Raw genomic sequence first — 72089 nt, forward strand, 5'->3', positions numbered from 1 at the left:
CTTGACAAATGCACACCATCCCCCAGATACATACTGTCATCATTAATACAACTATGCGAGATCGAATGCAATGTCTTGGAACGGAATAACCTACTCACTTTATTATTCAATTTTCTAACAGAATGATTCAAAGCAGGGATCGAGATAGCCCCCCGCCACACTTTTCGTGGGATCATGTGAGACCACGCAATTATGCACCCCGGAACTTTCCTCGCTAACCAACTTACTGTGGAAAGCATAGCCTCCAGGAGAAGTCGTCTACCGGTGGTGACCAAATCATTGCCCCCTAAATGCACTATGACTATGGACGGCGGTGACCTCATCCGCTCTAACAAACCCTCAAAAAATTCCTGAAACTGGTCAATACAGAGACCGCCCCTTCCGTAGAAGGACACTCTGTACCCGTATTCCCCAGGTACGTCAATCATGTCACCTGCTTTGAATACGTCTGCGGCCCGTCTCACGTATGAGTGGCCCACGACCCACACCTCCTTCTTCACAGCCGGTGACGTGCGACCGCTGGCCTGGTGTAGGGTCGACTGCACAGTTCGCCCTGCCGCGTAGGCTTGCGCAACTGCAAACAAACAAAAGACAAGAAGCGTGAGTACATGCTTACAGCTTCACAACATGTGCAATCGCACATACCTCTTATAACAATTGGAGGACCAACGCCCCACACGTTTCACTTGTTCTACATTAAGACCCCTGGCTGTAGCTTCAGTGGCAGCCCCTATTCGAAAGGAATGGGTCCCAAATTCGCCCGGGTCCAAGCCCGCTGCGGCAATGGCCATTGCAAGCACCCGCTGAAACTGAAACCTCGTCAGTGGGGTAGCGTCTGCATGCCTCAACAATGTCCCCCCCCATGATGCCACCCTTCGTGCTAGATAATCTTCTAAGCACTGTACCGGACACATGGATGACTCGGGGTTTCTGCGAATGATCGTGCAGTCCCCTCTCCCATCTTGGTCGGTCTTGGACCTGAGAAAGGAGACAATCATCGCATCACCCCTGATCTGAACATGTTCCCTGCACAAGCCCCCCGTCACATCCCGTTTGTTCCTTGCAACTAGCTCACTAACTCTCATAGCCCCGTGAAATGCCAGCGTAAATGCAGTCCGGAACAAACAGGTTTCGAAAGGGGACGAGCACGTGTTAGGGAGTGTGGCCAGTAACTGGGACAATCTGTCTAAACCTATCGGTCGTCGTACGTCTACTCTGCGACCCTCCAGGCGTTGCCACCCACGCAGCGCTTTCTGAACTGTAAAAGACGCTGTGGGGTCCAGGATGCCATGGGCCCTGGCAACAAAAGAAATGGCGGCACGATGCCTTTGGGCGGTAGCCACCGACTTCCCAGCCTTACGTAAGGACAACAGAAAAAGTACAACCCACTCTTCCTGCCCCCAAAGTCCCCCTCTCTCTGCCCCCAAAAAGGCTAAATAGGCCTGGAACGCCCCTTCATATGCCTTCCTTGTCCTGGGTGCTAGACTCTCTCCCACGAGGTGACGAAGTTCGGGGCACCGAGAGACCAGAGAGCTTCGGGGAAGGGTGCCGGCTCCGGGTCCGCTGACGGAAGGAAACCCGAGAAAGCCTGCATGTGAAAACGAGACAGTGCATCAGCAGCCTGATTCTTCACCCCTGGGACATGTCTTGCTCTGAATACCACGTTCAGTTGCATACACAGTAGGACAATTTCTTTGAGCAGCCTCAAAATCAATTTACAATGGGCTGCCTGACTATTGATGCATTCTACTACGGTCATATTGTCGGACCAGAACACGACAGAATGATCTCTGAACCCTTCTGGCCAGGTTCTCAGGGCCACCAGAATGGGAAATAATTCAAGGAAAGCAATATTACTCGTCAGCCCCTTCTCGTGCCACCATAGGGGCCACCTTTGAGCAGACCACTTTGTGCCGAAGATGGCGCCAAAGCCTATGCTTCCTGCTGAATCTGTCCATAGCCCAAGCTCTTCTGAGGACACGGCTGGCTTGTTCCAGACGACTCGGCCATTGAAGTCCGCCAAAAATGCTAACCAAATCCGCATGTCCTGGCGGACCTCAGCCGATAATCTCGTGCGATGATGACCCTCTTTTAGGCCAACCATCGCCTGGGCAATTGAGCGGGAAAAAGGGCGAGCCATTGGTATCACCCTCAAGGCAAAGTTCAATTTTCCCACTAATTGTTGCAACTGATGCAGTGTAACCTTAGATGCATTCAAACATACTTGGAGGGTTGCCCTGAATTTAAACACTTTGCTATCTGGCAAACGGAAACACCCCTCCCTTGAGTCCAACTCGATCCCCAAAAACTCGAGGCAAGTCGTGGGACCCATAGTTTTACCCGGTGCCAATGGCACGCCAAAATGACCCATCAACACACAGAATTCTGCTAAGGCCTGAGCACATTCGGGACTTCCGGCGGGACCAAGGAACAAAAAGTCGTCAAGGTAGTGCATTACATTTCGGAAACCCGTTTTCTTCGTGAACACCCATTGCAGGAAAGTACTGAATTGTTCAAAATAAGCACATGATATAGAGCATCCCATCGGCATACACCTATCCATGTAAATTGACCCCTGGAACCCGAATCCCAAAAGACGCTGATCGTCTGGGTGTACCGGGAGCAACCGGAACGCTGACTCGATATCTGATTTCGCCATCAACGTCCCGGGCCCCAGGCGATTCAAGATGGCTACTGCCTCATCAAATGATGCGTATCGCACCGAACAAACCTCTGGATCAATTGCGTCATTCACCGAAAGGCCGTGTGGAGCCGACAAGTTATGGATCAAACGGAACTCACCTGGGTCCTTCTTGGGGACCACCCCTAACGGAGAACATACAAAATTCGGTACCGGGGGTACACTAAACGGGCCAGCGACCCGTCCCCGGCTAACCTCTTTCAGAATTTTTTCTTGCACCACAGACGTATGTTGTAACACAGAAAGTTGATTTTTGCAAAACCCTACACCCTGAAAGTCCCCTACCGGGATGCGGAAACCATGTGAAAAACCGTTCCGCAGCACCCCAGCAGAAGTACGATCCGGGTATTCACTGAGCCAGGGAATCATTGCCAAGGTATCAATCGGGGTTGGTAAAGGCGCCCCTCGGACTAGTTTAGACCTGTTTGGCGCCTCCCTTACCCCCGTTCTCACCCGTTCTGGCTCTGCACGCTGACTCAGGATGGGACGACCCACACGTACTACACTCATGTTTGAATTTACACGTTCCCGGAGGTCTGGTACATTTTCCTTTGTTGAAATTAAAGCAGAAACCCTTCCTCCCTGTATTACCCGCGGGCCTCGACTGATCGTCGGTGCTCGTACTTGGTCGAAAGGGCGTCCCCACATTTTGGCGGGAGTAATCTACAATATTGCTCCCAACCAATGGCATCCTTAACATTCCTGATTCTTTCATCTTATCCCATGTTACCGAATCGTAACAATCCCAAGTCAAACCTTTGTTATGTTCCTTTTCTTTTCTGAACAGATTGTCATAACAAAACCAATGGTTACCTTGATACGCTGTCGAGTAACCCATAATTCTTGATTGATAAATGGGAAACTCAGGAAGCAACTCGGGCCTACGTTCCCCCAGAATTGATGTAAAAATTCCCCACGCATTGCCCCAGTTGCCAATATTCTCATTTATCTTAAAGGCGGCCATTTTTGCGCGCCAAACACTCGGATGCATTAGGTCCTTTTGACTTCTAACATTCTCCACCTCATAATGATCAACAAGCAAGGCGAAAATATTCACGTATTCCCCAGCCCAAATCTTTTCCTTCATAGCTAAAGGCACATGTTGACCCAATCTCTCTCTACGAGAGGGTGCTGACTCGTCCCTTGCAATCGGCAATGGCCGCTTACCTGCACCGGACGCAGCTTCTGTCAATGGCGCAGCCACTTTAGCTGCATCTCTCTTTTCACGAAGCCCTTTTATCAGTGTCTGTGCTTCGGCGGCCGTGGCGCCATCACTACTATCCCCCAACCAAGCTGCTAGCTGTGCTGCCAGCTCGGGGGGCATGTCTTCCTTGGATGTCGGGGTGACGACAACGGGGATTGGATTCCCCTCCCTCGGTACCGGGGACGGCGCCTCGAGCGGGGCAGAGGGAACCGGGACGTCTCCACCGGCTGGAACCCTTCTCGGCCTCTTTGGTCTACCTTCAGCCGGCGCAGAGCCCGAACCCTCCTCCCCGTCTCGCTCCGCCAACCGTTTCTTTATGTCGGACACCTCCTTGCAAAGAGCCCGCACCATCTGGTCGGTCGTCATTCTCTTTGCGCCTTTCTTGGGCATCTCTCCGACGAAGTATCTAAAAGACAAAGAGAAAAGATCAAAACGCTCAAAATTGGCTCTTCGTTCTGTCCCGAGCTCACGAGTAGCGAGGAGGTGCAGCTTCGGAGCACAAGAACAAGAGGACGTCTTCTGGTCTTGCGTCTCTTTTTATCCGTCTTCAGGGCGGGCGAGAACCCGCCCCTGCCTGCCCCTAGGGCGGGGCTGGCTACGTCGGTGTCTAGGCCAGCCCACTCTAGGGCGGGAAAAGGCGCGCCCCGGCTACGCCGCTTCGGGCATACCAGCCGTGACGCGCCTCCCGCCCCAAAATGGCTTCCCGGGGGGATCGAGGCACTCTGCCATACGTTCGGGGGGACCGAGTGGTCGCCCCTTTCCATTCACTCAGGAAAATCCGGGTTTAACTCGATCAGAGACTTTGTGAAAGCTCACTCAGGAAAACACTTATAAAACTCAGTATTGCATTGACCTTTTATTTGTAATCTCTTCTATAACGTTTATTTAACAAACTTAGCGGTGGTAACTGAACGTGAAGTCAAAGGCACACCTTATTCTTCTGACACCTTCTTTCTAAAGGTTTGTTTTTATCTCTCCTTGCAGCTGAGTATGAAGTGTCATACACACGCTATCCAATGTTTCCTTATTACAAATATGTAACATTTAATACATTGACCAACGTTGATGCCTAACGTTGCATGCAAATCCCAGACCTGGAACTGATGCTGGAATTTTCCCATCTGCATACCAACGACTTCTAGGTTTAAACCGCAGGAAATGAAAGCCCTTATGCTGGACACTTGCTGAGATGAAGAGCGCAGAAAATTGAATTCCTTTCCTCACCACTGACTTTTTCATATTTCCAGCATAGAAATGGAATAGATGTATGCACATAATCATCCAAAATACATGCCTTGCGACTTATCGAGTACTTTAAAATTCATAGCCATTCAATCGTTCTCATCTCTTTCGAAGCTGACAACGTAGTCAAATATTGAACACAGTAGCGGTGGATTCAATAATATTGATATCTGCCCACTGGAGACTGCATGAGACTAACAACCCAGGTCACAAAGTGTAACTCGCAGAACACGGGTTATGATGCTCTTTGCGATCAAGCATTACTCGACTGGGCTGATTGCAAGCATATGATGTCTATTTGCATTAACTTTACGCAGGTGAAAGTGTTGATTTGAGTGTAGTTGGTGTGAAAAGGAGTTGATTCCACATTGTAATTCATTTTTAATTTAAAGCCTTAAAAGGACACAAAGCATTAAACAGAGCCGATGCTGGCATGGTGCATTTTTACTTGAAAGTAATCGTACGGTTAATAATAAAAACATCCTGAGGCAGGTAAAAAAAAATTAAAAAAAGAACATCCTGAGTGTAGTTTATACCAATGTTAGGCTGCTTCCAAGCACTTTTGGGGGATGTATACATATGTGCATGTAGGAGTCTCACCCGACCTTGGTCTTTTTAGCAAAGGCATCTGCAGGAACTGGAATTTTAATTTATTAGCACAATTCCTAAAAAACATGAGTTTTTTTAAACGTCGCAAGCATCAAGAGTTACTGCGTACTAATACAGAAGCGCAGTTTGTTCTGGGTAGGAATTCTAACCTACACCACCGGATGTGGTCAACTCAGGGGCGCATTTACTGGAAGGACTGCTGCCAATTAGACACTAGCTTGCACACTGTTAAGAACCCTACATCTTGGATTTATGGGACCCCCTGACACCAGAACCTCAGATCTGAACAACCTGCATTGAGGACAGAAAAAAGAGACCCATTCTAGTGATAAGAGAATGCACAAAGCAAAAGAGAGATACCCCGCTCCTGTGACAACTCTCCTGGAACTGCCTGATCGAGACCCATCTTAGGGTATACCTCAATTCCATCAAACAGAAGGACCACTGTGAAACCCTGAAGTACCCTCTGGCTCCCCAGGGCTGGTGGCACAAATCCCCTTCAAACTGCAGATAAATCAATGCTCTGGATTGATAGAATCGCTGGCCATTAAGCCCTCAATGGATTGCCCAAATCCAGATGGTCTAGTGCGTCGTGAGAACTGTAGTCTTGCCTTACACAATGCTACAGGTAGCTACTGAGTTCGCCGTGACCACCTGACATCAAAGTTAATTTCAGCTCTACTGACCTCTGTCAAGGATTGTTGGCCACCAGTCCAGCAACAGCCCCCTTTACTTGATTCTGCACCTATAGGGAACTCTATACAAACTTTGACTATGTAATAAGCCACCCTGTTGTTGTGTTTTTGCATCTTTTCCCTCACAACATTGTTTCAGCAGTCAAAGCAGCTCTCCCGGGTCTACCGTTCAGCACCAGGGACAGCCTGCACCCTGTAAAAATAAACTGACTGTCATGGCTTGATACTGGGAACCGCATCACCTTTCTCTTATAAGGGTACCATGCACTCAACCTGCAAATGACCGATTGTCACTAGTGGTTTTTCCTATTGACAGCAGTGATAAAATGTCACATATTATTTTGCACTAATTTTACATTGCTTCAGTAATCTATAACGTTGGTTATAAGTATGCTATTCCTTTCATGTTGGTGTCTAAATTAAGATAAGACTACACTCTCATAGAGTAGCACAACGCAACTATATAAATGCGTCAGAACTTCTGCACATCGGCAACTCAGGCTTGGCAGTGGCTGTAGAATGAAAATCTCAACATCTTAGTATGCTCTGGCAATCTCAACTACACCATGGAGGTTATAATACAGCAACTAGAAGTAGCTTGCAGGCAACCACATAGACAACATGGAGGTCTTACAGTTTTGCAAACTGTAGAGGAAGTCCATCATGGGATTTCTGGAGAAAATAGCACCAAATCTCCAGGCAGCAACTGCAAGGACCAATGCCATCCTACCACATGTACAATTGATGTCTGTGCTACACATGTTGGACTCACCATCCTTCCATATCGCTGTTGCTAGATTGGCAGACATTTCACAGGTAGCATGTTAACCCTTTTACCCAATTCCACTTGGACACCATGCAAGGCCTCTGCAACATTGCTGGATTCCCTCATGTGCTTGGCGCCATTGAATGTGCACCTGTGCAATTAGTGCGCCTGCAGCCACATCACACCTGCACAGAAACTGTGGTAAATAAAGTATTACCCTGTCATAATTTCTATACTTAAACAAAGGGTCATGCATAAAATGAGAGGCAGAGTCCGTGGTGTCCGATTCAAAAGGGCTTTATTTCAGTAACTCGAGTTAAGGGAGAAGCGGGTTCCATCACCACTAAGGTTCAGGAAGGGTCTTCTGAACTTTATTCACAGAGTACAATATTTATACATTCAATCTTGTACATAGGGAGGAGCGCTCCAGGCAGAGCAAGAGAAAGAGAGAGATAAGAGCATGTGGGCGTGCATGAGGGCGTACATGTGGGCGTTCACTTGAGGAGTCATAGGTGTGTCATAGGTGGGTGGATACATGGAGGGGGTCTGCATGGCCAGCTGAAACCTTTGCCCTACTTGTGTGCGCAACTTGGTCATGACGTGCAACTAACGTGTAACTGGGGGGAAGCTGGGGGGAGCTGACTTTCGATCTAGTAGAGAGGCCTTCAGTGTCAGGACGACCTGCACGTCTGGTATTATCTGATATCTTAGGTTTGGAGGATGTATTATCTGAAGTAAAGGTCGCTCAAGCAAAGGTTGCTCATCACCAAGAGCCAGTGTGGGTATATATTTCATATATTTCTTCGTTCATTGCGTGGGGGCTTTGGGCTTTCTATGGATGAGAGCACTGCAAATCACTTAAACAGAGACAGAAAGGCTAGGCCCTATCTCTGCAGACGGGTACTGTTTACCTTCTTCACCAGGCAAGAATGTGATTCTGTAGAGCAAGCAGATAACTGTCTGCAAAATACTGTCTTGGCACCCCGGGCTGGGCCCCTCTCGGCTGAGCCAAAAGTATGCGAGAGGTCAGGGATACGTAGCTGAGCTGCAGCTCTCAGAGTGTCTGGAGACATGAAAACCTTAATTCGGGTCCTGGCTCAGGCTGAGCCACAAAATGTGTTCATCTCGATATATTAAAAGTGCACAATGCAAACACATGGGTAACATAGGCCTCAGTGCAGAATTAACGTTTCTTTCATGAAAGACTTGGTAACTGACATCCTAATGTGGGACGTAAATGCAGAGGCATCATTATTACAGACATGGGAGGGAAAATGCATGGATGACATGCAAGTACACTAAACGTGGGGTACAAGCAGGGGACACATTGGCCATGTAAAATTTCATTTTCCTCATTTCCTCCTTGTCCCCTACTGTACCCTTCAGGATACATCTATATTCATGAGACCGTATATCTGATCATACAGCATCATCTGTTCGTCTTTGATCTTTTGTATACGTGGATGGGGAACACAGGCAGTGGCACACAGGCCACAAATCGCTGGGCCACACTGCAGACAGAGACAGCAGCCGAATAGCATAAGCAGTATCATTCCTAGGAACGACAATACTTTCCATCCTCTTGCGGATATTACACCCCAGAGCCAACCGGACCAAGTCCATGTGCCTGGGTCTTGGTGTATATCATGAGCAATTTTGTGGAGTCTTGTTATTGCTGCGTACACAGATGGCACGTTATTTGGAATGAAAACGCAGCAACTGGAGCCAATCACTCTACAAGCCCCGCCCCTATCTGCCAGGATGACGTCAAGAACAAGACGGTTCTGAAGAACAACAAGTCTCATGGCAGACTGTTCCTGGGTCAAGTTAGCCAGGGCAGATGCAGTCTCATTCACAACTGCTTCTAGAGTTCTTGTCAACCTGCGTATAAGTTTACTGTTTTGGACGGGACCTATGAAGAAAAAGAATCCTCTATTGAAATCTGTATATTGCTCCCAAGCTGTCTCAGTCTGATCAATCTCGGAGGAATCGGTCTCTCTCCGGTGTCTAACATGCTCTAGTCGTGAATCTCGATGAAAATGGGATGGGGCTAGAAAGACAGGTGGCAGTAGGAACGCTATATAGCACGTCCCACTCCAGTCTAAGTGCAGATGTACATAGGCTGTCTGACCGCAAATGAAATAGGTATGGCGTGATGCTTTGAAAGAAGACTTTCCTTTATCATTAAACTCGACTACAGCATTACATTCGCTGTGTCCCATATGTACTGATCCTTTCTTTCTAACGCACAAATCACCTTTTGCTGGTAGGACTGTAATAGATCGTGGACTTGCATTTTGCTTTGGCTGAACATTCAGAATCATAAAGCTAAGGGAAGCATTTCCTTGCGCGTACTCTTCATTTTCTAGATCGGTTCCCTTCCTTTGGGGCAGACCGTCATCGTCTGGAAAACATGCCTCATTCATTACTTTATTCAAATTACCCCATATCCAGTCACCCTGGTAAACTGTGGACGTTCTGTCTAGTGATGACATTAAGGCAAACCATGCTCCGCACGAACCATTGTGCGAGAACGGAAAAGGGAAGAAGGGTAGAACTCCCTTCGTCTTTTGATAAGGTGGAAGTTGGCCATATACCCAGCAATCTGTTGCATTGCTGGTCTGATGAGAACGGTGCAACATCCGAATAAAAGTATTGTTGCGCAGGGCTAGTCGATATGACAGTTCATGGGGAGGCAGATCACTAAATGTATGCTCTACAGTGTCATTAAGGGAAAAGTGCATATGTGAGGCAATAGGAGGAAAGAAAACATGTAGTGTCAAACTGATACATATTATAGTGATGCACAGAAGAGACAGAAAAATCAGAGTTACTATACATCTGCTGCGTAATATCTTGCAGTATTTTTCTTTCATTTTGCTCTTTTTACTATTCTGGTCTACGATCCTATACATGTCAGAAAACCTGTCTAACCGATTCACCACCCAGTGGACTTAAACAATTAAACGCGGTCTGACTTTCTAGATCGTAACTTGGACCTATACTCTTGCTGTGGAGTCTTTTCTAGCAAAGGGGGCTCAAAGTCCGTACTGTCTTTAGTCTTTATCAAGGTTCTAGAGTCTCCAAAGTATTTTTTACAATGATGGGCATGAAGCCATCCTTTTCTTCCTTCGACTTTAATCGCTGTCCTCGTGGTCAGTAGCACTAATTTCGGTGTCTTCCAACGCGGCTCAAGGGGGCTTGATCGATCAAAATTCCGCACGAAGACGAAATCTCCAGGGACTATGGCGTGCTCCTTGACCTGGGTGTTGTCAGGGAAGGCGGCGGCAACCTGTGAACGACAAGAGAGTAGTGCAGACATCAAGGAAGCCAGGTAATCTGTCAGCATGTTACTGTCAACATCAGTTATTTTCTTAGGCATAGGTATACCCCACATATTCGGCGGTCTACCAAAAACCACTTCATACGGAGATAGGCCTGTTCTGGAATGGGCTACCATACGCATGTAAAAGAGGGCAACCGGCAAGGCTACCATCCAATCCACGCCTTTTTCTGCACAGATCTTTGCTAGTTTCGTCTTTATTGTCTGATTATGCCTTTCTACAAGGCCAGCTGCTTCAGGATGTCGTACACAATGAAACCTCCACTGATATCCTAACAGTAGGGACACTTGATTCATTAATTCAGAAGAAAAAGGCTGACCATTGTCTGAGTATACGACATGGGGCAATCCATATCTGGGGAAAAAGTCTCGCACCAATTGCCTGGCGGTGGTCACAGCAGTATAATCTGGGACTGGATACGCTTCTGTCCATCTAGATAGTGCACACACAACTACCAGGACATACTTGTAACCTCTACATCTGTCCATTTGGATATAATCCATCTGGAGGACCTCAAAAGGATGGTCAGGAGGATGAAATCCGCCTTGTTCCACCGGAATGCCTTTACCTGGATTGAACTGGCAACAGATCATACATGTACGTACTTTCTGCTTCGCTGCTGCACGCAGGTGCTTGTTAAAACAGATATTCTGTAAGCTGTCTAACATTGCCTTCTCTCCCAAGTGTGCTGGACTATGTGCTGTGTTTATGATCACTTGTACCATGGAGTCTGGAAGAAACCATGTAGCTTTGCCTTTAGTCATCCAACCTTGGTCAGTCTGGACCCCTCCTTGTTCAGTCCATTTCTTTATTTCATCTGAAGTGGCATGTGTCTGTATGTCGAGTACATCCTGAGAAGGATCCCTGACTCATACTTTTTGCCAATAATGGTACCTCTGTCTTTGTCGTGTCTATTGGTGTCTGGGCTGTAAGTTTAGCAGTTCGGTCTGCCAGGTCATTACCCTGGGAAATGGTATCTGTAACTTTGGTGTGTGCTTTGCATTTCAGGATAGCTATGGCTGCAGGTGAATGTATTGCTTCTAACAGAGCCTGAATAAGTGGACCGTACTGAATTTTGGCCCCATGGGAGGTCAAGAAACCTCTCTCCCTCCACAGGACTCCGAAGTCATGAACAACGCCAAATGCGTATTGTGAATCTGTATAAATGTTCACTTTCAAGTTCTTAGCGCTTATGCAGGCTTGTGTCAGAGCGATGAGCTCTGCTGCTTGTGCTGACAGTGTGTTTATTCTTTGTGTCTCTATGACTTCAGTAGCAGTGGTCACGGCATATGCTGCCACTAACTCTCCCAAACTTGTTCTCATGCATGATCCATCTACATAGAGTGTCAGGTCAGGGTCTGGTAGTGCAATATCTGTCAGGTCTTGTCTTGGTTTCGTCACTGTATTCATTATTTCCACACAGTCATGTGATGCGGTGTCTACTGTACTTGAGGGCAAAAGTGTAGCAGGGTTAAGTATATTACATCGTCTGATCTCTATGTGTGGTTGTAATAACGTCAGTTCATATCCTGTCAGTCTCGCTACAGTCAAGTGTTGTGTCTGTGGTCTGTTCAATAGAACTTCCACTGCATGTGGTACCTGGACTGTCAGGGGGTGGCCTAGCACTATGGAGTCACTTTGTCTTATGGCTAGGGCTGTTGCTGCAACTGATTTCAGGCACGCAGGCAGAGCCTCGGCCACTGGATCCAGTGTACTAGAAAGATAAGCACAAGGCTTGTGTTTTCCTGCTTGATCTTGTGTGAGGACAGATAGTGCTGTTCCATCTCGTTCAGACACGAAAAGCATAAAAGGTTTGCTGTAACTAGGAGTCGCTAAAACTGGTGCTTGACATAAGGCTCTTTTTAATTCCTCAAATGCCAAGGTATGTTCTTGTGTCCAAAGGAGGACAGTCGAAGACGCTGCCTCCTGTGTTGTCAACTGTATGAGTGGTTTGGCTAGATAGGCATACTGGGGAATCCATTGTCTGCAGTATGAAGTGAGGCCAATGAAGGCCCGTACTTCCTTTTGTGTCTTTGGCTGTGAAAGGTTAGCAATTAACTGAATACGTTCTTGTGTCAGCTGTCTACCCCTCTTGGACAGCAAGTGTCCAAGGTATACCACTTGCTGTGCACAGAATTGTAACTTCGAAGGGGACACTTTGTGCCCCTTGTCTGCCAGAAAGTGTAAAACTGTCAGTGATGCATTTTCGCAGTCTGGTTCTGATCGTGCTGTAATTAGGATGTCGTCTACGTACTGGAGCAGTGCAGTGTTGGTAGGCATGCTAATACTGTCCAGCTGTCTCTTTAATGCTTGACTGTAAATGCTTGGATTCTCTGTAAAACCTTGAGGAGCTCTCGTAAATTTAAAGCTGCATCCATTTAAACTGAATCCGAAAAGATACTGGCTATCTGGATGAATTGGAACGCTAAAGAAAGCATTCTTCAAGTCAATGACAGTAAAGAACGTTGCCTCAGAATCAATAGCAGTCAGTAATGAAGAAATGTCTGGAACCACTGGGTATTGAGGGACTACACATTTATTCAATTCTCGAAGGTCAACAACTAGTCTGTAAACTGGTGGTGCATTAGGGTCTGTTCGTTTAAGGATAGGAATGACAGGTGAATTACATACATTCGAGTCAGTCTCCACTACCACCCCATGTGCAATGAGTTCGTCAATAATTTTCAATAAAGCCACTACGGCATCAGGTGGTAACTTGTATTGTCGTATACGTGGTAGTACTACTCCTGCTTTGAGAGTGACACGGTGTGGTGTTATGTTCATGTAACCTACATCAGTCGGACCTTGTGCCCATAGGTGCTGTGGTACATTCTGGAGCCTGTGGTCAAATTCTTTCAACACATAATGTCCCTTAAAATCACGTAAGAACAATCGTACTCCCTCTGGAGAACAACAGATAACTGCTCCTAGTTCCTTTAATGTCTTTATACCAAGTAAGTTTTCTGGACATAATTTAGTAAGTAGCAAGTCTGTGGTACGTGACAGTGGACCAACTCCTAGGGAGACTGGTTTCGATACTTCATTAACAATAGGCTTTCCTGAAAATCCCAGGGAAACATTCTGTGAGCCCGAGAGGGGTGCCCCTAGAACCTCATCATGGCTGATGGTAGTTCTGCTCGCCCCTGTGTCAATCAGAAATTTTCTGTCCTTTCCCAATACACAACTATGTACATAAGGACCCTCTTGATCTACAGGAACCTCAATAAGGGGCAAGCCAACTTCCCTCTCAAGGCTGTTTCATGTGAACTGTTGGTATTCTGGATAGTCTGACTGCGTGTACTGATACATTTGTTGTGTGGCATGAACAGGCGGTGGTGGGGGTGGAAAATTCGCTACTGTCTGTTGTGTGCTCTGTGGGGTGCTATTTTGCCTAGGAGGGTGTGGTCGTTCTTTGGTTCTGCCTGTAGCTATAGTGTGTTTCAGGACAGCACATTCATTTACATATTGACCTGGTTGCTTGCAATAATTACAGTTCCCTTTGACAGGTGTCGTGGTATTTTTGCCATTTCTGTTCGTGTTTGCTGGTACTAATTGGGCAACCAGTACCTTCATTTTTGTCTCTTTCATGCATCTCTTTTCCTGATCCTGTTCTTCTCTAATTCTGTTCTGGTGATATTGTAGCATTTGCAACATTTGTGAAGGGCTGTTTGCTTGCCAAGTACTCTCAACCTTCAGTACTCTTTTCTTGATCTGGGGTAGGGAATTCTCTACTAGTTTCCTCACGAAAAGATGAGGATATGACTCACTACTGGGCTTAAGGCCACTATTAATGGAAAAGCATTTCTCGAATCTAGAATAGAAATCACTTGTGTCCTCGTCTTGTTTCTGTTTACAGGCTGAAATAGCATCCCAGTCTTCCTTTTTAGTAGTCAATAGTCTAGGCAAAACCTGTATTAGGAGTTCAGGTAGTTCTCTAGCTTTGTCCCCAAGACCAACCCCCGGGAGCCTGGCTTTATCCTCTGTTTCCAATTCTGCCCAACTTAAATTTTTCTCTCCCACCTCCCAGTCTTTTACCTTAAGCTTTTCATAAATACCAGCAGGCAACAGTACTTTCAATAGTTTCAGAATGTCAGCGTATGTATAATCTCCAATGCGGAGAATGTCTTTTAATTCACGGTGAAATCCCCCCGGGTCTTTATCATGGCAGGGCAGCATCTTTTTCATTTCCAGTATTTCTAATTTCGTCAAGGGGGTGTAAACATACACTTGTTGAAGCTCACCGGATGTACTTTTGACTGGATGTACCTCTCGTAGGGGATTCTGTCTGTCTATGTATAGGTGCTTTCTGTCGTGGTGTGGGGCGGGAAGCATGCATGTGGTCAGAGAATTTAAGTACTTATGTCGTTGATCCAGGATCACATTAATTAAGTCAGTACCCAGGCCTGTCCATCTTTCTAGAACTATGTCGTCCAGTAATTTATACAAGTGACCGGGATCAGAATATTGACTTTCATACAACGTTATTAAATGTTGGACCATGTAAATACAGGCCAAACGTTGTTCGTTCGGCGGAAGGCTCAAGAAAGTTTGGGCCACTATATCATTACTATATATATTGGAATTGGACACCCACTGGGTGGCTGACCGGGCCAATTCCATTTTGTGTGGGGTGTGGGATCGCTCGTTCTCTATACGTCTTTTCAGTGCTTTTTCAGTAGCTTGGAATAGATTTTCAAGGGAATATCTTTCTTTTATAGCCTGTCCCTGTTTACGGTAATCGAGGCACTTGGGCCTGTCAAACTGTCATGCTTTACCTACATAATTCATTTTGTCTTTTGCTTCGTCTGACTCTTCCGATGATGACTCACCCTTCTCGTCAGACCCTACTCTGTGTATTGCTAATATTTCCTTTCGTATTTTCATCGTCATGCTATCTGTCTGTCCCTGTTTATTATGCCTACCGGCATCTATGTTATCACTCCATTCTGTCAAACCATGCCTTACATCTCCGTCTCCTGGGTCTTGTTCCCTGATCAGACAGTTAATCATAAAACGTAGGATGTAGTTCTTGACCCCTACCTTTCTGTTTTCCATGGCCTCTTCTATGCACTCGGGTCCCTCCCCCGTTCTAATGAAACGGTATATTTTATCTAGGTGTTCTTTCATGTCTGGTAGTGTGACCAAATAGTCGACGGCTTTTCTTAGTCTTAGTGAAAACACGAGCATTGAACCCTTTCCTGGTACTGGATCGTAAATACAGCAGGCGATTGCTACATCTACAGTAAACTTATATGGCGTTGACGTTGGCGTTAACGTTGGCGTTGGCATTGGCCCCCCTCCCCCTACTGCCCCTGGCCCTACGTCGTCTTTCACGGTCTGCTGGAGCTGTTGGAGCTGAGCCGCTGATGGGGGCGGAGGGAAATCTGCGTTTACATAGTCCGGTGCGGACTCTTCTAGATAGGATGAAATAAAAGCCTCTGAGGCTGTCGGCTTTTTCCTACGTACTCTAAAGGGTACAGGTGGTGGCGTTCGCGACCTACGGTGTGTTTCTGAGGGGGTCGATCTAGCTAGTTCTTCTGAGAGGACGGGATAAATACCAGTAACGACGGCATTTCTTTCTCTATCAGCCTGTTCTGCCTTGACCCGTTCCCCCTCCTCCCGCAGTTCTTTTTCTTTGGCTTTTTCCGCTGCTTGTTTACTTCTCCCTGCTTGGTGGAATTCTTTCTCTGATCTCCTATGTGACTCTTTGCGCCATAACTCAATGGCATCTTTCTGTGAAGGTCTTGCTTTCCTTTTCCATAGCGCTTCCTCTACTTTCATAATGCATTCAGAATCCCATGTTCCCGAAATAGGCCATCTGTACTTCTCCTCTAAATCCTTTGTGTAATCTACCCATAGTTCTAAATACAATACGGCATCTAGCTCGTGTTTCTTATACATGTAATGACCAGGTGTGTCTCTAGGAGGGATGTTAACTGGCTCTTCTAATATGCCTTTCCTGGTCCCTATCTGACGTAATTTCGAAAACAGTGGCATGTTGAAACCAACTCAATGAAAACACAATACACACAAAAATATTCTGACTGAAACAATCATTCACACTACAACACTAAAACACTAAAACAGATACAGTCTAACCTGATACATGGAGTAAAACATGTACTTGAAAACAGTTAACTTTATGCACTGGAATACAGTACAACCATACCGGTCTCAGAAAGAGACACGTCTTTACCGTGCCCACCGAAATGGACCCGTCTTTACCGTGCTCGTGTGAACGGGCACGTCTTTACCGAGCTCAAATAAATGAACACGTCTTGAACTTTATGCGTTCCCCATAATGGTACTCACCGGGAAGCAGAATTTGAAGGCCTCGGAAACTTGATACTGCCTGCGCATGCGCCACGGAACAGGTGGACCTTCGGAAACCTCGGACCTTGCTCTCTCACGGCTTGGGCTCTGGTTGGGATGATCCGCGATCCTCACCGCCTCGTGTGGATGCCTGGTCGCAGTCCGTCTCCTCCGTGGGCCTGAGGGAGTAAGCAGGAAGTCCCGCTGGCGTGTACACTTTGAAGTCCCTCACGGCTGTAGAAGGGGGCAAGGGCTGGACCTACATCTCCGGTGCGTGGGGAAGGGGATTTGTCCCTATTCGGGCGCCAGATTTATGTGGTAAATAAAGTATTACCCTGTCATAATTTCTATACCTAAACAAAGGGTCATGCATAAAATGAGAGGCAGAGTCCGTGGTGTCCGATTCAAAAGGGCTTTATTTCAGTAACTCGAGTTAAGGGAGAATCGGGTTCCATTACCACCAAGGTTCAGGAAGGGTCTTCTGAACTTTATTCACAGAGTACAATATTTATACATTCAATCTTGTACATAGGGAGGAGCGCTCCAGGCAGAGCAAGAGAAAGAGAGAGATAAGAGCATGTGGGCGTGCATGAGGGCGTACATGTGGGCGTTCACTTGAGGAGTCATAGGTGTGTCATAGGTGGGTGGATACATGGAGGGGGTCTGCATGGCCAGCTGAAACCTTTGCCCTACTTGTGTGCGCAACTTGGTCATGACGTGCAACTAACGTGTAACTGGGGGAAAGCTGGGGGGAGCTGACTTTCGATCTAGTAGAGAGGCCTTCAGTGTCAGGACGACCTGCACGTCTGGTATTATCTGATATCTTAGGTTTGGAGGATGTATTATCTGAAGTAAAGGTCGCTCAAGCAAAGTTTGCTCAACACCAAGAGCCAGTGTGGGCATATATTTCATATATTTCTTCGTTCATTGCGTGGGGGCTTTGGGCTTTCTATGGATGCGAGCACTGCAAATCACTTAAACAGAGACAGAAAGGCTAGGCCCTATCTCTGCAGACGGGTTCTGTTTACCTTCTTCACCAGGCAAGAATGTGATTCTGTAGAGCAAGCAGATAACTGTGTGCAAAATACTGTCTTGGCACCCCGGGCTGGGCCCCTCTCGGCTGAGCCAAAAGTATGCGAGAGGTCAGGGATACCTAGCTGAGCTGCAGCTCTCAGAGTGTCTGGAGGCATGAAAACCTTAATTCGGGTCCTGGCTCAGGCTGAGCCACAAAATGTGTTCATCTCGATATATTAAAAGTGCACAATGCAAACACATGGGTAACATAGGCCTCAGTGCAGAATTAACGTTTCTTTCATGAAAGACTTGGTAACTGACATCCTAATGTGGGACGTAAATGCAGAGGCATCATTATTACAGACATGGGAGGGAAAATGCATGGATGACATGCAAGTACACTAAACGTGGGGTACACGCAGGGGACACATTGGCCATGTAAAATTTCATTTTCCTCAAAACCATAAGCACAATTACTCCATACATGTTCAGGCAATAGTGGACCATCATATAATGTCCTTGCAAAATTCCCAGGAAGTTCAGATGATGCATACATCTTCCACTACAGCACCATAAATGAGTGCTTCCAGAATGGCTGATATGGGAATGGGAAACTCATTAGTAAGGAAAGCTTAACTCTTCAATATACCAACAAATTAGTTGTAAGGTATGACATAATAGGCATCTCTGTGTTTGGATCTTGTATCATCGGCACACAGTGGTAGTATCTTACTCTAGCATGTTGCCAATTATGTCCCAGAGGGCAATACCCTCACTGATGGTGCAATGAAAGTAGGAAAAATCCCACAGAGGGAAGTAATGTGTGAGTAGACAAAACCACAATTTCTGAAAAGTCGGAAAGATCAACTGACTAATTATGTGGTCCATGATTATCATCAATATACGAAGAAATGTTAAATATTTGAAACATTTGTGATGTGTGTATGTGCAATGGTGTGGCAAGTCTAACTGAGTTGTAAATGTCCTAATAAAATAACAGTCATTGAAGACATCCTGTGATCCTAAGCATATGAGTCACAAATGGTAGGATATCTGTAAGCTGATCAAAGTTTCAGGAGTACAAATGGAAAAAAGCATATAAAATCTATGTATGTCATCCACTGAAAGTGTAGTATCAAATATTGTAAAAATATGTACTCCAGTAGCATATGTGATATCTAAAGATCAAAGTGCAGCTAATTCCCAGACATTCCAACAATCAAGGTCCAATATACACACAGATAATAAGCCACATTGACTTACATCAATAATGTGGTAGATGAATATGTTAATACCTCAAATTGGCCATATTTTCTGAATCTCAGTCCATCAATTTAATAGTGAAACCATTTACAAATAGGCTCTGAAAGATGTAATGCAGTAGGAAAACACCTAGGAGAAATTTAACAAAGATGAGTTATCACAGTGCATTGATCTCATGCCACATAAATTGTGTGAGAATCAGGGTATGTAAGTAGAGATATATTTTGAACATACATGTGTAAAGCAATGGTCATCAGTACTAGTAAAATTTAAAGAAATGTATATGATTTATCCTGCATACATAACACACATAGTTACTTATGTATAAGTAACAGTGTTCCAAATCATAGAATGTTGCAATTTTCCACTTTTCAGGTAACCAATGATATGGTTTGCAGTCATGGATTATGGCCCCATATCAAAATCCCCAAACGTATGGGCAGAAAAAATACAGCTCACTCTGAGCAAAACTAAGAATGTTGGTGAGATCATGCTTAGGGTCCTAAAGTCCTGTTTCTGTTGCCTGGACAAATCATGCGGAAGACTTCTAATCTGTACTTGCCACCTATAGTGTTTAAGAATATTTTAGTCTGTGCAATGTTGCACAACATGTGTCTGATGAGAAATGTGCCATGGGACTATGAGTGTGCAATCCAACCTGAACATGAAGAGGCTGATGAATCGAAAGCAGATATTGAGCACACAATGGCAGGTCGTATGAAACTTGATAAAATAGTGGCAAATTCTTTCTTACAAGAAAATGAAAATGGTGATAATAATGACAGAAAATATGTAAACCTTTCATCCAATAAATAATGTTTTGGAATTCATCCATTGTGTGGTGTTTGTGTGAATGTCAATGTACATAAATTGTCACTCACTTCTACTCAACTAGATGTAGGCCTCAACATGTATGCAATCTTGTTTTCTTAGCTTTTAATAAACATGGGGGCACATCTCAGACTAAGAACAAATCCACACATTAGGACAATGTGATGCTGTGCACTGCATGAACAGGAGAGAGCATGTTTGCCCCATATCTAGATAGGTATGGGCCATTCCTTTCGTCCCTGTCTTAAGCAGTTCAGTGCTGTGCAGTGCAGCACAGCAAGTTGTCTTGCTGTGTTCTGCTGAACGAAAGTGGGTTAATATGCCCCTCAGTGTGTGATGGATCACAATTCTTCCAATAAGTCAGTTCCTGAGTCAATCTTCAAATGGATAGGTGTTGTGAAATTAACTATCATGCAGGGTGACATCACTTTGTTGGAACAAATGTTGCAGCAGATACCATCACAGATAATGGGAGACATCTATCATGGCCAAAGGCCTTGCCTCAGGTGTTGATGTCAAAATGTCATTTGTTTATTTTGCAATCATGCATATGTGGAAATCCAAAAAAAGCACACACATAACACCTTCCGAGGCCAGACTGATGTAAGTCCTACATTTGCTCACTTTTGATGCAAAACCATACTTTACAGAGCTATGTAAGGAGGCTCAAATGCCCATAATAAAACATACTAAACAGCTGAAGTAGCAATGCTTAGCATTTACCTGAGAAGTAAGCCAAGGGAGATGTTTGCCAGGCATCACGTCACTTCAGGAACACAGAGATGTATACTTTGTGAACCATGTATGTCATAATGCAATCACAAATGGTTGTGGACATGCACAACACATATTTTAAAAACTATTTAATGGTGGTGTTAGGTCGGAAAAGTCCCAGGCATGGAAAGGGTTGTGTACCTGTGCCTTGAGTGCCCAACTCTATTGTTATCTCGATCCCTAATACTGGTTTATTACCATAGAAGAAGCACGTGAACACCTATCTCTCTCAACATCTTGAAGCGACGGAAGGCCTGGACTACTCTCAATCTGGGTTCAGGCCGAACCACAGCACAGAATCAGCACTTCAAACAGTGACCAATAACATCAAAATGGCACTGGATGATGGTTGCTCTATGATTCTGGTGCTGTTGGATCTCTCCGCCGCTTTTGATACGGTGTCTCACAGGGTGCTTCTCCATCGCCTAAAGGAGGTAGGAATAGAGGGAGAGGCCTTGGCATGGTTGGAGAGCTTTCTGTCTGGGCGTTCCCAAGAAGTTAGGCTGGGCTCCCATAAATCCATTCACAGGGAGCTCAACAAGGGAGTGCCACAGGGCTCATGTCTGAGCCCCACACTTTTCAACATATATGTGGCCCCCCTTGCCAACTTAGCAAGATCTTTCGGGTTCAACCCCGTGTCGGACGCTGACGACACCCAACTCCTTTTTCCCTTCAAAAATCTTACACCTGCAATAAAAAGATCCTTTGCAGATGGCATGAGAGCCATTGCAGAATGGATGTCATCTAATTGTCTGCAGTGTAATGTCGGGAAAACCGAAGTCATGCTGTTCGGCCAAGCGACGGCACATTGGTCATCGGACTGGTGGCCCCTAGAACTAGGACCTGTCCCTATCCCCAAAAGCAAGGTTAGAAACTTGGGAGTGTTATTTGACCAACAACTTACTTTCAAGGATCATGCCAATCAAGTAGCCGGTACCTGCTTCCGGGCTATGGGGATGTTAAGACGAGTCTTCCCCTATTTACCGGACCACCACAGAAAAACACTGGTGCAGGCTCTTGTTATCAGTAGGATAGACTACTGCAATGGATTGCTCCTTGGAGCTAACGAGGAACAATTCAAGAAACTGCAAGTTATCCAAAACACAGCAGCGAGGATTGTCCTGAACGCTCCTCCAAGGACACCCTCCTGCCCCCTACTGACCAAACTTCACTGGCTTCCAGTAAAGAAGCGAGTCCAGTTTAAAACTCTTTGCACCATCCACAAGAGCCTAACAGGGAAGGGCTCTAAATATTTGACTGACATCTTCCAGCCCTATACCCCTGGGCGCTCTTTGCGCTCCAGTAACCAGCAACTACTGAAGTTACCTAGAGTTAAGAAGACCAGGCAAGGTGGTTGTGCGCTGGCTCACACCGGTCCTACACTTTGGAACTCACTGCTGCCGGAACTGAGGTCTCACACCAATCACATGATGTTTCGGAAAAAATTAAAAACTTACCTGTTTCCCAGTAACTAATTGTCCTCTCACCATTGGGCACATTATTATATTTCACCCTCATCTGCAGTTATAGCGCGGAGATACCCCTTCGGGGGTCTATTCCGGCGCTTTATAAGCATATAAAATAAAATAAAATAAAAAAATAGAGGAACATGAAATATGTGTATGTGTCATGCTATAGGTGTGCGTCATGAATTGCAGTCTTGTTGGAATGAAAGGGGCACCCAAAGAGCTACCCTCATAGTTATTGAATGCTACTGCCTTTGCCAAGAGTACAACAGTAAAAGTGTGATGGTGGCAGTTTACAGTATAGTGATCAGAAGTAGTAAACATTAACATTCTACCCTGGGTCACTTGAGTCAGGGCTATAGGCTCACTCACCTCTTCTAAAGTTCTGCTACTGTGAGTTCAACATCAGGTTGATCTGAAATTGTGTGCATGATAAAATCATGTGCTGAAGGCCTGTGCCTGTTCACTACACTACACATAGGGTGAAATGTGAGACAGTGTGCACATGGTAAATGTATGTGTACTAGTAGCGTGTGTTGAAAGCGTTACACTCTAGTACAGTAAAAAGGGACTGTAGTACTGAACAGTGTGTTAAGGCAGGGATAATATAAATACATTACGAAAAACAATCACAGGCAAGTGATTATAAAATAGGGTAAAGGGCACAATGAAGGACACACAGCAAAATAATCTTATTAATGTAAAAATAGGAAAGTAATTTTACTCCTATAAAAAACAATGTCACTCTATCAGTAAGGATGATTATGAATAGAATAAAATATAAACACTGTAAAAAGAATATGTATAACAAACAACAGACATACTGATTAACATGCATACCCATACATTCATCCACTTCTCATCTCATTGTCACTATGTACGAGATGTACAATATATTTGTACACAGATTATGTTCATATCTCACAATAAAGTAAGCTTAATTGGTGCAACAAAGATGCTTATTTGTGGCCAACTGACTGAATTCTGTAAATGTATGTTTATCAATGCTCCAAAAGTGTATTCAAAGGTATGTTTTTATGGCAGCGTGTACTGAAATCATCAAGGGCCAGAGGTATGACCACCCAATTTGCTTCTCGCAAATTGCGAGTCGCAATTTGAGAGTCGCAAATTGGGATGTACAACAGTGTCAGAGATAATGTTAGCGATTCCCAATGGGTTGCAAATTGCGAGGCTCATGAATATTAATGGGCCTCTCCCAATTTGCTAGTCCATTAAGAATGACAGGCCCTCCCAGGGATGGTGGTCTGCTGGGCTGAGCTGACCACCATGACTGGGACAGCTTTTAAATAAAGCAGCTTTTTTTCTTTTTAAATGCAGCCCGCTTTCTTTAAAGGAAACTGGGATGCATTTAAAAAACAAGAGTGAACGTTTTCGTTTTATTTTTTTAAGGGCAGGTAGTGGACCACTGCCTGCCCTTAAAAAAAAATTCAGATCCTGTCACAAAGGGGAAGGGGACCCATTCCCATTTGTGACTCCATCACCACCCTCTTGAAGGAGGTGGTCATTTGTGTGTGTTTTGTGACCTCAATTTCATCAGTACATGGCTTTGCTGTCGCTATTAGGAAGGGAACGCCCCTTTCTAATTGCGAGTGGCAAAACCTATTTAGCGAGTCGCAAATAATTTGTGACTCGCTAAATAAACTTTGTACATGGCCCATGAGGTTTTTGCCTGTGCAAACGGGTCACAAACCCGTTTGTGCATGCAAAAATGATTCGTACATCTGGCCCCAAATTCCTTGGGCCACATCAGTCAGTCGACTCGCGCCCTGTTGGAGTAACTTCGCTTCTGTGATAGCGATCCTGCACACTCATGAAAAGACCTCCTAACAAGTCGACACAATATATAATTCTTTCAAAAATTTTAAAAAGTGAAGACCTACGCCAGTTCAGCATAACAGGATTGACCATTGGCATACATATTTAAGAATGTACCTCTAAAAACATTGTCTATATGACTACCAAATACATATTTTCAAATACAGCTTTGGAGCATTTTCCTATCTACCCATGCCTTCAGTGTGCAGCTGGCCTCAACATACAAATAGGAAACCCTCCCTCTGGCTAAGGTACTGGATTATAAGGTGGTGACCACTTTAGATCGACGCTGTGAAAACAGGAGGGTGTCCAGGCTGCCTGCAGTCCCGAATTACTCACCACAGCTCTCTCTGGTGGGTCTTTCACACAGAACCCCATGCCAGATATTCACCTCGAAGCAACTGGTGGAATGGTCAGAGGTGGACCTCAATACAGCGGGACACTGCTACCAAGATAAAACACTCTTTTGGGAAACTAGAGGAACGATATGGGTTACCAGTGGGCCAATTCCTGCAGTATGAGGCCCTGATTTGCACATTCAGAGAGTTATGAGGCAGTTGTGGGAGGAACCGAGTGCACACCCCTTGCTGCATGCGTTGCTCTCCCTGGGAACTGCTAACCACCAAGTGAAGTGTATCTATACGACCTTAGTAGAGGCATCGCTGACGCCATTGCCCAAAATCAGGGGCCGCTGCAAGCAAGCCCTAAATAAGCAAATGCCTGACCAGGAGTGGGAGAGAGCCTAAGCGTCCCCCAAGTCAATATCCAGCAACACACTACTGAAATACATTCAGTTTAACTACATGCATATGATTAATCTGACCCCACAGAGGTTCCAAATTGTACATAGAGGTGAGATGCATACGTGCCCGAGGTGCGACCAACAAGATGTAGACTTTATCCACATGGTTTGGAACTGCTCGACACTGACCCCCTTGTGGACTGAGGTAGTTCAGTTTACAGGTGCAACGCTCGGGAGGGCATTGGATAGCCTGTGGAATGTGCCTGTTGGACCTCTTTCCACACCCGTCGAAGAAGGAAGTAGGGAAACATTCTTCATTGTTCTTGATTACAGTGTTTTCCCTGCCTCCTCCTCCCAGCATTCCTATTCAGGGACCCTCGTGTGTTTTTGACGGGAAACATTCATCAACCTAGCTATGGCTCTGGCCAAGAGATGGGTGGGGATGTCTTGGAAAGCTAGAAAGGGATCACAAATAGAGAGCTGGAAATGAGACCCTCACATGCTGGGCTGACGCAGAGGGGAGAGCACTTCTTAGGGAATAGTGAGGGGAGTGTGCAGGCAGTCCATAGCAGAGCAATGGAGGGAACTAGTGAACGCTTGGGAAAGTCTAGACCTAGTAATGGATTCAGATGGAGAGGGAGGCACAGAGACACCAGCCAGACCACCTGAACTTACATAACAAAGCAGTTAGCAAGGCAATTTGCCGAAACACGCATAGAAAATTATACATTTACAGAATTCTTTCCTTTGGCTACAAATAAGCATCTTTGTTGCTCCAATGAATGCAAACATCTTGTTTTATCGTGAGATATGAACAGAATCAGTGTACAAATACATTGTACGTCTGGTGCATATTGACAATGACACAGATGAGAAGTGGATGAATATATGGGTATGCATGAAAATCAGTATGTCTGGTGTTTGTTGTACATATTACTTATACAGTGTATATATTTTTTCTATTCATAATTATCTTTACTGATATAGTGACACTGTTATTTATAAGATTAAAATACTTTTTCTATGTTTGTATGAATGTGATTATTTTGCTGTGTATCCTTCATTGAGCCCTTTACCCCATTTCATAATCACTTGCCTGACATTGCTTTTTGAAATTCAATGTACTGAACAGTGTGCTCAGATTGAGTGTGTGTGCTGCATGTGAGTCTGCTGGTGGGATCATAATATATGGGGATTACAGTACTGGCCTCTCAGTGTGCCGTGACTGTATACTGAGTGCTGATGTGCCTGCCCTGATACATAAAATGCAGGATCTTGGGTTCTTTTTTGGGTAAGGTTACACCTGCACGGGCAAAACATGAGGAGTAGAGAAGACCCACCAGACCAAGTTTGATAGTCCAGCAAATGTGAAATTAAAAGCAGAGGAAAGCGTCCGATTTAACATATTATGGTCCATTTCGGTCCTTTCCTAGTGATGGAACACTGTTGGCTGCCCAGTGCACATGCTAGCACACTCACATTGTGTCATGGTGCAAGGGGGCCTGTGATGATGCTGGCCAGCAGTTCTTACATCAGATGCACTGCCATTATTCTGACATATGATGTAAGACATCTTTGACCTTTCACCTCCAGCTAAATCAGCCCTGGTAGGAGGCTAGCTGCTTTCCAAGGTCTGAAAATGTATGCATATGTGTTTAAGGTTGTCAAAATCTGACATTTGACTGGTATGTCACAGTGCTTAGTTTAGTATGAGAACGGTGTGTACTTGCACTCATTTTTAATATATTTTTCCATTATTGTTTTGCAGGAATACATTGCCTATTCACCCAAGGTGAAATTTACAACTTCAGGGATACTGATGCAGAAAATGTCATGAGTACATGGGTGTAGCTCTGTTATAAGTGTGTGTAATCCATGATAGTTGTAATAGTGTGTTGTGTATAGGGGACGTATTCATCAGCTGCCTATAAATCACTCAGATTCATTGAGCAAACACAATAGTACGTGCCAACAGATTCATTTTAAATGAACAAGGAGGCGTATTTATGTGAATGTAGTGTCAATATAGGTGTAGGTAAGTATTCCTGCAGTACTCCACTTGAAATATGGGAATGTTACACCTGTAACAGTACCTTTGTGGCATACCTAACAGCACTTTGCATAGTTATTCATGACAGTGTCACCAGGTTAGGCATCACATTGCAATCATTGCACAACAAATAGATGCTGGAAATGAGCCATTTACATCCAAAATGTTGGTAAATTAAACAAAAACATAAAAAGGTACAATTGACATGTCAACATGTGTTTCTGCAGGGGTGGGAGTAATATTGTATGCAATAGGGACATTCCATCAGTATGAACACTTACCTGAGGTATAGCTGTTGTAATGCTGTCTCAGGGGTGACTGAGCTTCCATCGAAGGTGTCCATGTCAGACCTATTTAGAACTGAGTGACAGTGGCCCCATTAGACTGATTGCCTGGAAGCTGCTTGGATGTAGGGCAACTGATCCATCAATATAGGATATGGTTCAAAACAATAGTTCTCAAGCACATTGTGGAGGTAAATTTACACATGACAAGGAACTTTTTGCTCTGGCCTAGCACTTGTAACGTGGATGGCAGCCTGCAGATCTCAGCCATATGTGTATCTATAGAGCACAGAATTGCAATCCCATTGTTGTAAAACCTTTGCAGCTTCAGAAGACCTCATTGTGTGGGTACAATGTCATTGTCCTATGTGTGGGCCAGTAGGAAATTCGCACTCATTTTCTCACATATTGGTATATCAATGCCAGACTTGTGTCCTGTATCTTACCTATGTAGCATTTAGGTCAATCTTTCATGCAGTGCAATTCGGCAAGCCACTTTACTGCACTGCATGAATGGGAAAGAGCAGAAATGCACAGTGATTCCATGATACAGCACATTACTGTCCTTTCCTACTGGTGGGGTATGTTTAACTTCCTACCGTCAATTCAGGCACCCTTACATCACGGTGCAAGGGGACCTGCATTGTAGGCAACATAGTTCTTGGGCAGGCAAACACTCCTCACATCAACTCCTTGGAGTCCTATGGGGAACAAAGGTACAGGCTGCCCCCCACTCCCAATGTACCAAAACAGAAAAGGCCTGCCCTTCAAGACACTCCTATTTTTCAGCTGGGCTGCAGGATCTATAAGGGTATGTGCATGACCTTGTCACTCCCCCTTTCCTTGTTGTATCAAAGATCTTTAGTTCCTGCCCAAGTGTCACTCTTTGTCACAGTGCAGACAAGGTAAGATAAAAACTGCCAAACAACCATCACCCAAACCACAAAAATTGTGGAGAAGGAGAGTGAGCACCTCACGATAGAACCACCAATGTGGTTATCTGGCTAGCAAATGCCAGTGTACCCACTTCTCATCATCGGTTGCTCACTCTCAAGGAAGTGGAAAGAAAAAGACAGACAGTTAGAAGGAAAGGACAAACAACATGTAATGCTCCTTTTCCTCCTCAACAGACAGACAATCCTAAGTTCCGTGCCCAGCGAAAAGCAAGTACCACTCGCTGTTTAAGTGTACATATTCACCATACACCCCTGTGAGAAAAAGAAAAAGTGAATCTCACACATTAAAATTGCAGAACTCACTGGCCACTCTTGCTTTTATTCTGGGCTGTGAGTGCTCCAACTTAAAAACAGCTCACACTGAATCAAGTTTCATGTGAGTCAAAATCGCCAACATGTTTCGTTGCTATGCTTTAAGCAACTTCATCAGGGCAAAAAGGGGTGCCGTCGCTTTCAAATTCCACTCATATCTTGTTTAAACCTGAGGGTTGCATCTCTACTGCATACCTGCTACCCTTCTCAGGAGGATATCCGTGTCATCAATATCACGTATCCTTCATTGAAACCCGCCACAGGTCAAGGTTTACCAGCCGGTCACCACACGCTCCTTAACTCAGCAACAGTCAGTGTGAGCTGTTTTTAAGTTGGAGCACTCACAGCCCAGAATAAAAGCTGGAGTGGCCAGTGAGTTCTGCAATTTTAATGTGTGAGATTCACTTTTTCTTTTTCTCACAGGGGTGTATGGTGAATATGTACACTTAAACAGCAAGTGGTACTTGCTATTCGCTGGGCTCGCTGGGCACGGAACTTAGGATTGTCTGTCTGTTGAGGAGGAAAAGGAGCATTACATGTTGTTTGTCCTTTCCTTCTAACTGTCTGTCTTTTTCTTTTCACTTCCTTGAGAGTGAGCAACCGATGATGAGAAGTGGGTACACTGGCATTTGCTAGCCAGATAACCCCATTGGTGGTTCTACCGTGAGGTGCTCACTCTCCTTCTCCACAATTTTTGTGGGATGGGTGATGGTTGTTTGGCAGTTTTTATCTTACCTTGTCTGCACTGTGACAAAGAGTGACACTTGCGCAGATACTAAAGATCTTTGATACAACAAGGAAAGGGGGAGTGACAAGGTCATGCACATACCCTTATAGATCCTGCAGCCCAGCTGAAAAATAGGAGTGTCTTGAAGGACAGGCCTTTTCTGTTTTGGTACACAGGTAAACACTCCTGCCAGCATACACACGCTCCTGAGAGGTGGTGTGTTCTTTTTTTGTGTGCTGCAGAATGGAGCACAGGGGGAATAAGTAAACAGAAATGTAAAATTAGGATCTTTCTCCTGGTTTTGCCTTACCTGTGGACTTGATGCATTATGACATGTTTCAGGTCTAGCACTGATGCTAATGCTGTGCAGCCATCAAAGTAAATGTGTTGAGGCAGTGAAACACCCACCCTCCATCTATGTAATGTCTCTCTGCTCCAGAATAAGGCAAGTCAGCTATGTGCACTGCCCTGCGTAACTCCGGATTTCTCAAGAAATTCAGCGTCACCCAAACTGGCCTTGCTTAACTTTAAACATCTCATTTATGCTTTGCCATAAACCTGCCCCCTCCCTTTCAGGATGCAAGACCAACACCAAAAGTGTACATATCCGGTTCATAGGTAATATTTATCTTTGACACATCTGAATGAGTGGGGATCAGTGGTATGAGTGAAATGCATGTTTCTATATTGTAGCTACATTTTTATTTTGTACATCTACATTGACCTTACTTAGGTCAATTTAACATTTTGTAATGGAGAAGACATTTTATTGAAGATGCATAGTGTATTTCTATATCCTAAGATTAAGTGTAGGTATGAACTGGAACTCGTGATTGCATTACAATGTCAGTAACATTTTGTGAAATATGATTTATATATGATACTTGTCCTAACAAGGAGTCCAATTTACTGCCTATCTAACATGACAGCATACATGACAAACAACTTAGCATTGAGATGGACTTGTCATGGCATATTCTGCAAGATAGCCTATGAATTCAAGGAAAGGGGGCACACTTACGAGAAGGCCAATTCTGACACCATTTGAGGATCAACAACATGAGGCAAGTCACAGAAGACACCTGCAGCTACAGCTTCTCAGGGTGAAGGTCAGCAGCTAAGAAGGTCACAGGCCACTCCAGGACCATCACGTGGACAGCAACTTGCAAGCACATGACAAACGAGGGACAGAAGTGCAGGGCCCTCGAGCTTCAACACTTTGCATGTCAGAAATTTGCATCAAATGGACAGGATGATGGGCAGGATAGAGAAAGAGCAAGCAAGCATTCACAAGATATTGCTGACTTACCACAAGGCAATAGAGTGCATTGCCACCCAAATTTGAACTCTTCCTCTGGACATTGACTTCACTGGTTTTTTTTTTTATATTTTTCTTTTTAGTGGTAATAGTTATAGTTAGTATTTAGTGTAGGTTTTGGAATAGCTTAGGTTCATTTTAGATAAGTAAGGAGAGTTATGTAGCAGTATTTAGTAAGGTTTTATTGTAGTTGGTTCTTAATGGGTGGAGGTTAATGTTAAGTGTTTCATAACTATATATATATGTTAGAAATCGGTGTGTCTAGCCGGCTAGGGTTTGCAACTTTGTCCAAGTAGGGACCCTTCCTTCAGTCAGGATAAGAGAGTTACACTCCTAAAATAACCCCTGCTCATTCCCTTGGTAGCTTGGCACGAGCAGTCAGGCTTATCTTAGAGGCAGTGTGTAAAGCATTTATACAGTGAAGACACTACAAAAGGACGCCACACCAGTTTAGAAAAATATCCAATATTTTTGAATATTCAAAACAGGAACAAAAATGATAGACATCCACCATACCGTTCTCAAAAATTTTCAGTAATCAAAATACACTTGGAATACAGATCCTTGAAGTCGATAGTTCCGTCTGGGGCTATCACAGCATCATGAACAACAAATCCAAACAGTTCTGGCTGACCAAGGTGCCCTGGGCCAGCTACGGTGTTGGGAAGACCCGCAAAACAGTACCTTTAGTTATGTAGGGAGTCAGCGACCTCTTGATGAGCCACAAGGGGCCTGTGTCTGCAGGCATCAGTTGTGGAGGTTGGTGCAGGAGTCGTCGGGACCTTGAAGTCACATGCGTTTCGGAGCGAACTACTCGCGGTTGAAGTCGGGGGTGCCAGCGTCAGCATGCGGTGTGAAGTGCAGAGGTACAGCATGCAATGCCCTCAGGTAGCAGTGCAGGCAGCGGCTCGGTGATGGTCGTCCAGCAGTGTGGGGCTCGTCACAGTGCTGGCAGGTCATGGTGTAAGCAGCAGCGTCATCATTGCTAAAGCGCTGTCATTGACTGACTAACTGGTGTCGATGGCGCCGGCATCTGTAGGCCAAGGCTGCGGTGTGGGATGAGGACAGTGTGTCATGTAACTTACGAGCGGTGCTCGAACCACGGTGCAAGCAGCGGTGTCAATGACTGTGTGGAGCGTCCTCGCCAGGGATATCAAGGCGGCGTCATGAAGTAAGGCAGTGCGAAGTGTGGTGCCCACATGTCACGGTGCAAGTAGTGGCTCTGTGGAGACGGCAGGTGGCATCATTAGTGAGACGAGATTTGCGGTGCGGCATGCAGCGCTGCCTTCTGCAGTGCCTTTAGGACACTGAGTCAGCAGCTGCATCGTAGACAGCGTCGGGGTGCCTTTTCTTATGTTGCAGCATAAAATACACTGTCCTCAGTGCTGGTGGCAGGAGAACTTAAAGTCTTTACTGTTCCTAAGACTTCTTGAACAGGGGGCAACCTCTATGTCAAGCCCTTGGAGAAACTCAATAAAGAAGTTGCAGAAAGTTCAGTCTAGTCCTTTCATTGCCCACAACAGAAGCAGCCACTGCAGGTCAACACAGCAAAGCGCTCGGCAAGGTGGTAGTTCCTCCTCACAGCTTCTCTACTTCTCTTTCTTGGCAGTCTTCTTGGTCCAAAAGAGTTCTAAAATTCTGGGGTATGGGCCCCAATATGTATACTAAACAAATCCTTGTCCACTAAGGCAGAAAGCGTCTGTGCTTAGTTCAAACCAGTTTGGTCCTCTCTGGCTCCACTTCTCAGCAGGAGTCAGAAACAGCATTGTCCAGGGCAGACATGGCCTATTCAGGTGCAAGGGAAATCTCCTCCCACCACTCTAAATGCAGTCCGGTCCTATTTAGGTGCTAGTGAAAATTCCTCCCACTACTCTGAATGCAGCCCAGGTCTATTCAGCCCAGCCCTGACTCATTCAGATTCTTTGGAGCCACTGCACATCCCCAGCCATTGTCACTCCAAAACCAGACAGTCAATACAGATTCTAGCAGGGGCACACTGGATAGCTAAGCATGAAAATACCTACTTTCTAAAAAAGTGGTATTTTCAAACACAGAATGTAAAAATCAACCTCACTGAAAGATGCATCTTAACATTCTGAGTGTAGGCATACTAAACTTTATCTTTCTTTCTGGGAAGATAAATATAACTACCCCAATGGGAAGTTATATTTATAAGAAAAAATATAAACACATTCCCTTTCTATTCTACGGGACAGAAAGCCTTTCAGTAGTGAAACATAAAATGCACTGTATTTCACTACTAGGACATGTCACACACATCAGGGCATGTCCTACCTTTCACACACACAGCACCCTGCCCACAGGGGTATATTGGGGCCTACCTCAGGGGTGACTCATATGTACGAAAAGGGAAGGTCAGGGCCTGGCAAGTGGGTGCACTTGCCAGGTCGACATGGCAGTTTCAAACTCAGCACAGACACTGCAGTGGCAGGTCTGACTTACCTTTTCAGGGTTACTCATGTGGGTGGCACAATCAGTGCTACAGGCCCACTAATAACACTTGATTTACAGGCCCTGGCACACTCAGTGCACTTTACTAGGGGCTTACCAGTAAATCAAATATGCCAATCATGGAAACACCAATCCATAATACACATTTCACTGAGAGCATACGCACTTTAGCACTGATTAGCAGGGTAAAGGGCCCAGAATCCTAAAACCAACAACAGAAGGTCTAGAAAAAAATTGGAGGAAGAAGCAAAAAATTGGGGATAACCCTGCTAAAATGGCCATTCCCCCACATATATATATATATATCTATCTCGCAGGCTTCGTCTTAAGACATCCACTCATGATTAGGACAGATGAACGTGGACCCAAAGTTTTTCACGCAGAAAGTTTTATCTGTTGCTTTGCATCGCCGCCATTACGCATTTCAGCCCCACCTTGGTCTTGATCACATGACGCGTTGCATATTTTTTTACCTCTATTTAAAATGCTAGTGCAAATTAAGAAATTAAGACCAGTTGCTCCGTCAATAAACATCGAGGAAATACTGCATAGTATTGAACACTGAATGAGCATTTACAAAAGGTTCACCTTGTGCAAAAATAGCAATACAGTTGATTACGTAATTCGAAATACTTAACTATGCAATAAATACATAAATAAATATACGCAGAAATGCAAGATAAATATTATTGCAAGTGAAAAAGTGGTACCCGATGTTTTGGCATTTAAAATCTATAAAAACATTCACATAAAAATGTAAAAAAGCTAAAAATTGCAATATTAATAACACATATGTTATAATCATAAATATAAATCAGTCCACAATGCATCATGACTACTTGATCAACACATTCAGTTTGCCAATAAAACTCAATGTAAGTGCAGGTTCCTGCTATTTGTCCGGTGTCAAGATGTTCCTCTCTTTGTGTATATTACGCTCGGTGAAGTCAAGCCCCAGTGTACGAATAATCACTCCATGTTTAAAACAAGCAACAATTGCGCTAAGCAAGAAAGCATGTCACCCATATGAACCAGCCGTTTCAATAAAAGTGCTAAAGTTCCATAAAGTGCAAAGAAATGTTAAATAACAAATTCAGAAAAAGATAAAAAACAGTTACAAAGCAAGGGAATTGATGTTCATCTATGCGTGCATGATATTACATTTTCAAAACTTTATTAAAGCTAGCACTGCTACAGTACATCAGGTAATTGATTGCTACAAGCTCTATTATCTATCTTGTTTCAAGCAGACGAAGTTGGCCCTCACAATTTTCACCCCTTCTCAGAGGGGAAATAGAGTCTATTACAAAATAAAGGAGATGCAATGGATTACTATCATGTCTCACCTCAAAGTGTCTAGCCACTGGATAGGCTTGGTCCTTATTTGTAATAGCTCTTATGTGTTGGAGTATCCTTTTGTGTACTGGGAGCTTAGTGCTCCCAATGTATCTTAAGCCACAAAGACACTCTAGCACATAAACAGCAAACTCCATTTTGCAAATCAGTCTTTTACTGATAATTACCGGATCTGACTTAAACGGGGTGGTATCGTTTGTTTAGTTTTTAGCAAATTTGCAAGCTTTACACGTCAGGCATTTAATAAATCCTTTATGCGAGGTAAGCCAGTTAGTAGAAGATCTAGTCTCTGGACTATTATTTACAAGAATATTTGCCATCGATCTGGCTTTCCTAAATGTCTGTCAGGTTTTTTTAGACAGGTCTTTACCCACAATAGGATCACTTCGTACCAGGCTCCAGTTTTTGTTTAGTATCTTTCTAAGGGCTCTATGCTGCTCATTATAGATTAAAATCACTGTACAAGATGGTTCCAGGTGATCTGAACCTATTTTTTGTTCTCTATTCCTAGTAGCAAGTGCCTGATCTCTAGTGAGGAGCCTGGTTTTATTAATAACTCTATCTATGACCTCCGGAGTGTAACCTCTTTCTAAAAAACTCTGTTTACTAGCTCCCTGAGCTATTAGGCAATCCTCCTCACTGCTGCAGATATGCCTCACCCGTAGCATCTCCCCATAGGGGATGCTCAGAATCAAATGGCGCAGGTGATGGCTTGTGGCATGCAGCAGTGAGTTACCAGCAGTTGGTTTACTGTATAGTCTGGTTGCAATGCTATCTTCCTTGATATAAACCTCTACGTCAAGAAAGCACACAGAACATCTGCTAATACTTGCCATGAATTGTAGGTTCAGCTGGTTGTCATTGATCTGTTCAATAAACTGGAGAGCGTGTGTCTCAGAACCCCTCCAGATCAGGAACAGATCATCAATATAGCGCAACCATAAGGGTACATGTTGGTCCAGAGTATTTTTGAATTGCCCCATGAGGACGTGCTCCTCCCACAGCCCCATCTGCAAACAACCATAGCTCGGAGAAAAGCAGGCCCTCATTGAAACTCCCCTAGTCTGCTGGTAAATTTGATTGTCAAAAGAAAAGAAGTTCAGTTCCAGACATGAGGTGACCATGTTAACCAACATTATGTTATGCATATAAAGATATGCTGATTCAGAAAAGGGGGTGGTGATGAACATAGTGTCTGAATTAAGCAGACCACTCTTACCAAGTCCAAAGATCAGGGCTTGATCCATCATCGTTTTTAAGCTCACTGCACCATCCCAGCTCAGAACCTGGCTACATGCAAATTAGTCTGTTCCTGTCCCAGTGCATGATGGGAACACGGCAAACCAAACTACCAAGCCAATTCTTATACTGGGAAGGAAACAAGCTTCCGGGGACCGGTTTCTGGCATTTCAGCCGTCGTCGGCCTTGCTTGCTTGAATCCTGATGGTGCAGTGAGCAAGGGACTCATGTCTGTGTATACCCTGCCACACCTATAGTGGCCAAAAACGATTCAGAAAAGGGGGTGGTGATGAACTGAGTGTCAGAATTAGGCAGACCACTCATACCCAGTCCAAAGATCAGGGCTTGATCCATCACCGTTTTTTAGCTCACTGCACCATCCCAGCTCAGAACCTGGCTACATGCAAATTAGTCTGTTCCTGTCCCAGTGCATGATGGGAACAGGGCAAACCAAACTACCAAGCCAATTCTTATACTGGGAAGGAAACAAGCTTCCGGGGACCGGTTTCTGGCATTTCAGCCGTCGTCGGCCCGGCTTGCTTGAATCCTGATGGTGCAGTGAGCAAGGGACTCATGTTTGAGTATACCCTGCCACACCTATAGTGGCCAAAAACAATTCAGAAAAGGGGGTGGTGATGAACAGAGTGTCTGAATTAAGCAGACCACTCTTACCCAGTCCAAAGATCAGGGCTTGATCCATCACCGTTTTTTAGCTCACTGCACCATCCCAGCTCAGAACCTGGCTACATGCAAATTAGTCTGTTCCTGTCCCAGTGCATGATGGGAACAGGGCAAACCAAACTACCAAGCCAATTCTTATACTGGGAAGGAAACAAGCTTCCGGGGACCGGTTTCTGGCATTTCAGCCGTTGTCGGCCCGGCTTGCTTGAATCCTGATGGTGCAGTGAGCAAGGGACTCATGTCTGAGTATACCCTGCCACACCTATAGTGGCCAAAAACAATTCAGAAAAGGGGGTGGTGATGAACAGAGTGTCTGAATTAAGCAGACCACTCTTACCCAGTCCAAAGATCAGGGCTTGATCCATCACCGTTTTTTAGCTCACTGCACCATCCCAGCTCAGAACCTGGCTACATGCAAATTAGTCTGTTCCTGTCCCAGTGCATGATGGGAACAGGGCAAACCAAACTACCAAGCCAATTCTTATACTGGGAAGGAAACAAGCTTCCGGGGACCGGTTTCTGGCATTTCAGCCGTTGTCGGCCCGGCTTGCTTGAATCCTGATGGTGCAGTGAGCAAGGGACTCATGTCTGAGTATACCCTGCCACACCTATAGTGGCCAAAAACGATTCAGAAAAGGGGGTGGTGATGAACAGAGTGTCTGAATTAAGATGACCACTCTTACCCAGTCCAAAGATCAGGGCTTGATCCATCACCGTTTTTTAGCTCACTGCACCATCCCAGCTCAGAACCTGGCTACATGCAAATTAGTCTGTTCCTGTCCCAGTGCATGATGGGAACAGGGCAAACCAAACTACCAAGCCAATTCTTATAATGGGAAGGAAACAAGCTTCCGGGGACCGGTTTCTGGCATTTCAGCCGTCGTCGGCCCGGCTTGCTTGAATCCTGATGGTGCAGTGAGCAAGGGACTCAGGTCTGAGTATACCCTGCCACACCTATAGTGGCCAAAAACGATTCAGGAAAGGGGGTGGTGATGAACAGAGTGTCTGAATTAAGCAGACCACTCTTACCCAGTCCAAAGATCAGGGCTTGATCCATCACCATTTTTTACCTCACTGCACCATCCCTGCTCAGAACCTGGCTACATGCAAATTAGTCTGTTCCTGTCCCAGTGCATGATGGCAACAGGGCAAACCAAACTACCAAGCCAATTCTTATACTGGGAAGGAAACAAGCTTCCGGGGACCGGTTTCTGGCATTTCAGCCGTCGTCGGCCCGGCTTGCTTGAATCCTGATGGTGCAGTGAGCAAGGGACTCATGTCTGAATATACCCTGCCAAACCTATAGTGGCCAAAAACGATTCAGAAAAGGGGGTGGTGATGAACAGAGGGTCTGAATTAAGCAGACCACTCTTACCCAGTCCAAAGATCAGGGCTTGATCCATCACCGTTTTTTAGCTCACTGCACCATCCCAGCTCAGAACCTGGCTACATGCAAATTAGTGTGTTCCTGTCCTAGTGCATGATGTGAACTGGGCAGACCAAACTACCAAGCCAATTCTTATACTGGGAAGGAAACAAGCTTCCGGGGACCGGTTTCTGGCATTTCAGACGTCGTCGGCCCGGCTTGCTTGAATCCTGATGGTGCAGTGAGCAAGGGACTCATGTCTGAGTATACCCTGCCACACCTATAGTGGCCAAAAACGATTCAGGAAAGGGGGTGGTGATGAACAGAGTGTCTGAATTAAGCAGACCACTCTTACCCAGTCCAAAGATCAGGGCTTGATCCATCCCAGCTCAGAACCTGGCTACATGCAAATTAGTCTGTTCCTGTCCCAGTGCATGATGGGAACAGGGCAAACCAAACTACCAAGCCAATTCTTATACTGGAAAGGAAACAAGCTTCCGGGGACCGGTTTCTGGCATTTCAGCCATCGTCGGCCCGGCTTGCTTGAATCCTGATGGTGCAGTGAGCAAGGGACTCATGTCTGAGTATACCCTTCCACAACTATTGTGGCCAAAAACGATTCAGAAAAGGGGGTGGTGATGAAAAGAGTGTCTGAATTAAGCAGACCACTCTTACCCAGTCCAAAGATCCGGGCTTGATCTATCACCGTTTTTTAGCTCACTGCACCATCCCAGCTCAGAACCTGGCTACATGCAAATTAGTCTGTTCCTGTCCCAGTGCATGATGGGAACAGGGCAAACCAAACTACCAAGCCAATTCTTATACTGGGAAGGAAACAAGCTTCCGGGGACCGGTTTCTGGCATTTCAGCCGTCGTCGGCCCGGCTTGCTTGAATCCTGATGGTGCAGTGAGCAAGGGACTCATGTCTGAGTATACCCTGCCACACCTATAGTGGCCAAAAACGATTCAGAAAAGGGGGTGTGATGAACAGAGTGTCTGAATTAAGCAGGCCACTCTTACCCGGTCAAAAGATCAGGGCTTGATCCATCACCGTTTTTTAGCTCACTGCACCATCCCAGCTCAGAAACTGGCTACATGCAAATTAGTGTGTTCCTGTCCCAGTGCATGATGGGAACAGGGCAAACCAAACTACCAAGCCAATTTTTATACTCGGAAGGAAACAAGCTTCCGGGGACCGGTTTCTGGCATTTCAGCCGTCGTCGGCCCGGCTTGCTTGAATCCTGATGGTGCAGTGAGCAAGGGACTCATGTCTGAGTATACCCTGCCACACCTATTGTGGCCAAAAACGATTCAGAAAAGGGGGTGGTGATGAAAAGAGTGTCTGAATTAAGCAGACCACTCTTACCCAGTCCAAAGATCCGGGCTTGATCTATCACCGTTTTTTAGCTCACTGCACCATCCCAGCTCAGAACCTGGCTACATGCAAATTAGTCTGTTCCTGTCCCAGTGCATGATGGGAACAGGGCAAACCAAACTACCAAGCCAATTCTTATACTGGGAAGGAAACAAGCTTCCGGGGACCTGTTTCTGGCATTTCAGCCGTCGTCGGCCCGGCTTGCTCGAATCCTGATGGTGCAGTGAGCAAGGGACTCATGTCTGAGTATACTCTGCCACACCTATAGTGGCCAAAAACGATTCAGAAAAGGGGGTGGTGATGAACAGAGTATCTGAATTAAGCAGACCACTCTTACCCAGTCCAAAGATCAGGGCTTGATCCATCCCAGCTCAGAACCTGGCTACATGCAAATTAGTCTGTTCCTGTCCCAGTGCATGATGGGAACAGGGCAAACCAAACTACCAAGCCAATTCTTATACTGGGAAGGAAACAAGCTTTCGGGGACGGGTTTCTGGCATTTCAGCCGTCGTCGGCCCGGCTTGCTTGAATCCTGATGGTGCAGTGAGCAAGGGACTCATGTCTGAGTATACCCTGCCACTCCTATAGTGGCCAAAAACGATTCAGAAAAGGGGGTGGTGATGAACAGAGTGTCTGAATTAAGCAGACCACTCTTACCCAGTCCAAAGATCAGGGCTTGATCCATCACCGTTTTTTAGCTCACTGCACCATCCCAGCTCAGAACCTGGCTACATGCAAATTAGTCTGTTCCTGTCCTAGTGCATGATGCGAACAGGGCAAACCAAACTACCAAGCCAATTCTTATACTGGGAAGGAAACAAGCTTCCGGGGACCGGTTTCTGGTATTTCAGCTGTCGTCGGCCCGGCTTGCTTGAATCCTGATGGTGCAGTGAGCAAGGGACTCATGTCTGAGTATACCCTGCCACACCTATAGTGGCCAAAAACGATTCAGAAAAGGGGGTGGTGATGAACAGAGTGTCTGAATTAAGCAGACCACTCTTACCCAGTCCAAAGATCAGGGCTTGATCCATCCCAGCTCAGAACCTGGCTACATGCAAATTAGTCTGTTCCTGTCCCAGTGCATGATGGGAACAGGGCAAACCAAACTACCAAGCCAATTCTTATACTGGGAAGGAAACAAGCTTCAGGGGACCGGTTTCTGGCATTTCAGCCGTCGTCGGCCCGGCTTGCTCGAATCCTGATGGTGCAGTGAGCAAGGGACTCATGTCTGAGTATTCTCTGCCACACCTATAGTGGCCAAAAACGATTCAGAAAAGGGGGTGGTGATGAACAGAGTATCTGAATTAAGCAGACCACTCTTACCCAGTCCAAAGATCAGGGCTTGATCCATCACCGTTTTTTAGCTCACTGCACCAACCCAGCTCAGAACCTGGCTACATGCAAATTAGTCTGTTCCTGTCCCAGTGCATGATGGGAACAGGGCAAACCAAACTACCAAGCCAATTCTTATACTGGGAAGGAAACAAGCTTCCGGGGACCAGTTTCTGGCATTTCAGCCGGTGTCGGCCCGGCTTGCTTGAATCCTGATGGTGCAGTGAGCAAGGGACTCATGTCTGAGTATACCCTGCCACACCTGTAGTGGCCAAAAACGATTCAGAAAAGGGGTGGTGATGAACAGAGTGTCTGAATTAAGCAGACCACTCTTACCCAGTCCAAAGATCAGGGCTTGATCCATCCCAGCTCAGAACCTGGCTACATGCAAATTAGTCTGTTCCTGTCCCAGTGCATGATGGGAACAGGGCAAACCAAACTACCAAGCCAATTCTTATACTGGGAAGGAAACAAGCTTCCGGGGACGGGTTTCTGGCATTTCAGCCGTCGCCGGCCCGGCTTGCTTGAATCCTGATGGTGCAGTGAGCAAGGGACTCATGTCTGAGTATACCCTGCCACTCCTATAGTGGCCAAAAACGATTCAGAAAAGGGGGTGGTGATGAACAGAGTGTCTGAATTAAGCAGACCACTCTTACCCAGTCCAAAGATCAGGGATTGATCCATCACCGTTTTTTAGCTCACTGCACCATCCCAGCTCAGAACCTGGCTACATGCAAATTAGTCTGTTCCTGTCCTAGTGCATGATGCGAACAGGGCAAACCAAACTGCCAAGCCAATTCTTATACTGGGAAGGAAACAAGCTTCCGGGGACCGGTTTCTGGTATTTCAGCTGTCGTCGGCCCGGCTTGCTTGAATCCTGATGGTGCAGTGAGCAAGGGACTCATGTCTGAGTATACCCTGCCACACCTATAGTGGCCAAAAACGATTCAGAAAAGGGGGTGGTGATGAACAGAGTGTCTGAATTAAGCAGACCACTCTTACCCAGTCCAAAGATCAGGGCTTGATCCATCCCAGCTCAGAACCTGGCTACATGCAAATTAGTCTGTTCCTGTCCCAGTGCATAATGGGAACAGGGCAAACGAAACTACCAAGCCAATTCTTATACTGGAAAGGAAACAAGCTTCTGGGGACCGGTTTCTGGCATTTCAGCCGTCATCGGCCCGGCTTGCTTGAATCCTGATGGTGCAGTGAGCAAGGGACTCATGTCTGAGTATACCCTGACACACCTATAGTGGCCAAAAACGATTCAGAAAAGGGGGTGGTGATGAACAGAGTGTCTGAATTGAGCAGACCACTCTTACCCAGTCCAAAGATCAGGGCTTGATCCATCACCGTTTTTTAGCTCACTGCACCATCCCAGCTCAGAACCTGGCTACATGCAAATTAGTCTGTTCCTGTCCCAGTGCATGATGGGAACAGGGCAAACCAAACTACCGAGCCAATTCTTATACTGGGAAGGAAACAAGCTTCCGGGGACCGGTTTCTGGCATTTCAGCCGTTGTCGGCCTGGCTTGCTTGAATCCTGATGGTGCAGTGAGCAAGGGACTCATGTCTGAGTATACCCTGCCACACCTATATTGGCCAAAAACGATTCAGAAAAGGGGGTGTGATGAACAGAGTGTCTGAATTAAGCAGACCACTCTTACCCAGTCCAAAGATCATGGCTTGATCCATCACCGTTTTTTAGCTCACTGCACCATCCCAGCTCAGAACCTGGCTACATGCAAATTAGTCTGTTCCTGTCCCAGTGCATGATGGGAACAGGGCAAACCAAACTACCAAGCCAATTGTTATACTCGGAAGGAAACAAGCTTCTGGGGACCGGTTTCTGGCATTTCAGCCATCGTCGGCCCGGCTTGCTTGAATCCTGATGGTGCAGTGAGCAAGGGACTCATGTCTGACTATACCCTGCCACACCTATAGTGGCCAAAAACGAATCAGAAAAGGGGGTGGTGATGAACAGAGTGTCTGAATTAAGCAGACCACTCTTACCCAGTCCAAAGATCAGGGCTTGCTCCATCACCGTTTTTTAGCTCAATGCACCAACCCAGCTCAGAACCTGGCTACATGCAAATTAGTCTGTTCCTGTCCCAGTGCATGATGGGAACAGGGCAAACCAAACTACCAAGCCAATTCTTATACTGGGAAGGAAACAAGCTTCCGGGGACCGGTTTCTGGCATTTCAGCTGTCGTCGGCCCGGCTTGCTTGAATCCTGATGGTGCAGTGAGCAAGGGACTCATGTTGTAAAAGCACATGTGTTCCAAAACAATATGGGGTAAAAAATGTGTTGTAAAGGCATACAGAGTATTTCCCTGCGTTGTTCCGCCATACAACCTAGGGGTCCATCCACTCAGGTTTGCACCCCTGTGCAGGCCAGCTGGCGATCTCGAGTTTGCTTGGTAGCCAGCCTATGTTATACTATGGACCGTTGGTTACTTACAGTAAACCTTGCTTTACAGGGTTACTGTAGTAATATGTGTATCTGAACATATTTATCCACACCTTTAATGTAATGCACCTTGCCTCCTGGGCTATAGGAAGCCTACCTTAGAGGTGACTTACTTACATTAAGGCAGTAATAGTGACCCTACAGCACGTGGGGTGTGCAGGGTCTCTCTCAAGCAGACAGGCTGCTTGTACAGGCTGCAATAGCAGACTTGCAGAGTCACTTTTACTTGGGCTGTGCAGGGTGGTACAATACATTGCTGCAGCCTTGGTGTCTTCTTTACCACCCTTACCCTGGGCACAACTGGTATCATATACTAGGGACTTATAGGTGTGGCAAAGTACCTTGCCAATTGGATGTACCAATTCACATTACTTTAGGGGAAAGAGCACTGGGGTCCAGTTGGCAGGTCCCAGTGCACTATTAAAATAAAAAAACAGCATCTTGCAGGTCAAACTGGGGCATAAAGTTGAGGGGGGTCATAAAGAAGCCCATTTTGCCACAATAAGTCTTTGTTAGGATATTTGAGTAAGAATTGCACTTGTCCTACTACCACAAATGTAACAGCTTCATGCCTATAAGCGACCTTCTTTGTCGACCTATATAAGATAACACTGATTTGAGACTGAATTATTCTGCGAGATGAATCGTATAGCCTTTAATTTGCACGGCGCTTACAAGATGCACGACTTCCTTCTGTACTGTTCTGGATATCAAATAATTGCACTTTGCAGAGTTGTGCAGAATTCAGTAAATTTGCTCAAGATCTGGCTCTCGTTTTGACATCACGCATCGACAGCGTGGCCTGTTTCTGCACAATTTCACTTGCTGCTATATCCAGTAAATGTTGTACATACAATGCTTTTCGTTGTATTTGATTCGCATTTTGGGTGTATTGTTTTGTTTTATTTCACAAGGCAAATTTAGATTTGCAGCCACACTCCTGTCAAAGAAGATTATCGAATGATTAGAACAGTAAAAAATGAATTGGGGTTTGAACTTTTATGAAAAATCACTTTTATTGTGGACTAAGACTTTGTAATGGACTGCCGGCGCTCAACAGACCTTGTACAAGGTTTTGAAATTAATGGGTCACTGTATAACATTCCAGTAGTCGAGGCATGATAAGATTAATGCTTGCTTATATAGCAAATTCAATGGCTCATTTAATTTCATATAAATGTTTAAAGTTAAATTGCTTTTGGATTAAGTCTAAACTCATTATTCATTCCAATGTCTTGAAAGAACTTTCATTTTTCTCGCTTTTTATTTAATCAAGTGCATCATCATTAAAGGCTAACGGCCTACAGAATATGTCTAAAAAATTAAAGAACATTTAGTGAGTCACTTTGAAAAGAAGAATATGTTTGCTAAGCTTTATTTCTGGAGGAGTCATTTCATTTGAAAGTCCAGATTCTTTTCAAAGCATCATACCTACTATTTTATAGACTTAGCTTAAAATCTTTTTTAGTTTAGAGATGCTCATATTGCAGTATTCTCTATAGTATTTCAAGCTGAAGTGCCATCCGCTATTTTTAGGATAACATATGTTTGCTTTGCGCATAGTTTGCTTTTATTTATTCATTTCGGAAGCTTCCTCCTTAGCATAATCAAATATTTATTCATATCGCTGATATTTTGAAGAGGTACCCACCAGCTCCATTTTCTCTAATAAAACAACTTTTTGCATTTTAAAATTGACTCAAGGATAAATCTCTAATTTCAACAGGACATCTGTGTTAGGAACAACACCTCTATTTTAGAAAATCTGTTGACTATAATGATTTCTGTCAACTTCAGGATGCAAAAAGGCCGCAAAAACCATAGAAATGTTTATTGCGCGTATGGGAACACTGTTTGCATAAGAATCAGTAATTTTGCAAGATATACGTACTGAGCAAATATCAACATTCTGGTTGCCCAAAGGTTCTGTATGAAGTGCTTAAAATTAATTCAGGTTCCAAACTGAACTGATTTGTCTTTCACATCACACCATTCAGGACCAGAATATTATAGCCATACTCGCAAACTTTAAAAAGTCAGGATGCAGCTCACAGACAATATCAGGACTGCTCTGTTTCCAACGGATCAGCCTTCACAAAGAGGGGTAAATTGTGAATGAGTGGGGGGGCGGCAGACAGAGTAAGATGGTGGTCACATTTTGCTGAAGCTCCCGGCCAGCCCTATAATCCATCACAATCCTGATCTACAACACCAATCTTCTTACCTAGAGGGTTCTGTTCCATTTTGCGGATGCACCACGACTGCAGAGGCCCACAGGAGACCTGTTTGGAATCCTGCAATGTCCTGGAGCTGGAACCGGCACCTCCTCTAAGACCAAACAGGCCTCAACTGCTGTATGCTGATGGTCAAGGGACAGGTGCCACAGGAGGAGGAGAGACTGCTGGCCTCCTGTGAGGTGTCCCCACCAGCAATGAAGCCTCAGCATGCCTGCGGTATGAGCAGGATGCATATGGAGCAGCCGCAGTCGGCAGCAGCAGTTCCTGCAGGGCGGTGACGTGGGGAGGGGCAGGGTGGGGGTAGTAAAGTATGGATTATGGAGTTTAACAGGTAAGTGAACATATAAATAAATAAAACAAATGTTGTTGCGTGCACTGCATCACTAAATGCGATGCAGTGTGCGCAATGAAATTAGATTTATTTATTTATATGTTTACTTACCTGTTAAACTACGTAATCAATACATTACTACCCCCCACCCTGCCCCTCCCCCTCCCCACGTCACCGCCCTGAAGGAACTCCTACTGCCGACCGTGGCTATCGCAGGTCTCTGGCAGTTGCGCCCTTCTCATCCACTCGGTGGCAGACTTTGTTCCGCGAACTCAGGATGGCAACCCCAATCCCTTGTCCTACAGACTTTTAGCAATTATGCTCCTCGCCTCCTTCTTGAACGAGGCCTTGGTGCCACAGGTTCAGGAGTGGTGATCTCCTGAGTGCCGTGATTGGCACCTTGTGGATGCACAACAACGGTGGACTTCGTGCCATGCTGTTGTGTCATGCTGAGGCAAGTAGCTACTTTTTTCACCTCAATAGCTGGAGATTACTCTATTAGGGCCGACTGCCCAGCGAGAGAGACTGAAAGCCTTGATCTATAGCATCCCGCCCTGTTTGGCTTTATCTGGGGATCCCCGGGCAAGAATCGGATCCAACCCAGTCATTCTTCACCTTACATCGCAGGCACTCACATGCCCTCTGGATCGATCTCAGGCTGCTGGAATCGGGGTTGACAACTGCTGAGGTGCCCTTTTGGATGACACCTGTGTCATGGCTGAGAGGTGGATGACGTGTCCCATCAGTAGAGAGTCGTTGTACCTGCGGACTCCGGACTGCTTGTGTCAATTCCTTAGCGAAGATCAGGGGGCCCCAACACAGATGTACCTTTCAATGACCAGACAGGAGTAACAATGACCAAGGACAAGCCCCCATCCCAGCACAACAAGCATGACAAAATATATCAAATTGCTTCAGCATGGGGTGGGCCCCTTGGAGCTCCTAGTATTTGCTGTCATGGCCTCTATGACAACTTAGAATGGCCCTGCCATCAGAAATGAAGTCCTACTGCATGCCTACGAGATTAAAGACTCCCCCTTGAAGTAGGCCTGATATTGCATTCCTGTGCCAAGACTTGTGCAACACAGTGGGATGAGTTACAGAGGAGGGGACTCATCTCCTCCCTGGAGAGCAAGGTGACAAAATTGGAACAAATGGTGAGACGACTACAAAGTGCAAGAGGTGAAATAGTGGTGAGATTTGCAATGCGAAAGGTGGTTCCCGGTGGAATAACCTTTGCTTCATGGGCTTCCCCAAGAAGGTGGAAGGGGCTAGCCCTGAGAAGTTACTTGAGTCCTATCTCATAGGTACCCTTCCAGGGGATCAGCTATTTCACTGTTTCCTAATTGAGCAGAATCATAGGGCGGCGTCATAGCGACACTGATACAAATGGTGATCTCTAGTTGGCAGAGGTAGGTACCTTTGTCCAAATAGGGACCCTTGCTTCTAGTCAGGGTAAGAGGAATACACTTCTGAAATAACCCCACTCCCCGCCTTGGTAGCTTGGCATGAGCAGACGGGCTTATCTCATAGGGAGTGTGTAAATCATTTGTGAACGCATAGGGTCATATGTATGAAAGTACCGGTTTGCGAATCTCAATTAGCGATTTTTAGCGACTCGCAAATTCAGAATCGCAAATCGGTATGTATGAAAGAAATCGCAAATAAATAGCGATTCCTTTGAAATCGCTATTTATGTTATGTGTTATGTTATGTCAAAAAACTTATACCGCGCACGTACACCGGAACGGTTTCTTGGCGCTCATAACAGACATAGCGGACAAGGGCAGGTGGTTACTCAAAGGCAGCTTTGAAGAGATAAGTTTTTAAAGTCTTACGGAAAAGCTCATAAGAAGAGCAGTGACGAAAGGAGGAAGGGAGAGAGTTCCAAAAAGAAGGGCCAAGAAAAGAGAAGCGCAGGCCGCCATGTTTCTTACGGCGGTTGGATGGAATGCACAGAAGATTGTCAGCAGAGGAGCAGAGGTTGCGGGTTGGTAGATACCGCTTTAGCTTGGAAGAGATGAAAGCGGGTGCACGGTTATAGAGAGATTTGAAAATAGTGCATCCGAGTTTGAAGGAACACCGTTTGGCCACTGGAAGCCAATGAAGGCTCCTCAAAAGAGGGGAAACATGCTGGTGTTTAGGTTGGTGGAACACCAAGCGAGCGGCCTGGTTTTGAATTAGTTGGAGTCTTTGGAGCTGGTAGGCAGGAGTCCCCACATATAAGATGTTTGCAAAGTCAACCCTGGAGATGACCAAAGCCAAGACGACTAAAATGAGTTCCTCTCTGGTAAGAAATCGACAGATCTTACGGATCCTGCGCAGCTGAAAGAAGCAGGAAGATGTTACAGCCGAGATCTGCGATTTCATAGATAGATCATCAGAGATGACCACTCCAAGGCTTTTCACAGAGCTGACCGGGCGAGGGGGAATGCCAAGAGAGGGGTGCCAATAATTGTCATCCCAAGGATTGGTCGGGCCGCCCACCAGGACAAGTTCCGTCTTTGACGGATTCAGCTTGAGCTGGCTGTGAGCCATCCAATCAGAGATGTATAGCATAATGGTTTGGAAATTAGTGCGGGAAGAAGGAGAGGTATCCAAAGGAAAGATCAGCTGCAGATCATCTGCGTAATTATAGATAGTGGCAGGGGAGTGGCGGAGAGAAACCATAAGGGGTTGCATGTATAAATTAAAAAGGAGGGGGGATAGAGCCGAGCCCTGAGGGACACCACAGGAGAGGGGGGAAAGGGGAGCAGAGAAGGTGGAGAGGTGAACTGCCTGGGAGCGGCCGTGAAGGAAAGATCGAACCCAGTCAAGGGCTACGCCCTGAATGCCGGCGTTGGTGACACGGTCGATCAGTATGGTGTGATCGACCGTGTCAAAAGCCGCCGACAGATCCAACAGTACGAGGGCTTGGGGAATGTTGTTGTCAGCTCCTGTTCTTAAGGTGTCCATGACTGCCGCGATCACCGCCTCGGTGGAATGGAGGGGGCGGAAACCAGCCTGTTGGGGGTCCAGGAAAGATGAGTTCTCAATAAAAGTGCTCAGACACCGAGTTACATAAGTCTCTAAAATCTTTCCCAGGAAAGGGAGAAGAGAGATGGGTCTATAGTTGCTCAAAACTAGAGGGTCTGCGTTGGGCTTTTTCAAAATGGGTAGCACCACGGCCTGCTTGAAGGAGTCTGGGACGACTCCAGTGGCTAAGGAGGTATTGAGAAGGGCCAAGGCAGGATCAGGGCAGGTCAGAAAGATTTCTTTGAATATGGGGGGGGCAGCAGTCTTTGGGAGACCCGGAACTAACTTTGTGCAAGAGGCTGTGGAATTCGGTGATGGAGATTGGAGGAAATGTATTAAATTGCTGGGGGTTTTCAGAGGGGAGAGAGAATGAATGGGAGGGAGAGGGTGGAGAGATATTGTTTTTGATCGTGGAGATTTTATCCTGGAAGAAGGCATTGAGCTCGTCACACAAGGCAAGGCCTGAGTGGGCTTAGGGGGGAGAGTGACGCGATCGGGAAGGGAGAGCTCATTGACAATCGAGAAAATGTCTTTAGCTTTGGAGGCCGACTCCAAGATTTTGCGGGAGAAGTAGGATGTTTTTGCCTCCAATATAGAAGATTTATATTTGTTCAGTAAAATCGTGAATTCTGTTTTAAGTAAGGGATCATACTTATGACGCCAGCGGCGTTCGGTTTGGCGGAGGGCCAGTTTGTCAAGTTTTAACTGGTCGGTAAACCATCGCTGGGCGTCATGGGGGCGCATAGCTTTTATAGTTTTTAGAGGAGCTACAGAGTCGGAGGCTGCCATCAGCCAAAGCTCAAGAGTAGAGGCTTGGTGGGAGGCTGATCCGGAAGTTGATGGAACTGAGGCTGCCAGAAGGGAGTGTAATTCAGTTAAATTGGCATTCTTCCAATTGCGAGCTGAGATGTTGGCAGGGAGCGGGGGGCGATGGGAGATGGAAAGATCAACTGAAAAGGAGATAAAATAGTGGTCTGACCAAGTACAGGGGGTTATCAATGGAGGCGAGATGTCTAAGTTAGCCGTCCAGACCTGATCTAGTATGTGGCCCTTGCAGTGGGTAGGCGTTGAAATCAGTTGCCGACAGTTCATGCTGGTTAAGGTTTCTGAGAACTGCTCGGACAGTCGGCTTTCTCGAGGGTCGGTAGGCCAATAATTAAAGTCGCCCAAAATTATGACTTTGGCATGGTTAATAAGAATCTGGGAGACGAGGTCCCCAACTAGATGTGGGAAAGAGGGCATGTAGATAGGGGGTCTGTACATGAGAACACAGGTAAGAGAGGTCCTGGTCGAGCGGAGTTGGATGACAAGAGTTTGAGTGTTAGGGATGGGAGTGCAGTCTAAGATGGAAAAGATGTGTTCTTTGCGAATGATGGCTGCAACTCCACCACCAACTTGTCCCCCAGGGCGGTTAACTTGTAAAATATAGTAACCGTTGGGAGTAGCGGCCAGGATATCGGGTACAGAGTCATCTGTCAGCCAGGTCTCGGAAAGGAAGAGGATATCTACATTGCTGTCGTCAAGTAAACGGTGGATTTCTAGTTGGTGTTTCACCATGGAACGAGTGTTGAGGTAAAGGATGGTTAGGGAGCGTGTGTCTGGCTTGGGAGAGGTGGAGAGCGGGAGTCCGGGAGTAGGAGCAAGTCCCAGTAGAGAAGGAGTTACAGTGCATGGAGTGGTCGAAATACCGCACTCCTGGGTCATCCTAATGGCGCGGGGCGGTAAAGGAACAGCATGTTGCAGAGTACGTAACTCGGCAGGCGGGTACGTGAAGGTTTGGGCAGGGTGTAAGGCCGCAGGTCGTGGCCGGCCGCGGACAGGCGCAGACGGGCTGGACTTAGGCGCGACTTTGGCGCGAAGTCGGCGCTCCCGCTGCGCTCATCCGCTGCGCTTCCGCCATATCGTCATTTTATGGAGAGCGGCGTTTAACCACTAGACCGCTAACCTGCGCTGGGTAAGGCAGGGCGGAAGTGGTGAAGAGAAGGCGGAGAATGGCGCTCTGCAGTTCGACCCTCCGCACAAACGGCACTCAGCCGGGGCGGAACGGGGCCTGGAGCGTAAATAATGCAGGTGAGATCTCTCACTAACAAATATTAACAATTGCAACAATTGCCGTTAAAATTGCAGTTTTAAAATAAACACAACAGTAAATGCGGAAAACCGCTTTAAAAAGCTTTTAGTCAGCTTTACAGCATTAGAGGAGAGATTAGGTATAACAACACATCTGCAGCCTAGATCGCCGCGTCTGTCAACTGTTACCCTCGTTAGCGCGATAGATATACTTCCTAGTCAATAGCCACTAGACCGCTAACCTGCGCTGGGTAAGGCAGGGCGGAAGTGGTGAAGAGAAGGCGGAGAATGGCGCTCTGCAGTTCGACCCTCCGCACAAACGGCACTCAGCCGGGGTGGAACGGGGCCTGGAGCGTAATTAATGCAGGTGAGATCTCTCACTAACAAATATTAACAATTGCAACAATTGCCGTTAAAATTGCAGTTTTAAAATAAACACAACAGTAAATGCGGAAAACAGCGTTAAAAAGCTTTTAGTTAGCTTTACAGCGTTAGAGGAGAGTTTAGGTATAACAACACATCTGCAGCCTAGATCTCAGCGATTCACTCATATGCGATCCCTTAAAATGAACAAAATTGCTAAAATAGCGATATCGCAAAGCAATATCGCAGTTTTAGCAATTACGTGACAAGAAAAATCGCGAATATGCGATTACGTGACGGAAAAAATCGCAATTTTTTCGAATTTTACAAATAAGCCAATCAGGAACTCTGGTGCAGCATGATGACATCACAACCAGGAAGTGACTGACTACCCATGCTGCACCTGAGTTCCAGAGTCACAGGCAGAGTGACGGTGTGTTTGTCAGAGGGAAGTTTACAGCAGGAGCAACATGGCAGAAAGTGGAGCCATACCCAGGCAGGAATCCCAGCAGCAGGAGAGTGAGAGCTCCAGGAAAAGGAAGCAGAAGTTCTCTGAGGCTGAACTGGAGACTTTGGTAGAGCAAATGGTGTCAAACCATGAATTGTTATTTGGAAACAAATCCCTGAAGGTGCCTGCGAGTCGCAAACGGCGAATCTGGGAGGACATCCAGCATAAGGTTAATGCTGTGGGGGTGACACCCCGGAGTGTGGAAGACCTTAGGAAGCGCTGGTATGACCTGCACCTGCTCTCAAAAGAGAAGCTAGCTGCCAGGCTGCAGCAGTCCAGGCAAACCGGTGGTGGAACATCTTCTGTTTCGGACTCCACACCCCTTGAGGAACTGGTGGAGGGGACCCTGCAACCAAAGAGCGTGGGAGGAGTGGCTGAACTTGACAGCTCTGACCTACCAGCATCACAAAAAGGTAAGAAGCATGCCCTCACATCCCTTACACCCCCCAACATCCCCCAGCAGTGAGCAAGTGTCAGGAAAAAAGATAGGTAGTCCGGAACATGCACACAGGCAGAAATAGCAATGCATCATGGGAGATGTAGTCACATGAAAATCTAATTTCAAAATTTGCAGGAAAAAAAGTCAAACCTATATTCAGCAGGTCATGAAAGGTAAATAATACAACAATGTAAACAGAATAGGTGTGAAAAATGTATTATCAAAGTGCAAGTAAGTAGGGTAAATTAATGTGTGCTGTTCTCTCCACAGCACCATCTACATCACAGCCTACAGGCAGTGGAACAGTCATTAGAGGTGTGGACTCAGGAGATGGCAGCCATGATAGCAACACTGATGTGGTGGACAGTCCCGTGACCACTCACATCCAAAAGAGGAGACGCATTTTAAGACCACTTGCGCCATTACAAGATGATGCAGCTGGTAGTGCTGACAATGCAACAAATGTCGAACCACAGACAGGGCAAGAGGGCCCTGCACCACACGAACATGCCCCACAAAGTGCAGCCAGGCGCAGACGGCGTACAACTGACAATGTTGAAGCCCGTGCAGAGGATTCTGTGTTTGCTGGCCTCCAACTCAACATGTTGCATGTGCAGCGCGTGCAGGCAAAAAACATGAAACTATTACAGAGAGAGGTGAGGGCAGGCTTCCGTGGATTGAGGGCAGAACTGAGGGATGGCCTACAGGCGGTGTGTGAGCAATTGCACACAGAGGGTGCTGCTAGGCGCATAGCTTTGCAGCACCAAGACCGATACACCCGGGACATCAACCACCTTGCCGCAACAACAAGCATCCATGCCAGGGGCAACACTGAGATGCAGCGTCAATCCACACACGCTGCACAGGACATAGCAAATACTCTTTTGCAAGTAACCACTTCCATGGACGAGCTGCGGGCATTACGCACAACAGGGCCAGGAGTACTAACTCCAAGTGAAGATGACGTGCAGTCAGGTCGTAGCAGCACCATCCCAGCACCCACCTTGGAGAGGCGCCGTAGTGGCCGAACCAATAGGCCTACCGCTTCTAATTATCCTCACGCCGTGAAACACCTCACTTTGAAGTCACTATTTTTTTCATCATAGCACTGTGACTGAAACATGTGCCAAACAGATGTAGTGTGACTACCGTGCCTTAACGTTTTGTATTATTATTTATTTCCTGCTAGTAAGGATTAAAGAACAAACTTCACACTTAAAAAAATTGCCATTGTGTCATTTTTCCTTACCTAAAAATAGTTGCGCGCTATCTCATCTCGCCTCTGGCGCCCAGCTGCTGCGACTGCTCTACCAGCTACCATACATCCTGGGCCAGGCCCCTCCACGTCAGAGGATCCTAAGTCACTCAGCTCCACTGGTGTTCTTTTCTTGTGGCAATATTATGCAGCATGGCACAAGCTACCACTATTTTGCAACACGTATTGGGGCAGTATTGGAGAGCACCTCCACTTTTATGTAGACACCTAAATCTGCTATTCAGGATCCCAAAGGTCCGTTCGATGGTGCCTCTGGTTGCGATGTGTGTCCTGTTGTATCTGCGTTCACTGGCATTTTTGGGATTGAGGTAGGAAGTCAATATGAAATCGCGTACTGCATATGCACTGTCACCTGTGGGTTTAAAATGAAATGGTTAGTCAGTGAAATGCACATGGTACTTAGTACTAATGAGCCCTATGTCTGAGGGTATTTACCAAGTAGGTATCCCTTGCCAAAATCCCCTCTTGAGAGACTACGGTATATCCCACTGTGACGGAAGGTGAATGCGTCATGTGTGCTGCCAGGATACTTTGCTACAATGTCAGTTATGATGTGTTTGGCATCACACACCACCTGAATGTTTAGTGAGTTGTAGCATTTCCTGTTCCTGAAGATGTATACGTTGTTTGAGGGGGGGATATAGCAACATGTGTGCCATCTATGCATCCTATCACGTGTGGAAATTGCGAGATTTGATAAAAGTCCTGCTTTGTCTGGGCTAGTGCCTGTGGGGTGCTGGGGAAGTATATGTGATGTTGGATACTCTGAACCATGGCATCTAGAAAGGCATGGAAGAGTCGCAAAAGGGCACTTTGTGACACCCCTCCTGCTGAGGCAATCACCCCCTGAAAACTTCCAGAGGCCAACAGGTGTAAAGAACACAGGACCTGTATTTCAGTGGAGATGGCATTTGTCCTGCGAGTGGGGTGTTCAAGGTAGGGTCTGAGTTCTCCAATTAAATCATTAATGCTGTCTTCCTCCAGCCTGTAATGGGTGTAGAGCTCCTCCTCGAGGCGCTGGGAGATGCTGACGCGTAAACGGAATATCCTCTCCTGGCGTATCCTCCTCTGTGCCGCAGCTCTCAGACGCATCCTCCTAGCTATCAGTTACAGCCCCGCCATTTTGAAAAACAGTTGGTGGTATTCTGTTGCTGCTTAAATAGTTTGCACCTGGTTACCACCTGGTCCTACTTGGTGGTAATTGCGATTCTGTAAAGTGAGAATATGTGAAAATCGCTAATTGCGATTTTTTCATACATACCATTGCGATTCCTTATTTTGCGATTATGGCCATTCTGTGATATTTCTGCGATTTCCTACATTTGCGATTTACAGTTTGGGATTTTCGCAAACTGTGAACTCGCACATTTAGGGAATCGCAGGAAGATCGCAGATTGGCCATTTTCGCAGGATAGGGATTCGCTTTTTTTGCGAGTCCTTCACTCCCGATTGTTTTGCATTCATACATACCATTTAGCTAATTCGCATTCGCGAAGGCCAAAATTCTGCGAATTTCGGCCTTTGCTAATGCGAATTTGCTTCATACATATGGCCCATAGAGTAAGACAGTGTGAGCACAACAAATGGACACTACACCAGTTTAGAAAAATAAGTAATTTTTATCTAAACCAAAACAAGACCAAACGACAAAAATCTACGATACAGTATTAAAAATAAGGCTTTCAAATGGTAGAAATAGTTCAGTTCAATGCAAGTTATAAATGAAACACTTTTCTCTAAAGTATCTTAGATGTGTCAGGCGAAACAAACAAAATGGTCGCAGGGAAGGTGATGCATCGGTTCCTTACACTCAGGGGATGTGATCCGTTGGTTCCTTACAGCAGCGCAGAGGAGGTGATGCCTCGATTCCTTACTGCGTGGGGAGTTGATGCGTCTTTTTCTTACTGCAGCCCCCAACGATGCACCAGTCTTGGCACCTCAATGCAATGTTCCGTTGATTTCCCAACTCCCGGCAACAAACAGTCTCCAGAGGTCCTAAACAGCACAGGCACCTCTTCGCAGGTTGGAATTCCCAGCAAGGAAATTCAGGGGAGCTGGTGGTGAAGTCTTTGTGTCCCTGAGACTTCAGAACAGGAGGCAAGGTCAGTTTTAAGCCCTTGGAGATCTTCCTCAAGATGACAAAGCAAAAAGCAAAGTCCTTTTTTCCTTTTCTTGGCAGCAAGCAGCCATTGCAGGCCAACCCCAGACAGCAAACAGCACCAATCTACCAGAGGCACACTGGATGGTTAGGCAAGAAAATGGCTACTTTCTAACATTGGTATTTTCAAACGCAGAATGAAAAAGTCAACCTCACTAAAAGATGTACTTTAACATTCTGAGCTCAGGCATACTAAACTTTATTTTTTATACCTTGGGGCAGTTATGTTTATAAGATAACAAACTCCATATTCTGTCCTATGGGAACAGGTAGCCTTGCAATAGTGAAAAACGAAATTGGCAGTAATTCACTATCAGGACATGCCACATACATCAGGGCATGTCCTACCTTCACACACAATGCACCCTGCCCATAGGGGTGCCTTGGGCCTACCTTAGGGGTGAATAACATGTAGAAAAGGGAAGGTGTATGGACTTGCAAGTGTGTGCACTTGCCAAGTCAACATGGCAGTCCCAGGCTGCACACAGTCTCTGCAATGGCAGGCCAGAATTACAATTTACAGGCTGCTTCTGTGGGTGTCACAATCTTTGCTGCAAACCCACCAGCAGCATTCGATTTACAGACCCTGGGCGCACATAATGCACTGTACTAGGGTATGAGGATTAAATCAAATAGCCAATCATGGAATAACTAATCCATAACACAATTTACAAAAGAGAGAATAAGTACTTTAGCAGTAATCAGCAGTGGTAAAGTGCCCAGAGTCATAAAACCACCATCAACAGGTCAGACAAAATACAGGAGGAAGGCAAAAAGTTCTGAGATGATGCTGCAAAAAGGGCCAAGTCCAACAGACACCCACCAACACCCTGGGCCATCCTTGTTCACTTCATCAATTATGGAGAATTGTTCCTACGCTCAGCTAAATTGTAATATTTCTGAATCATACCAGGCTGATCCTGAAAAACTTTCCCCCAGGGGAGCAGACAATCCAGGTGCTAAAGATCTAACCCCAGACCAAAGCCTGGAGGTGGTCCATGGGCCCAGATTTCATCAGACACTGATAATTGCCATGCTCCCCACCAGAAGCACCACAGAGAAACCTCAAAGAGTCCTCATAGGATCAGTCAGAGCACCACAGTACGGCTACAAAGGCACTCCCCTATATTTTACTGTGCTACTGTCAGGGCTGTTTATTAATGTTGAATAGACAGATGCTTCTAGACAGGAATTGTAGGGTGGGGGTTTCGTTTGGGGGGGAAGTTCCCGTTCTTCAATTTTGTTCAGTTCACATATTCACAAGGCACAGACCACTACTGATTTCCTAGCATTGCCACCCAATTCCCTTCCAATATACACTATCTATTCTCATGGACCCCCAACTTAAAGTGTTGATCTGGAATGCCAATGGGCTCCTGGCTAAGATTGAGAGGGGTGCAGTATTGAGATATGTCAAATGTCTGGTGCTGCCATCCTGCCAGTCCAAAAAAAACACCTGCTGGGTGTGCAATGCCCTTTCCTTTGGTTATACTGCTACATCAAGGTCTTTCATGCTGGCTTCAGCAGGAGAGCCAAGGGAGTGGTAATTCTTGTGTGCCAAATATGCCCATAGGTTGTAACAAGGTCCAAGCCAGACCAACACAGATGATCCATGATCCTTGAGGGCACCATAGAAGGAAAGCCACGGGTCATAGGCAGCATATATGTACCCATGACTTTAATATCCAACACCCTACAAGAGCTATCTGACATCTTACTGCAAACCAACCTCGGCACACTACTCTAAGAGGGAGATTTCAACAAAACCATGAAGGGAGATTTAGATACCACTTCAATCACCACCTCCACTAGATCCCTGGTGTTTAGTAGATGGGTGACACTCACTAGGACCGTTAAGTTACCGTTAAGTTACCTAGGGCGGAAGTAGTTTCATTCACTACTGCTTCGAGGGTTCTAGTTAATTTTCGTATCAATTTACTATTAAAGACAGCACCTAAGTAGGGAAAGAAACCTTTATTGAAGTCTGTGTATTGTTCCCATGCCGTTTCAGTGTAGTCGACAATCGGGAGATCTCTCTGTGGTCTATTGTGTACTAGATGGGTGTCCCTATGGTAATCAGGAGGGGCTAGGAAAACGGGTGGCAGAAGGAATGCAATGTAACAGGTGCCATCCCAATCTAGAGGTAAGCGTATATATGCGGTATGACCACAAATGAAGTAGGAATGACGGGAAGCTTTAAATGTAGACTTGCCCTTATCACTGAATTCGATCACAGTAGTACATTTACTATGACCCAGGTGTACTGAACCATTCTTTCTGACACATAATTCACCTTTAACTGGTAGTACGGACATAGCGGGAAAGACTGGTTCGGTGTCGGATTCAACATTTAGAATCATGAGGTTAAGTGTAAAGTTACCTAATCCATATACTTCATTTTCTAGATCAGTCCCTGTCCTTTTTGGAAGACCCTCCTTGTCAGGGAAACATACTTTATGCAGAACGGTGTTCAGGTTTCCCCATACCCAATTGCCCTGGTAAACTATGGAATCGGAATCTAAGGAATTAATTAAACTAAACCATGCACCACAGGAACCATTGTGTGTGAACGGGTACGGGAAGAGGGGCAGAACTCCCTTGTATTTCTGATAGGGAGGGAGTCGGCCACATATCCAACAATTGGTAGCATTGCTGGTCTGATGGGAATGATGTAACATACTAATGAATGTGTTGTTGCGCAGCGCAAGTCGGTAAGATAACTCATGCGGGGGTAGTTCACTGAAAGAGTGCTCGGCAGTGACATTTAAGGAAGAATGTGCACGCTTGAAAATAGGATAATATACATGTAACAGTACACTTGCAGCAATAATCATAAGACTCAGAAAAAACATAATCAATAGAGTCACAATACAGTGACTGCGAAGAGATTTACAATATTCACGTTTCTTGAGCTGTTTCTGTCTATCTCTCTCTCTGTTGGGGTCTAGGGGATACATGTCAGAAACACGTCTAACCGATTCACCTAGGGGAGGACTTAAACAATAAAACTGTCTGACTTGCTAGACCTCAATTTCAGTTTATATTCTTGAGAAGAAGTTTTCTCGACCAGGGGAAGTTTTGAGTCAGTCTGTGGAGGAGGGCCGGGCTGGGAGTCTGAAACTGGCGGCAGTCCATGGAATTTTTTAATATGACTCGAGTGGAGCCAGCCCTTGCGGCCCTCGACTTTAATAGCTGTCCTTGTGGTCAAAAGTACTAGCTTCGGTGCTTGCCAACGGGGCTCCAGCGGACTTCTCCTGTCAAAGTTCCTTACGAAGACGAGATCCCCCGGAACGACCTCATGCGGCTTCACCTCGGTGTTGTCGGGAAAGGCTGCAGCAACCTGTGAACGACATGATTGTAGTGCAGACATCAAGGAAGCAAGGTAATCTGTCAGCATGTTACAGTCAATATCAGTGATTTTTCGAGGCAGAGGCGTCCCCCACATATTCGGTGGCCTACCAAAGACCACCTCGTACGGGGATAGCCCTGTTCTGGAGTGTGCGACCATTCTCATGTAAAAGAGTGCAACTGGCAAAGCTACTATCCAGTCGACACCTTTCTCTCTACAGATCTTGGCAAGACGAATTTTCAGAGTCTGATTATGACGCTCCACGAGGCCTGCTGCCTCGGGATGTCGGACACAGTGGAACTTCCATTGATAGCCGAGCAGGAGAGATAACTGCTTCATAAGCTCGGACGAGAATGGCTGACTGTTATCGGAGTATACGATGCGGGGCAAACCATATCTGGGGAAGTATTCACGAACCAACTGTTTGGCAGTGGTCGGAGCAGTGTAATCTGGGACTGGATATGCTTCTGTCCAACGGGAGAGTGCACATACAACTACGAGGACATATTTGAATCCTCAACAACGTTCCATCTGGATATAATCCATCTGGAGGACTTCAAAAGGGTGATCGGGAGGATGAAATCCACCTTGCTCTACGGGAATGCTTTTACCTGGGTTGAACTGACAACAGATCATGCAAGTACGCACTTTCTGCTTGGCTGCTGCTCGTAAATGTTTATTGAACCAGAGGTTTTGAATACTGTCTAACATGGCTTTTTCTCCTAAATGTGCAGGACTGTGTACTGTATTAATGATAACTTGAACCATAGAGTCGGGGAGAAACCATGTAGATTTTCCCTTCGTCATCCATCCCTGTTCTGTCTGGACCCCTCCTAGTTCAATCCATTTCTTGATTTCGTCTGGTGTAGCATGTGTCTGTATGTCAATTACATCTAGGGCGGGATCCTTAACTGTCATACAATGTGTCGGTGTCTGAACTATTGTCTTTGTCAGATCAGTTGCGTGAGTCTGAGTCTGGGCTGTATGCTTTGCTGTTCGGTCTGCCAGGTCGTTACCCTGGGAAATTGTATCTGTGACTTTTGTATGTGCCTTGCACTTCATGATGGATATTGCTGTAGGCAGATGTATTGCATCTAACAGAGTTTGAATGAGGGGACCGTGCTGAATTTTGGCTCCGTGAGAGGTCAAAAAACCTCTCTCTCGCCAGAGGACACCGAAGTCGTGTACGACTCCGAATGCATAACGTGAATCTGTGTATATGTTAACTCTCTTGTTCTTTGCTTGAATACAGGCTTGAGTCAGAGCGATGAGCTCTGCTGCTTGAGCTGACTTAGTGTCTATACAATTTGTTTCTATGACTTCAGTTTCTGTTGTGACTGCGTAGGCGGCCACTAACTCTCCTGTATTTGTTCTCATGCATGAACCATCCACATAAAGTGTCAGGTCTGGATCTGGTAATGCGGTGTCTGTCAAGTCTTGTCTGGGTTTCGTCGTAATGGTAAGGACTTCAATACAATCATGTGCCAATGGGTCTGTCTCACTTAATGGCAAAAGTGTAGCAGGGTTCAATGTGTTGCAACGTCTGATTTCTATGTGTGGCTGAAACAATGTCAATTCATAACCTGTCAGTCTTGCTATAGTTAAGTGCTGAGTCTGTGTTCGGTTTAAAAGAACTTCCACGGAGTGTGGAACTTGTACTGTCAATTGATGTCCTAACACTATGGAATCACTTTGTCTGATTGCTAGAGCTGTTGCTGCTACTGATTTCAAGCATGCAGGCAGAGCCTGGGCTACTGGATCCAATGTACTAGAAAAATAAGCACACGGTTTGTGTGAACCTGCTTGATCTTGAGTGAGTACTGACAATGCGGTACCTTCACGTTCTGTGACAAAAAGTGTAAAAGGCTTGCTGTAACATGGTGTCGCTAAAACTGGTGCTTGACATAAGGCTTTGTTTAAGTCGTCAAAAGCTTGTGTGTGTTCCTGAGTCCAAGGGAGGGCAGTCGATATCGCTGCCTCCTGGGTTGTCAACTGTATGAGTGGTTTCGCTAGAAATGCATACTGAGGGATCCATTGTCTACAGTAAGAAGTGAGGCCTATAAAGGCTCGTACCTCCTTTTGTGTCTTGGGTTGTGACATGTTTACAATTAACCGAATGCGGTCAGGTGTTAGCTGTCTCCCCTCTTTGGACAGCAAGTGCCCAAGGTAAACCACTTGCTGAACACAGAATTGCAGCTTCGAAGGGGACACCTTGTGTCCCTTGTCAGCCAAGAAATGCAAAACCGTCAGTGATGCTTGCTCACATTCAGGTTCGCTGCGGGCGGTGATCAGTAGATCATCGACATACTGTAACAGGGCAGTGTTGTCAGGCATGTGTATACTGTCTAGTTGTCTTTTCAGTGCTTGGCTATAGATGCTGGGGCTTTCTGTAAATCCTTGAGGTGCGCGTGCAAATTTGAAGCTTCGACCATTTAAACAGAATCCGAAAAGATATTGGCTTTCTGGATCAATTGGGACACTAAAGAAGGCGTTCTTCAGATCAATTACAGTAAAGAACATTGCTTCGGAATCAATGGCAGTCAATAAAGATGAGATGTCTGGGACCATGGGATACTGTGGTACGATGCATTTATTCAATTCGCGCAAATCGATAACTAATCGATAAACTGGTGGTGCATTTGGATCAGTGCGTTTAAGAATTGGAATGATAGGAGAATTACATAAATTCGAGTCGGTTTCTACAACCACTCCTTGTGCAATGAGCTCGTCAATGATTTTCAGTAAAGCACTACAGCATCTGGAGGTAACTTGTATTGTCGGATTCGTGGTAACACTACTCCTGGCTTGAGTGTGACTCGATATGGTGTAATATGCATACAACCTACATCAGTGGGGCCTTGTGCCCATAAATGTGCAGGTACATTCTGTAATCTGGGATCAATATCTCTCAACACATAGTGACCCTTAAAGTCACGTAAAAACAGTCTTACTCCTTCCGGGGAACAGCAAATAACAGCTCCTAGAGCTTTCAGTGCCTTGATACCTAACAAGTTTTCTGGACATGATTTCGTTAATAACAAATCTGTAGTGCGAGACAACGGACCAACTAAAAGAGGTACTGGTTTCGATACTTCATTTACAATAGGTTTGCCTGAAAATCCAAGGGAAACATTCTGGGAGCCTGAGAGGGGTGCCCCTGGAACCTCGTCATGACTTATCGTTGTTCTGCTTGCCCCTGTATCAATCAAAAACTTTCTATCTTTCCCTAATACTTGGCTATGTACGTAAGGACCCTCTTGATCTACAGGAACCTCAATAAGAGGCAAGCCAACTTCCCTCTCTAGGCTGTTTCATGTGTATCGCTGATAATCGGGATAATCTGTTTGTGCATACTGGTACATCTGTTGCGTTGCATGTTGTGTCGCGGCAATGGGCTGTGGCTGTGGTACTGCTACGGTCTGTACTGTCTGTGGTGAAGCTTGCATAGGCTGGATATTCTGTGATACTTGTTGTTGGGCCTGGTCCTGTCTAGGAGGACGCGGTCTTTCTTTAGTTTTACCTGTAGCTATATTATGTTTCAAAACTGCACAATCGTTTATATAGTGACCTGGCTGTTTACAATAGTTGCATGTCCCTTTAACAGGAGCTGCTGAATTACTGGACTGTGTCATACCCTTTTTCTGACCGTCAGCTGGAACTGACTGGTCAACTAACATTTTCATTTTCGTGTCTTTCATACGTCTTTGTTCATGATCATGTTCTTCTCTAATTCTGTTCTGGTGGTACTGTAACATTTGTAACATTTGTGAAGGCGTGTTTGCTTGCCATGTGCTCTCGACTTTTAGTACAAGATTCTTAACTTGGGGCAGGGAATTCTCGACTAACTTGGATACAAAAAGATGTGGATATGACTCGCTACTAGGTTTCAGGCCACTATTAATAACAAAACATTTTTCAAATCGGGAATAAAAATCACTAGTGTCTTCATCGGGTTTCTGTTTGCAGGCTGAGATTGCATCCCAGTCCTCCTTTTTCGTTGCTAACAAACGTGGCAATACTTGTACTAACAATCCTGGTAATGCTTTAGTTTTGTCCCCAAGCCCTAGGCCTGGGGTTCGAGTATTTTCTTCGTTCTCTAATGCAGCCCAATCAATCTTTTGCTCTCCCACCTCCCATTCTTTTTCTTTCAGTTTCTCGTAAATACCGGCAGGCAATAATACTTTCAATATTTTCATGATGTCGGGATAGGTATAATCACCCATGAGTAACATGTCTTTTATTTCACGGTGAAAACCTGCAGGGTCTTTATCGTGACTGGGCACTAATTTCTTCATTTCTAATAGTTCCATTTTTGTTATGGGCGTGTACACAAATACACGTCTAAAGGTATTATCATCATTCCTAACTGGATGCACTTCTCGCAAGGGATTCTGTCTGTCTATGTAATACATTTTTCTTTCTACGGGTGGAGCTGGAACAAACTGTGTATTCAGAAAAGCACTATACCTGTGTCGATGTTCTAGAATTACTTTAATTAAGTCGGTACCTAGACCTCTCCATCTATTCGAGAGTAGCTCTATTAAAATATCAGGTAGGGGGCCTGGATCAGAATGTTGGCCTTTGAACAGCGTAATGAGATGCTGAATCATATATATTCCAGCTAATTTCTGTTCATCAGGGGAAAGGTTCAAAAAGGTCTGCGCTAAGGCGTCATCACTATATTTATCAGAATTGTCAGCCCATTGTACTGCTGACCTGGCCAATTCTTGTTCATCCATGGAATCGAGTACATGGTACCCCATTCGTTCTTGAAGTATTTTATCGGTAGCCTGAAACATATGTTCAGGAGATTTCGAATTTGATATAGCAGAGAGAAAAAGTATTTTGCTTTCTGGACGTATTCTTTTCTTAAGGTATTTTCCCTTACCTACATATGTTATTGTCCCTTTGTCGGACTGTTGCGAAGTTTCTGCTAGATCCTCTGTTTCCTCCTCCTCTTGCGAGGAAGTTGGATTGTCTAATTCAAGATCTTCGTCAGGTGCTCGCTGGGCATGTATTTCTATTATTTCTTTACGGACCTTTCTAACCATATGATGTATTTGGTTTTCCTTATCATGTTTACCCTCTGACATATTCTGGCTCCATCTAATCAGTCTATCCATCTCACTTTGCGGAAAACCTGCCTGATCGTGTTCTCTTATTAAGCAATTCACCAGAAATCGCATCATCAAACCTTTAGTCTCAACTTTCTGATGTAACATGACTTCAGCAACAGACTCCGGCCCCTCTCCTGTTCTAATAAAATCGTACAATTTGTCTAGATGTTCTGGCATTCCTGGTAGTAACATTAAATAGTCTGTAACGCGTCTCAAACGTAGGGACGCAAGTAACATGGGGCCTGACGTACCAGGCACTGGGTCATATCTGCAGTCTGTGAGCTCTCTTCTAAGTAGTTCGGCCGGAACGCCTTTCGGTGTCCGTGCCTTTGCTAAATCTCTCATCGTAATTCGGTGTATCTGTGGGGGTGTTTGATAACCTCCCGTAGCACCTCCTGAACCGGAGGCTTGAGCATAACCTGACTGTACTTGCTGTAGCTGGGTTGGGTCCTGGGCCACGCCAGTCCCAAAAGGATTTGATGGATGCAGTTGTTGAATACCGGGGGGAACAACGGGAGAAGGTGCGGGCAGCGGACCTGGAGGAATCTGCAATTGCGGACCTGGGAACTGATGCTGTAGGGGTAGGGAGATGTCAGCAGGAGCAGGTGGTACGGGTACATTAGCAGGTGCAGAAGAATATGAGGGAGCTACATCGTCTAGATAGGAAGAAAGGAAAATATCTGCTGAGGTCTTGTGGCGTAATTTAGTCGGAACCAATGGAGGGGGCAGATCCTTCGGTATTTCCGGAGTGGCCTTAGGTAAACCCTCGGCCAGAAGAGGATACATACCATTCACAAGAGTGTTTCGTTGTCGGTCTACTTGTTCTGCTTTTACTCGTATCCCCTCTTCAACTAATACGTTTTCTCGGGCTTTGTCTGAATCCTCTCTATGTTTATCTGCTTTTCTGAGCACTTTCTCTGTCCGTCTGTGTGATTCTTTACGCCATAGTTCAATGGCACCCTTCTGTGACTGTCTGGCTTTCTTTTTCCATAATGCTTCTTCTACTCTTATGATGCACTCGGCATCCCATGTCCCTGTAGCAGGCCATCTCTGATTCTCTGCTAGATCTTTGGTGTAATCCACCCACAAGTCGAGATATAATACAGCATCTAACCCGTGTTTGTGGTACATAAAATACCCTGGAGTGTCCCTGGGTGGAATGGGAACGGCTTCCTCGAGTATCCCTTTTCTAGTTCCTATCTGTTTCAGTTTGGAAAACAGCGGCATGTCTCGGCCGTGCTACTTGGTACTTGATACCTACTCGGACTTGGACACAACTAACACAAAAAACACGATAATGTAGATCGAACAATCACTCATACCACAACATTAAAACACATTTAAACATTTTGAAAAACGAACAAAAATAACTAGAATAAAACTAGCTACCTGCATACTCGATATACTCGATATACTGCTAAACAGTACAGATACACCGCTAAACAGTGCAGACCGGGTCTGTGTACCCAAACCCGTCTTGACCGGGCACAAACTAATGCACCCGTCTAGATGCGTCCCCAGCAACCGTACTCACCGGGAAGCACAGAACAGAAGGCCTCGGAAACTCGACACTGGACTGGACCTCGACTGGACTGGACTCGACTCGTGACGTAGGCACTTCGGAACTTCGGAACTGGTGGGCCTCTGAATACCTCGGACTTTGCTCTCTCAGCTAGGCTCTGGTCGGGATCCTCCGCACTCCTCACCGCCTCGTCTGGGTGTCGATCGCAGCCTCAGTCACCTCCGTTGGCCTGAGGGAGATACAGGAAATCCTGCGGGTACGCGTAGTTGTCCGTCCGGCTGTGGCAGGGGGCCAGGCCCGCAACGCACCGCCGGCGCGTAAGGTGGGGGAGGAGTCCCTATTCGGGCGCCAATTATGTGGTAAATTAAAATTACCTATACTTAATTTATGCGGTAAAGTTCAATAAGAATAAGAGGCAGAGTCCGTGGCATCTGAGTTTATGAAGGTTTTATTCCTTAAAAAGGAATTGGTTCGAACCAGGAATCATGTTCCATCACCACAAGGGTTCAGGAAGGGAATGGACATGGACATGTACAATATTTTATTAACAGGATATCATATATATAGTCAATGCATACAGTAGTGTTGAATGCAGAAGGCGTAACAGCTGAGAGAAACGAGATAAGGACACACATGCGTAACAGAAGGCGTGCACGAGGGCGTGCACGGAGGTGTGTGCTAGACAACGTCACTTGAAACGTATCACAAGTAGGTGGATCCATAGAAGAATCCTGCAGTGTCAGCAGAAATACATGGCAGAGATGCACGCGCAGCAGCATGACGTGTGATTGACATGGAACTGGAGGGTGAAGGGGACTTGACATTTAGCCCTACATGAGGAGACAGAAGTCTGGGATGTCAGAACAACCTAATCCCAAATCATATCTAATATCTTGTGTTTGAGGAACTGTATTATCTAGAAGGAAAGGTCTCTCGGGCAGAGGCTATTCTATACTGACTGCTAGTGCGTGCATATGCGACTACGTGTCTATGCGTAAAGCAAGGGAGCCATGGGCCTACCATGGTAACAGGAGCTATGAATTACTTGCACGGAGACAGAAAGGCCGGGCCCTTTGCTCTGCAGCTGGGAAGGATGTTTTCCTAAACTACTAGACAGGAATGTATTTTCGAGGAGCGGAGCAGATAACTTGAAGGCTGAATACAGTCTTGGCAGGCAAGCAGGTCGAGCCAGGCACCGCTCGCCACACAGGGAGTAAGGCAAGGATCAGGAAGCAGCAGACTGTAGTTTTCAGAAACAGGAGGCAGAAAGGGCTTGATGGCAGGAATCAGGGCCTAACTCACCAGAGCTAGCGAAACATGAAAGTGCACCATGTAAAGACGTTGGCAAGGCACACTTAGGAACTGAATATCCGACCCATTCATGGTGGATCTGAAAGAGGACATGTTAACGTTGGACGCAAATGTATTTGCGTCTTCATAGCTGAAAGTGGAGGGAACTTACATGTACTTGAAGCATGTACATGGAGCCGTTGGGGTCTACGATAGGGGACACAATTGACCATAAAAATTCATATTACCTCAAGATAAATATTGGATATTATTCTAAACTGGTGTGGTGCCCTTTTGTAGTGTCCTCACTCTATTACTGTATGTTATGTGCAAATGCTTTACACACTGCCTCTGAGATAAGCTTGACTGCTCCTGCCAAGCTCCTAAGGGGGTGAGCAGGGGCTATGCCAGTAGTGCATGCCCCTTATCCTGACTAGGGTCCCTACTTAGACAGAGTAACTACCTACCAACTAGAGACCTCCAGAACAGAAAGCTTTCAAGACAGTGGTGCATGGTAGAGCATTTGAGGCGATACATGGTCGTGAGTGGGAGAGAGAAAGAGATATCTTTTTGCTAGAGGCCCAGATACTTAGTCTTGAAAACTCAGTTGGGCCCGTTCCACACCTGACCACATACATTGCCTGGAGGAGTCTCAGGAGACACTAAGGAGCAAATGCTATGATCCAGCTACCATCGCTGGAGCTCTTACCCAGTACCACTTATATGAACAAGGCAACGAAGCTGGGAAACTGATTTGTTGGCTCTCCCAGCAGTACAGAAGGACACAAATAATCCCTGCAATACAAACTTCTGAAGGAGGCTTGATTTACAAAGCCACTGAGATTGTGGAGTCCTTTATGGATTATTGCTGTTTGCTGTATGGCTCGAGGTTGCCTCCTACAATGGAACTATCCCACCCAATAGCAAAAGACCTCTCTGGAAGAAATCCAGGCAGATTTAACTGCATACCAACTGGCAGCATACATGTACCCCAGGTCTTGATATCCAATTCCTTACAAGAGCTAGCTAACATCTGAACGGGTTCCCAGCTAAATTTCATCAGTGATTCTCTTCCCTCCATATGCCGAATCCGCACCAAGAAATTGAAGAGGTGAGACCCACCGGTGCACTACCACCAGACTTCAGGATCACCATAATCACTCCCATACTAAAACCTGGCAAACCCCCTAACCGCTTCTTGACCCATCTCACTTTTAAACATAGAATAAAAACTCCTTGCCAAGGTTCTAGTCACTAAAATCACTGGAGTCCTCAATTCCTGGTGCATGCAGATCAAATGGTTTCATGTGTAGCAGTGGCATGAGCTATTGTTTACCCAGACTTTAGGTTGCACACTCCCAACTTGCCCGCATGTAGAATTGGTGGCTCTGTTTCTAGTCAACTACAAAAAGAGATTCACATGGTCCATTGGCCTTTTATCTTCCAAATACAATGGGAGACTTTCCTCCCTCTTTCCTATAAAGTGGGGGACATGATGGGGTGCCTCCTCACACCCCTTCTCTTTCCACTGGTAATTGAGCCACTGGCAACATGAATCAGGATGGATGTCCTAATACAGGGCTCCTGCTAGAAGGTCAGCCATGGGGACTGATTAGAAATGTACGCTGGTGCAGCACCAATATACATGCAATCTCCCCAGATGACCTTGGCTGCCTCATCCATATGCTTGAGGTTTATGGAGATGCATATAGACTGTGGATCAACAGGCCAGATGGTGGACAACAGGCCAAACAAGACCTACTCTATTATCTAGGTTTCACTATTGCCCACAATCCGCAGGCAGCCTGGGAGCTAAACAAACTCCCAATTATGCAAGGTGTGCATATCTATTTGGACTCCTGGGCACCTCTCTCCCTCAATCCCCTTGGCTGGGTGGCTCTCCTTAAGATGTTGGTTCTTCCCCACTTTCTCTACATGCTGCAAATTCACTCAAATATTCTTCCTCCATCCTTCTTCTTGGAACTTTAGTCTCTGTACACAATGTTATTTTGGACGTTCAAGTTCCCTGGAGTATCATACACTAAATGCACTGCACTAGTATATGAGTGTTGCTGTGCATGCCAGACCTTTGGCTATACTACTGGGCGGCCCAGATGGCCCCGTAAAGGGAGTGGCTCTTCATAGAGCACCTAGAATCTGCTTAGCAGTTGGAGCTATCTCTACTAAATCATTGGGGCATTCACAACTTGCTTCCTAGCAACTGCCTTTTGGCCTCCCTCTTGAAGACCTCGAGGATCCCACTGCTTCCCTGGTGTACAGCCCTATCCTACATCAAATGATGGAGAATGTCTGTTGTATCCCCATTCGTAGGCCCAGGAAGAATCATAAGGTGATGGGCAGGTATGTGGAAGGAACTATTTAGTCCGCAGCAGTAGACAACAGTTGCCTCTATCTCTCCATGCTGTGCCCCAATCGCCAGTGTCCAGTTCCTTCCTTGTCCCTTCCTAACCAGAAGCAGTGCCCGGTGTCCAGGGCAGTGACCAGTGTTTGCAGGGTCATAATTCCCTGCCACATCCTGTTACTACGACATCTCTCTCCTCTGTTAACACAAATAAGAACATTCCCCTGGTGATGAGGAGGGAGAGGGAGAGAGGAGAAAGGGAGAGAGAGAGAGAAGAAGAGAATGAAGAGAGACAGAGAGAGAGAGAGAGAGAGAGAGAGAGAGAGAGAGAGAGAGAGAGAGAGAGAGAAAGAGAGAGAGAGAGCGAGAGAAAGAGTTGGTATCAAAGACAGCTGTGCCATGTAACCATGCATTACAGTTCTTCAATGAGTCGATTGGGCTTCAGAGTCACTCTCGATGGGTGTGGCCTCTCTGTAACAAGATGGTGCTGGCCGCCTGGTTCCTCCCGTGCTGCCTCGTCACAGAGTGATCCATCTCCAGTGGGCAGAGATGATTCCCATGCTACCTGGGTCCGCCAATCAGCATCTGTGCATCTGTCTCCTTTATCGTTGTCTGACATTCAAAACTCTTTAAAGTGGGAGCTATTACTGGTGATGGAATAAGTTGCCACCACCACTGTGATCAATGTCCCTTTGACATTTGTTACCTTCAGTGGCTGACTGGAAAAGAGACTATCCTATTTTCGTGTTTGACGTTGGTGCATCAGGAACATGTCTCCAAATTTGAGCTTTGAGGTGGTTGTGTGATGTTGTGTGTTGCCTTTTCATGTTTTCCTTGGCCTCCTGGTCACTCTCAGCAATGGTGGGGTGCTCTGGTGGGGCAGATGAGTTCTCCTTTTTCTTCCAAGAACTAGTTCCGACAGGCACCACCCTGTGGAGCCGTGTGGGGTGTTTTAATAGTTCCAAAGTACTTGGCACAGGGCTTGGTAAACTGAAATATGCATCAGCTTGGCTCATTGGACTGCCTTTTTGATGTTGCTCATGAAACGCTCCACTATGACATTGGCTTATGGCCATAGTGGTGTTATTTTTCAATGGTGTATACCTAGGTAGCCCATGAACCTGCAAAATTATTCTCCTGAGAAAGGGGGTCCGTTGCCCATTTTGAGCATGAAAAAGGCACCCCATGCTTCAAATATCTCATCTAGGATAGGTAGTGTGACTGCTGTTGAAGTGGATGGGCCTTGATTGCTCCTGACATTAAAATTAATTCAAGCATTCTTACTATTACTTCACTGTTGGTTGAGCACATGTGCTTTATCATATTGCTACTTACACACTTACGTTGTTGTGAGTATAAGTTAATTACTTTCTTTACTATCATGACAAGTTATGAATTACACATTGCATCAGTGTGGTCTAGCACTTTTGTTCTTATCATTTTAAGCCATCACTCCGTACTCTGTTTGAGAGTGGGAGTCCATCCACTATAAGCAGCGGGATCCTGTAGCAGCACATTCTCCAAAGATAGTGCACATTTATTAATTAAATTAAAATTCAGTTTTTAAAGCGCACTACTACCCGTAGGTGTCTAGATGCTGATTCCGAGTCAGTCAAAAAGAGGTGTAGGAAAAGCAAAGCATACGTGTAGACCCTACCGAAAATCAATTTGAGGTCTAAACTAGTTGTTAAATAACCATGTTTTAAGAGCCTTACGAAAGGTGAGAAGGTTTGTTGTAGTTTCTAAGTTGAGAGGTATTAATTTCCAAAATTTGGTAGTGGCCCCAGAAAAACTCTTGCCTCCCCAAGTGGCCTTCTTAACTTTGGGTACAATCAAATTGGACTGGGATGAAGATCATAAAGTCCTGGGAGGGGTGTACCATTGAAAGAGCTGTCCGACAGATTCTGGGCCATCATGATGAAGAGTCTTAAATGCTATGCACAAAGATTTAAATAATTACTCGCTTTCTCACCGGGAGCCAGTGAAGTAATGGAAGAGATTGGGAGACCGACTGATGTTTAGGTAACCCGAGAAGCAGTCTGGCAGCTGCATTTTGGACCATTTGGAGCTTAAGCAGGGCTTTTTGTGGGGGGTCAGAAAAAACACACAACAGTAGTCAATTTTAGAAAATACTAGTGCTGTGATCACTGCCTTGCAAAGGTCCAAAGGAAGGAAGGGAGCAACATTTTTAAGTGATTTACACATAAAGAAACAAGAGGAGGTGATAGCATGTCCCACAAAGGAAAGCTTTCCATCTGATATGACTCCCAGATTTTTTAATTTAGGAACAGGAAGTGGCAGCGCACCCATTTCCTGAGGCCACCATTTGGGAGACCAAAATGATGGGCAATTTCCAAAAAGTAGCACCTCTATTTTGTTGGATTTTAATTTCAAATCATTATTGGACATCACACGCCTGATCTGTTGCATACAGCCTTTAAAGCATTTTGCAGGTCTGTCAAGGTCTTCTGTGTTTGACACTCCAATCTGAGTGTCGTCAGAGAACCCGTAACTTTTAATCAGTGAGGCGAAAGGAGTGACGTATAGATTAAAAAGGGTTGGGCTCAGTGCCGAGCCTTGTGACACACCATAGGGTAGAGTGAAGGATGTTGAACTGTGGCCATTAGATTCCCCGAATTGACCTCTGTCAGTGAGAAAAGAACTAAGCAGCACAAGGGCAGTGTCCCTAATAACCAGGACTGGACTGGTGATGCCAGGCACCGGGCAAACCCCCGGTTGTCCGGAAGGGTGGGGGCCGGTTTTATTACTGGGGGCCAGATTTGTGTCAAAATCAGCCTCCAGTATCAAAATCATAAGGCCCATCAGTGACAGTCTCCTGCTCTGCACTCTGACCTCTGTGTGAGGAAAAAGCATCTTTTCACCCGCTGCACAGATGTCAGACCACACATGCACTACTAAATTCAAACAACAGTGCACTTTTGTTTGAATGTAGTAGTGTGTGTGCGGTGCTGCGTATAATTTTGGCACTGCCATGTATGCAGTACACGCACACCATTGAGGAGGACTAGCGCAGCCACCCCCGCTAATTACAGCGCGAGTATAGGGCAAACTAGGCGAGGGGGTGCAGATCCTTTGTCCGACACGTGCAGTGTGACGCAGGAGCTGGACCAATGATTTATGCCCCCTCTGACACTGCAGCAAAGTAGGTAATAGTGCCTGAGTCTCCTCCTCGAGAAGCAGCAAAGTCCTGAGCAGGCCTCTGAGTCCTACCAAACAGTCCACATCAGACACCACCACAGGATGAACTGTAAGTAAGTAATAAAAAATGTTGTACTGTCATGATTGGGCAAAAT

Source organism: Lissotriton vulgaris, chromosome 12 (genome assembly GCF_964263255.1).
Source record: "Lissotriton vulgaris chromosome 12, aLisVul1.2, whole genome shotgun sequence".
In the NCBI taxonomy this organism is placed as follows: Eukaryota; Metazoa; Chordata; class Amphibia; order Caudata; family Salamandridae; genus Lissotriton; species Lissotriton vulgaris.